At 40.3% G+C, this 70,762-nt stretch overlaps 2 protein-coding genes across 3 annotated transcripts; both read left to right on the top strand.

Moving 5' to 3' along the window:
* Window positions 1–6,489: 6,489 nt before the first annotated feature.
* Window positions 6,490–22,547, top strand: LOC120318940 (mitogen-activated protein kinase kinase kinase 20-like). Its single transcript, XM_039367127.1, has 4 exons — window positions 6,490–6,816; window positions 16,184–16,258; window positions 17,640–17,790; window positions 19,902–22,547. Exons 1-4 carry the CDS (start codon window positions 6,715–6,717, stop codon window positions 20,591–20,593), a joined length of 1,020 nt encoding a protein of 339 aa, XP_039223061.1. The 5' UTR covers window positions 6,490–6,714; the 3' UTR covers window positions 20,594–22,547.
* Window positions 22,548–28,362: 5,815 nt separating this feature from the next.
* CDCA7 (cell division cycle associated 7) lies at window positions 28,363–41,516 on the top strand. 2 transcript variants are annotated; one of them, XM_039367125.1, is made up of 10 exons: window positions 28,363–28,519; window positions 31,631–31,753; window positions 32,170–32,280; window positions 33,915–34,157; window positions 34,651–34,728; window positions 36,060–36,248; window positions 37,272–37,412; window positions 38,704–38,853; window positions 39,371–39,507; window positions 39,647–41,516. In XM_039367125.1, the coding sequence occupies exons 1-10, from the start codon at window positions 28,499–28,501 to the stop codon at window positions 39,675–39,677; spliced, it is 1,224 nt and encodes a 407-aa protein (XP_039223059.1). In that variant the 5' UTR covers window positions 28,363–28,498; the 3' UTR covers window positions 39,678–41,516. The 2 variants fall into 2 exon arrangements, with proteins under 2 accessions (XP_039223059.1, XP_039223060.1); XM_039367126.1 differs by having other exon boundaries at window positions 28,449–28,577.
* Window positions 41,517–70,762: the final 29,246 nt, after the last annotated feature.

The following is a 70,762-nucleotide window of genomic DNA, read 5'->3' on the forward strand; positions in this document are numbered from 1 at the left end:
TTCTCTATTTTATGATCCCACCAGTTTTTTGCTTACAGGCAAATGATATTTTTTGCAGATCTTCCAATGCACCATTGTTGCTACTTTGTCATGCCGCTGCTTGTAATCAGTCTGTGCAATCTTCTTGCAACAGCTTACCAAGTGGTCCACTGTTTCTTCAGCTTCTTTGCATAGGGGGCACTTACTGTCTGTTGCTGTCTTCTCAATTTTGACTTTGTATGCATTTGTCCTTAAGGCTTGGTCTTGTGCAGCCAGAATTAGTCCCTCGGTCTCTTTCTTCAATTTTCCTGCTCTTAGCCATTGCCAGGTCTTGTTATTATCTGCTTTCCCCGCTATTTTTTTAATGTATTGGCCATGTAGTGCTTTGTCTTCCCATGCCTCTATTCTGTTCTTCATTTGGTCTTTCTTGTAGGCCATTTTGGTCTCTCCAGTAGTTAGTAAGCCTTCCTGATATACTAATTTCAGTGCATCTTCATCATTGTTCTTCAGATATTCTTCCAAAGCCATTTTTTCTTTTTCAACCATCTGATGTACTTGTAGCATTCCACGCCCACCTATTTGCCTTGGTAGATAAAGTCTATCAATGTCATTGCGTGGATGAAGGGTATGATTCATTGTCATTATTTTTCTGGTCTTCCTATCCATTGCTTTTAGTTCTGCTTGAGTCCAGTCCACTATTCCAGCTGTGTACCTAATGACTGGGATTGCCCAGGTGTTGATTGCCTTTATGGTATTTCCTCCATTGAGTTTGGATTTTAAGATCTTCTCACTCTCTTGATGTATTCACCTCTAATCTTTTTCTTGACTTCAGTGTGCTTGATGTTGTCAGCTTGAAGGATACCCAAGTATTTGTAGTACTCTTCCTCATCCAGACTCTTAATGTTATTTTCGTGGGGCATCTTGATTCCTTCAGTTTTCACTATTTTTCCTTGTTTGATAGTAAGTGTGGCACATTTGTCCAAGCCAAACTCCAATACAATATCTTGGCTATATATACGGACAGTGTTGAGCAGCGATTCTATTTCAGATGATGTTTTTCCATACAGCTTCAGATCATCCATGTAAAGGAGGTGGGATAGTCTAGCAGATGTTTTTGATGTTTGATAACCATGTCCTGAGTTATTCAGTATTGTTGACAGAGGAAACAGTGCAATAACAAATAGTAATGGTGATAATGAATCTCCTTGAAATATTCCTCTCTTGATATTAACCTCTCCCAGCCTCTCACCATTGATCTGCAACTGTGTCTTCCATTGTGCCATCGATCTTTGCACAAATTTTCTGATGTTTCTACTGACTCCTGTTATTTCTAGGCACTTTGATTATCCATCATGTGGCAGAGAGTCAAATGCCTTTTTGTAGTCAATCCATGCCACATTCAGGTTGGTCTTCCTTCTCTTGCAGTTTTCCAAGATCATTTTGTCTATTAGGAGTTGATCTTTTGTTCCTCTGCTATTGGGGCGGTTTTCTTTCTGCTCAGGTGGAAAGAGATTGTTTTCAACTAGATGCTGTTGTACTGCATCAGCTACCACACCAGTTAGTAATTTGAAAGTTGTTGGTAAGCAGGTAATTGGCCTGTAGTTACCTGGTGTTGCCCCTCTTGCTGGATTTTTCATTATTAGGTAGGTTTTTCCAGTTGTTAGCCACTTTTCAATTTCTCCTCCTTGTAGTATATTGTTGAACTGCTTGGCAATGAGTGGGTGTATAACAGTTAGATGTTTCAACCAAAACCCATGCAGTTCATCTTCACCTGGTGCTGACCAATTTTTGATTTTCTTTGCTCTTTTTTCTACCATTTTTGTTGTTATTACTAGTTCTTTCATTTCAACTTCTGTTTTATTTGCATCCACCTCTTTTAACCAAGCCGCATCCTTGTTGTATTTCTTTGGGTTATCCCATATCTGCTTCCAGAACTGCACTGTTTCTTCCTTGTCAGGTACTGACTGATTCCTTGCAGTTTCTCCATTGATGATTGGTAGAAACGTTTCTGATTGGATTGAAATTGGAGGTTCTGCCTATAGTTTGCAATTCGAGCTTCATATCTACTGATTTTCCTGGCTATAGCTGTTATTTGTTGCTTTATTATTTCCAGTGCTTCCTTGATCTTCCTTGTTTCTAAGTGGTATTTCTTGATTAGGTATTCTTTGGTCTTCTTGTTCTTCAGCTTCTTTTCTTTCATCTGTTCTAGCTTGCTTGCATGTGATCTTAACTTGCTGATCTTATTTTCTAGTCTAACCTTCCATTTTTGTGGTGCACTGTTTGTTTGTTTTTCTTTTTTGTTGATTTTGCATCCCAGGTATTCTGTTATAACTGCAGCTGTGCTGTACATTAGTTGGTTTGTTTCTTGCAGTGAATTGGTGCTTATACTTGATATTGCAGTATTTGCATCTTTTAATGCTTGTGCTAGCTGTTTCTTTGGAACAAGCTTCAATGCAGGTAGCCTTATTCTGTTGTTTTTGTGCTGTTCTAGATGCTCAGTTATTCTTTGTTTCAATTCTTTTATTTCTTTAGTTAGAGGGTTTTGTTCTTCCTGAGGAAGAGGTGCCTGGTTTCCAAATGAGAACAGTTGTATATCTCTACTGGATTCTTTCACTGCCAACTCCCCCTGGTTTGCCTCTACATTCTGAATTACTTCTTGTAAGGCTTTGATTTCTTTGCCCTGGGTAAACCTTTGCAGTTCGTCCAATTCTGTTTCTGTGAATACTTTATTTCGTGTTATAAATCGGCGTTGATCTGCTAGTCTCTGTTCTGTTATTTCTGATTCTGGATGTTGTTCTTTCCAGAATTGGTGCATTCGTTTTAGATATCCTCGTCTTGTTGGACTTGATCTGTAGTAACAGATCATTATTTCTTTGTTTTCCATCACTGTGTATCTGCGACGGGTAAACACCTTTTCTTCCAGTAGTTCTGCAGCTGCTGGCCCTGGTTGCTCAGCCAACAGTCCTGAGTCCTGTAACCCATTTTTCACCAGATATCCAGGAACTCCAATATCTAGCGCGGACCTTGTTAACCCGGGCGACGTCCGAGCCGGTATGGCATTCTGCAATTTACGTCTCACCATATTTTTATGGGAGAGACACTCTTTGTCTGACTCCTCTGATGAGACCTGTCCAGTATGGTTGAACCTCTGGCATAGCTCTCATCTTCCTCAGAGTACACAAGCCCCACAACCACGTCAAGGTAGTGCCTCACTGGGGGATTATTATTATTATTATTATTATTATTATTATTATTATTATTATTATTATTACCATTCTTAAGGCTTTTCTCATGTGACAGAAACTCAAATAACTTTTGCTTTTCAGGCTACTTTTTATTGTTTCATCATCAAAGTTCAGTTCTATATATATTTATTCATAAAAACATGTTGTTGTTAATTGTGAAGTCGTGTCCAACCCATCGCGACCCCATGGACAATGTTCCTCCAGATCTTCCTGTCCTCTACCATCTTCTGGAGTCCATTTAAGTTCACACTTACTGCTTCAGTGACTCCATCCAGCCATCTCATTCTCTGTCGTCCCATTCTTCTATTGCCCTCAATCTTTCTCAGCATTAGGCCCTTTTCCAGTGAGTCCTTCCTTCTCATTAGGTGGCCAAAGTACTTGAGTTTCAACTTCAGGATCTGGCCTTCTAAAGAGCAGTCGGGGTTGATCTCTTCTAGGACTGACCGGTTTGAACGCCTTGCAGTCCAAGGGACTCGCAGGAGTCTTCTCCAGCACCATAGTTCAAAGGCCTCAATTCTTTTGCGCTCAGCCTTTCTTATGGTCCAACTTTCACAGCCATACATTGCAACTGGGAAAACCATGGCCTGGACTATACGCACTTTTGTTGGCAGGGTGATGTCTCTGCTTTTTAGAATGCTGTCTAGATTTGCCATAGCTTTCCTCCCCAGGAGCAAGCGTCTTTTAATTTCTTGGCTGCAGTCCCCATCTGAGGTGATCTTGGAGCCCAGAAAAATAAAATCTGTCACTACCTCCATTTCTTCCCCATCTATTTGCCAGGAATTGAGAGGGCCGGATGCCATGATTTTGGTTTTCTTAATGTTGAGTTTCAAGCCAACTTTTGCACTCTCCTTCTTCACCCGCATCAAGAGGCTCTTTAGTTCCTCTTCACTTTCTGCCATTAGAGTGGTATCATCTGCATATCTTAGGTTGTTGATATTTCTCCCGGCAATCTTAATTCCAACTTTTGATTCATCTAGCCCTGCCTTTCTCATGATGTGCTCTGCATATAAGTTAAATAGGCAGGGCGACAGTATACAGCCTTGCCGGACTCCTTTTCCAATTTTGAACCAATCAGTGGTTCCGTGTTCGGTTCTCACTGTTGCTTCTTGACCCGCATATAGGTTTCTCAAGAGACAAATGAGATGGTCTGGTACTCCCATCTCTTTAAGAACTTGCCACAATTTGTTGTGATCCACACAATCAAAGGCTTTTGCATAGTCAATGAAGCAGAAGTAGATGTTTTTCTGGAACTCCCTAGCTTTCTCCATGATCCAGCGTATGTTGGCAATTTGATCTCTAGTTCCTCTGCCTCTTCGAAATCCTGCCTGTACTTCTGGTAGTTCTCGATCCACATACTGCTGGAGTCTAGCTTGTAGGATTTTAAGCATAACTTTACTAGCATGTGAAATGAGTGCAATGGTGCGATAGTTTGAACATTCTTTGGCATTGCCTTTCTTTGGAATTGGAATGTAAACTGACCTTTTCCAATCCTGTGGTCACTGTTGAGTTTTCCAAATTTGCTGGCAAACTGAGTGTAGCACTTTTACTGCATCGTCTTTTAAGATTTTGAATAGCTCAGCTGGAATACTGTCACCTCCATTAGCTTTGTTGTTGCTCACATTTTCTAAGGCCCATTTCACTTCACATTCTAGGATGTCTGATTCGAGGTCAATGACTATCTCACTGTGGTTATCTGGGATGTTAAGCTCATTCTTGTATAGTTCTTCTGTGTAGTTTTGCCATCTCTTCTTAATCTCTTCTGCCTCTGTTAGGTCTCTGCCATTTTGGTCCTTTATCATGCCCATCTTTGCATGAAACGTTCCCTTCATATCTCCAATTTTCTTGAAGAGATCTCTGGTCCTCCCTATTCTGTTGTTTTCTTCTATTTCTTTGCACTGTTCATTTAAGAAGGCATTCTTATCTCTTCTAGCTATTCTCTGGAATTCTGCATTCAATTGGGTGTATCTTTCTCTTTCTCCTTTGCCTTTCGCTTCCCTTCTTTCCTCAGCTATTTGCAAAGCTTCCTCAGACAGCCATTTTGCTTTCTTGCATTTCTTTTTCTTTGGGATGGTTTTAGTTGCTACCTCTTGTACAATGTTGTGAACTTCCATCCATAGTTCTTCAGGCACTCTGTCTATCAGATCCAGTTCCTTAAATCTATTTGTCACCTCTACTGTATATTCATCAGGAATATGATTTAGTTCATACCTGAGTGGCCTAGTGCTTTTCTCTACTTTTTTCAATTTAAGCCTAAATTTTGCAACGAGAAGCTCATGATCTGAGCCACAGTCAGCTCCTGGTCTTGTTTTTACTGACTGTATAGAGCTTCTCCATCTTTGGCTGCAGAGCACATAGTCAATCTGATTTCTATGTTGACCGTCTGGTGATGTCCATGTGTAGAGCCGTCTCTTGGGTTGTTGGAAAAGAGTGTTTGTTATGACCATCGTATTCTCTTGACAAAATTCTATTAGCCTGTGCCCTGCTTCATTTTGTACTCCAAGGCCAAACTTGCCTATTATTCCGGTTATCTTTTGGCTTCCTACCTTAGCATTCCAATCCCCCATGATGATAAGGACATCATTTTTTGGTGTTAATTCTATAAGGTGCTGTAGGGCTTCATAGAACCAGTTAATTTCATCCTCTTCAGCACCAGTGGTTGGGGCATAGATTTGGACTACTGTGGTATTGAATGGTTTGCCTTGGATTCGAATTGAGATCATTCTGTAATTTTGGGGATTGTATCCCAGTATTGCTTTTCCTATTCTTTTATTGATTATGAAGGCTACTCCATTTCTTCTGAGGGATTCTTGCCCACAGTAGTATACCTGATGGTCATCTGAGTTAAATTCACCCATTCCTGTCCATTTTAGTTCGCTGATTCCTAAGATGTCGATGTTCAGTCTTGTCATCTCTTTTTTGACTACATCTAGCTTGCCTTGATTCACAGATCTTACATTCCAGGTTCCTATGGAGAAAAAATCTTTACAGCATCGGACTTTCCTTTCACCACGAGATATATCCACAGCTGAGCGTCCTTTCGGCTTTGGCCCAGTCGCTTCATTCTTTCTGGCGATACTAGTACTAGCCCTCTGCTCTTCCCCAGTAGCATACTGGACACCTTCCAACCTGAGGGGCTCACCTTCCAGCGTCATATCTTTTTTCCTTTTAGTACTGTCCATGGGGTTTTCATGGCAAAGATACTGGAGTGGTTTGCCATTTCCTTCTCCAGTGGATCACATTTTGTCAGAACTCTCTGCTATAACCTGTCCATCTTGGGTGGCCCTGCACGGCATAGCTTATAGCTTCATTGAGTTATGCAAGCCCCTTCGCCACGACAAGGCAGTAATCCATAAAGGGGCATAAAAACATATGTAATTACTAATATGGAGGTGATGGCTGGAAAGAAAGGAGAAGCTTTCTATTCATAGCAGAACCCATTGTAATTTAATATTTTGTATTTTCTTTCCAAAACTAGGATTGCAAATGGAAAATGTATATGGAGATGGACGGGGACGAAATTGCAATAACTTATATAAAAGATGTGACATTTAACACTAATCTACCTGATGTCGAGATTTTAAAAATGACAAAGGTAAGTTTGTAGTTATGGTGATGTTTTCATGATTGTCTTTGGCAGGGCTTTTTTTCTCACAGAACGCCCAGAACTGAGTTCCGGCACCTTTTTGGGATGGAATCTTGTAGGATAGGCAAAGCAGGTTGTATGACGTGTGTGAGTTCCGGCACCTTTTTTTTTTTTTTTTAGAAAAAAAGCACTGGTCTTTGGGTCCACCAAAAGTATTAAAATATCAGAGCAGCAGACTCTCTTTATCCATAGCCCTTGTTTCCTCATTCAGCCCTATCATTGCATCTCCTGAGAGTCTTGAAACAAATTAGCCATTGTTTGAAATTTCTTCTGAGCTTCCAGGCCCATCGTCTCTGACCAGGCCCTGAGCTTGCTGACATACTCACTGAATTGGGGGGATAAAGTTGCTCTTTCTGCTTGTAGGTTGCCCTACCTCCAGGAGTATTTCCCCTGGACTATTACTGTGTTTCCCCGAAAGTAAAACCTACCCCAAAAATAAGCCGTAGCTTGATTTTTGAGGGTGGACCTAATATAAGCCCTACCCCAAAATAAGTTCTAGTTTTCGGGAGAGGCACACACCTAAAAATCAAGCTAGGGTGTGTGTGTGTGTGGCTCTGCCCCATGCGCCCTGCACCCATTTACCTTGCAGCCAGGTCTCTCCTCGCTGGCCCACTTCTTCTGCAGCGGTTTCTGCAGCCAGGCCTTTCCAGAAAGCCTCTGCAGCCAAGAACCGAGCTATGGATTCAATCCAAAGCTCGGTTCTATAAGGCCTTTGCAGCCGAGGACTGAGCTATGGATTCAATCCATAGCTCAGTACACAGTTGCAGAGGCCTTCCAGAAAGGCCTGACTGCAAAATGCAGGCCAGAATGAAGCTGCTCTTTCGGCCCCAGAAGAAGTGTACTGGCTGGGTGGGGCTGGCGATGCCAGAGTTGAGAATAAAAGACCCCCCCCATAAAACCTGGTGCCTCTTTTGGAGGCAAAAAACCCCCCCAAAATGACCTGGTCTTATTTTCGGGGAAACACAGTATCTGTTTAGACTTAGAAGAAATACAAAATCTAAACTATAAACACCAAACTAAGTTAAGAAACACAATTAAATGGAACACTGCTTAAATGGTTTAAAAAAAAAGAGCAGAAAAAGAAAAAAGGAGAAAAACCCAACCCCCAAAATAGAAATAAAAATTAAAAATTTACCTTATATATTAAGCTGATCAATTATCATTTCTTTAGTAATCAATAGTATAATGTAAACAAATGAAAATGTAGTGTAAAATATAAAATCTCTGCCAAAGTAATACATATTGCTTCATCCTTTGATGCCTTTTCCAAGATGGATAAATTATACATTTTCAAAAGCAATTCCTTAACATCTGGAATAACATCATTTCCCCAATTTCTCAGTATAATTTTGTTAGCTGTCTCCTTAGGCCTGATGCAGCCATATGTCCTAATAAACAGATTTTCAAGTTTTGGTATATAATTCAGTATCATATAAACATATTTAATATTTGCACATTTCCTCATCAATCTAGTTATATACATTAAAATCCCAGTCTAAAAAAGTATCAAATGACAACAGGATCATATCATATGGGTCAATGCATTCTCATTTTATTTTATTTTTTGTATTTCCAACAAAGAAAATCTGGAGCTCATCCTTTGAAGTACATTCTTCAGGGAGTTCAATACACTGAAAATACAATGTTTTATGAAGCAATTTTAATCTCAAATCTGAGACTGATCAGTTGACACATTTTAATGTACACCTATGTGATGTTTAGTGCCTTGTCCTTGGTCCTCAGTGACAAAAATCTTACTGCAAACCATTGAAAATGACTTGGAGGGCCACGAATCTGAGACCAGCGATAGATGTTCCTGTTGTGAATTAGATTAATTTGCACAGACTGGATGTCACTCTACTGTGTGATCCCAACAGTTGCTAACACTCTCCTTGTTTAGCAACCGCATTCTGTTCCAATAACTTGGTCATTAAATGAAATGGTCAATAAATGAATACGTGTGTGTGTGTGTGTGTGTGAGAGAGAGAGAGAGAGAGAGAGAGAGAGAGAGAGGCTGTGAAAATCACTGGTTGATGCTATCTTATAAAGTTCTCTTGCACAGTGTCTGGCATCCAGCCAATTTTTTCCCCTTTTGTTGCCCCCTCACAGAGCTGAGAGATTGCTCGAACAAGCTATCTCTTCCCGAGTTGCTTTTCTCTGCAGCGCTGTATATCCCTAAAAAGTGGTAACTACAAGCTCAGCTCTGTGACCTTAATTAGTGCATTAGAACCCTCTGGCCAGCTGGTGCTGCTGCCTGACTAGACCTTAATCAGTTTCACACTGAGAACTTTTGTTGTCAGGTGCATGAAATTTGGTCATAAATGCACTCACTGGTCAGAAAAAGAAATATCATTTATTACTGTCATATTTGGGAATGGTGACTAATCAAGGTAGTCTCTAAAAGAAAAGTAGCTGAATTTTGTCACTGCAGGGATGTTCTAGAAGCTGGTGACCACAGAGGTACATGTCTGCCAAGCCTGTGGAGTAGGAGGGTGGAATTTGGCTATGTATTCCCTGGTGATGGTTGACGGGATTGAAGAAATTAATTCTCCATTTGTGGCCTGATGGGACAATTTATTTATTTTTAAAAATTAAAATCATTCAGCTTTAATAAAGACAGCCACAGCCATAATTTTGACATGAATAACATTATAAAAAGTTTGAAGCTTTTTAAAAATAAAGTTAGATAATGTTAATGCTAAATGTCCCTTTAAATAATCACAAATAATCACAAGCTTTTACTACCTTGTGACTCAGATTAAAATTCTAGTTACTGAAGGAAACTGTGGCTTCAGAAACATTCCGCCAGCTGTAAATAATAACAAGGGAAAATATCTTATTAAAAAATTGCCCCAGAAAAAAAGGGTACAAATTACAAGGGACAAACACATACACAGTAACCAATTTGATGAAGCTAGCTAAGAAGGTGTTTCACATTCTATTCCAATATTTTGTGTTTAAGAGGTAAGAAGAATGTGGTATGGTTGCAGCTGGAGTAGTATTTAATTATTTAGTTATTCAGTTATTTGCCTAAAGCTAAGACCTAAGCCTAAGGCTTTCTTCAGAATTGCAGAAGAAATTTGTATACAGGATACGTGGAGAGAAATCCCAATACACATTTTATTCAAACAGCCACAAATCATGATCTAGAATTGATATGATATGGATATCCCTGAATTAAGAAGGGATATACAAGAAATCGAGATAGAAACTAATGTATGGGCGGACCATAATCCGATAAAGATGACCTGGAGATGAACAAAGAAAAAAGCATGATGGACCGTAAACCAATTCTTATTGAAAGAGAAAGAATTTATACAAAAAGCTGTAAAGGAATTGGAATTTTTCTTCAAAGAAAATAAGAAAGAAGATACATCACTCCAAAATGTCTGGGATACAGGTAAAGCATATTTTAGAGGAGTAGCCATAACCTATATGGCAAAAAAGATGAAAGACAAACAACAAATTAAACATAAAGAAGAACTTACAAAAACTAGAATTAGAACTACAAAGAGACCCACAAAAAAAACTCTTAAAAAACAAATGGAGATAATAAAACACAAATTAAATCTAATAGAAGCTGAAGAAATGGCTTAACAAATTAAAACAGCGAAACAACACTTTTTTGAAAATGCCAATAAGCAGGGAGATGGTTGGCTTATAAACTGAAAAAAGAAAGAGAGAAGAAATCAATAAACAAACTACAAGATGTGAGAGGTGATATCAAAATGATGCAATAAAAATAATTAAAGAATTTTATGAAACACTTCATAATACAGAAGAAATTCCTCAGGGAAAAATAAGGCAATATTTAGAAAATGCTAAGTTACCAAAAATCTCAGAGAATTTCAAAAATATGCTAAATGGGAAAATAACAGTGATGGAGTTGACAGAAGCTATAAAAAGATAAAACAATGATAAGACACCAGGCCCAGATGGGCTACCAGCAGAATTTTACAAATGTTTACAAAGATATATTAATTTTACCAATGCAAGAAGTGTGCAATGAGGTATTACTAAAAGCCAAATTACCAAATACATGGATAGTTGCCAATATTATGGTAATATCCAAAGAAGATACAGACTTGACCCTGATAAAGAACTACAGACCCAGCCAGTTTGCACCACTTCAGCAGAACCGGTAGCTAATTTTTTTGTTGCCCAGGCCCAGAATGGACTTCTGGAAGCAGCATCCACACAGACAACTGATTGTTCACATATTTGAATTCCACCACTGTACAGACCACTATCTCTACTAAATGTAGATTATAAAATCTTTGCTTCAATAATAGAAAGACTAAAGAGATTTTTGATTGAATTTATACATTCAGATCAAAATGGACTTTTACCAAAGAGACAAATAAAGAACAATTTAAGAAATGCACCCAGGGAAACAAATGGCTTTGATATTTTTAGATGCACAGAAAGCCTTTGATAATGTCAATTGGCAATTTATGGTTCAACAACTAAACCATATGGACTTTAGAGAAAAATTTATGAATATAATTCAAACAAATTATCAAAAATTTTATGAATATAATTCAAACAAATTATAGACAAACAGCTAAAATAATTGTGAATGGAGATTGCATGGAGAGTTTCAATATCAAAAAAGGCACAAGACAAGGATGTCCATTATTCCCACTATTATTTATCTTAATTTTGAAAGTGTTGAACAGGAATGTTAGACAGGATCCAGAAATCAAAATAATAGAGATAAAAGATGAAAAGCAAGCATTCGCAGATGATCTGGTATTTATATTGGAGGATCCGTTAGAGCAAGGGTGTCAAACTGCTGGCCCATGGGCCGGATGCATCATAGTGAAACCACGCCCACCCCATTGCTGGCAATGACAAAAAAGTCACAATAGGTCGCGACATATCATATGACATTTCGAGTTTGACATCCTTGCGTTAGAGACAAGTCCTAAATTATTAACAAAGATTGAAGAATTTGGAGAAGTAGCAGGACTGAAAATTAATAGAGAAAAGAGTAAAGGTATAGCTAAAAACCTCAGAGATAAACAAAAAAACCAACTATCAGTAAAAACAGACCTTCAAGTAGTTAAGAAAGTTAAATACCTGGGGATATATTTAACAGCAATATGTGCAACATAAAAGAAAATAATTATGTAAAAGTATTAAAACAAATAAAACTAGACTTGGAAAAATGGAAAAATCTATAACTATGAATCCTGGGAAGAATAGCGACGGTGAAAATGAACATTTTACCAAAACTACTCTTTTTATTTCAAACAATACCGATAAAAATTGACAAAAAAAATTTCGATGAATTAAATATATCAATATTGAAATTTATCTGGCAGGGGAAAAAAGTTAGAATCAGACTGAAAATGTTACAAGAAGCAAAAGAAAAAGGAGGCTTTGGCCTAACAGACTGGGTCTTGTACTATCAAGCAGCCGCACCTATTGCAGAAAATCACAGGACTCAGACCACGGAATCAAAAGAAGTTGGTTTATTTTGCGCAAAGGTTCAGAGCACTATATTTGTAGCCACATCTGAACAGCTTCATACAAAAAAACACAAGTTTATATATTCTCGTCAGAAACAGCAAAACACGAAAATGTAACTGATAGCATGGATTTTGCTTCAAATCACAGCCCCCTTACAGCATACAGCCCCCCTTTTCTGTAGCTAACATATCTTGCCTAAACTGTGAATTTTCCTACCTACAGTGTCTAAACTTCCTGTAACATACTTGTGGTTAGCTGCAAATGAGACATAAAGACATATGTGGTTAGCTATAGCAGAGCTTCAAACTTAACACTTTTGTGCAACCGACAAATGAACTTGTGGTTTGACATCTTTCATTTCCTTTTGTTCTCCTTCTAACTAATACACGCATTTAAGACTCATGTCCTGTTTTATGACTTAAGTCCTGCTTTTATGTCCTGCAATACATGCATTTAAGTCTCCTGTTCCGCTTTATGACTTATCATGTCTTGTTTCATGACGTATGTCCTGCCTGACACTAACATGGTTAAAAGAATGGATAACGCTTAGAAATAAAAGACTGTTATACCTAGAAGCACATGACCTACAACTTGAATGGCATGCTTTCCTATAGTATGGGAAGAACAAAATTCATACTTTCAAAACCACTGTGTAAGAAATGCACTGCTTTTGACATGGGAGAAGGTAAAATCAAGAAATTACATGAAAATACCAGGATGGATTTCGACAATGGAGGCGTCTGTACACCCAAACTTAATCAACTGTGAGAAACTTGTGACTTATAAAGATATTTTGAATACTGATGGGAACTACAAACCAAACAAGAACTGGAAGAACAGGGCATTGAGCTATCATGGTGGCCACTCCTGCAAATGCAAATGAGATATGAGAAAGATGCAAAAATATATGACTTTTACAAAGACCAGACAACGTTAGACAAGATACTATTGTCATCAGATGACAAATTGATTAAGAAACTGTACAGCTTTCTGTTAAATTTAAAGATGGAAGATGAAAAAATTAAAGAAACAATGATAATTTGGGCAAAAAACTTTGGGTACAATGTAGAGCTAGAAAAATGACAGAACTGATGGGAAAGAAACTACAAAATAATGAAGACAGCTACTTATAAAGACAATTTATATAAAATGTTCTATAGATGGCACTTACCACCTGCAAGATTAGCAAAAATGTTTAAAAATGTGTCTAGCAATTGTTGGAAACGCAGACAAAATCCAGGCATGTATTATCATCTTTGGTGGAGATGCCCTAAAGCACGGGTGTCTAACTTGTCATGTCACGTGACGTGTATCATGACTTTTGTTGCATTGTTGGAGCTGTGGTGGGCATAATTTAGGCATAATTTCAGAAAATTATGATAAGAAATGTGTATACTTAATATTACATATATTAACAGCAGCGAGAATTATATTTGCTCAATACTGGAAAAATGAAGAAATACCATCTGAAGAAGACATAATTAAGAAAATTTTGGACTATGCAGAAATGGATAGGCTCACACTGAAAATGAAGGGGAAGCAAGATTCAGAATACTTTCAGACATGGGATTTTTTTTACAAATGGTTAGAAAAACGGAATAAAGGATAGGAATGGAAATTGTACTACTATTAATGTTAAACCCAGAAACCCAGACAATGTACTGCTTGTTAAATAATAAATATTGTTATCGTAAAAAAATAATAAAATATACATAAAAAGAAACATTCCACCAGTTATTACCTGTAAATAATAACAAGGAAAATATCTTATTAAAAAACTGCCCCAGAAAAAAAAGTGTACAAATTACAAGGGACAAACACATGCACACATACATTAACCAATTTGGTGAAGCTAGCTAAGAAGGTATTTCACATTCTACTCCAATATTTTGTGTTTAAGAGATAAGAAGAATGTGGTATGGTTGTAGCTGTATTAATATTTAGTTATTCAATTAATTATGATACTTTTTCCCAATAAACCCCAGCTGGGATCTAGAGATGAGATAAACTGTATTCATGCACTGGGTTTTTTCTGATTCTTCATTCACAACCCCTCTACAGCTACCTGTGTCTCCCCTAAAAGCTGCATCTGAAAATCCAAAGATTCCCCGTGAATGGCACGGGCTGCCTTACATGCAAGTCATACCTGACTCAAGCTTTTGTATTATCTGGAAACATCTGAAAGTGTCATGACTTTTATGACACCAGATATATATGGATTCAAAACCTGTCACAATCTTCCTGTCAGATCTGGCCTTCAAAGGAGATCATGGGATCTGTCAGTCAGCGATATTAAAGCCAAAGGAAAAGTCTTATGGAAGAACAACCTCAGCTTAAGGCACAGTAACAGCTCCACAGCTAACCAGCAGAACCGTTTCATGGCAAATAATTTTGGAGGAGCTAGTTAATTCTGTTGGTGCAATTTAAACATCATTACATAAATGCTGTTATAAATGCATTGCTGTTATCTTAACTTAGACTATCTGCAGAATTGAGCAAAGGAGTGATTGAACAGAAAATGAGCCCTAAATTTAAGAAACCTTTTTTTTTTTTTTTGCTTCGAGACAAGGATGTATGTGCACATTCATGTAAATTCAGGAGTGTGAATGTGTGTGTGAGAGAGTGACTATGTATTTGTCACAACTGTCTCCAGGATTAGGGGTGAGCAACTAGCCATTAATTCAAAATTGTCTTTAGAGCTTGCTGTCTCCCAGTCATGCGGAGAAAAGAGATGGTGGGAAAAAAAGATCTTCTTATTGACTTTAAGTTCTGACCCCATAGATTGCTTGCTTCAGGTCTGGGCATCATTTGACTTCAACAGGGTACTTTTATGGCTATCCATTCCTCTAGAGTTAAAAGGCTCCCCATCCCAGCTCTGTCTGATCCTGCTCAGAGGTTTTTTTCTGGCTCATGCAGTGATGCTGAGCAAGCAGGAGTCTGAGAGAAAGATCTATGATCTAAAGCCAAAGCAGGAGCAACAGCCTAATTAATAGGATGGGACATAGCTCAAAAATGAATTGCAAGAGGTGTTTCAGAGCATACAGGGATATCAGTACAGCATCTCTTTAAAGCAGCTACATCTTTCTTTGGATTTCTGTAGGATGTGGCTAGAGTTGATTTCTCTTTCTTTTAAAAACGTGGCCGTTTTAAAGAGGTGATATGCTTGTCCTCTGGCATGTTTGGAACCATCTGTCCCAAATCATTTTTGAAGCATTCAAAGCTCTACTAATTAATAGAAATTGCCTTCTGAATATTCATAACCTTTCAGAATGAGAAATCGGAAGGGGATTCTCCTTGGCCAAATTTAGATTCAAACATTTCTTTTATATACTGAAATTATAGCCCAACAGCAATGGTAGATTAGATCAGAGTTCCCCAACCTTTCCAACTTGGCGGCCCAGAATAAAAGGGAACAGCAGGGAAATGTGAGCATGCACAGCCCCACGCACGGATGCACAAACAGGCACGCACACGACGGCAGTGCTAGCGTGCCTACGCATCCCCAAGTGGGCTATGCACCCCTGTGGCAAGCGTGCTGGTGCCCGCACTCATGGGCAAATGGGCAGCACACACCCTTGTGATCCTGATGGCAGTGTATGCACAAATGGGGCCACTAGCGCCCACACGATGGTGTTATCACAGGTGGGGCGGGGTTTACCAGCTATTCCCAGGGCCTGATTGATTAGATCACAACCTTTGTGGACATTTTCCACTTTTTAAATGTATATATTTTTAACAGAGGTCAGACATGTAAAAGTCTTCAGGTAAATAAAACAACAGCTCCTCCGAAGTAAGAGGAGCAAGGCAAAGGATACCTGTAAATGTATTTTTTTTCTTGCAGCCTCCATTTGTGATGGAGAAGTGGATTGTGGGGATAGGAAAAGATCAGACTGTCGAGTGCACAGTGACTTACGAGGTTAGTGTTTGAAGAAAAATAAAAGCGAGTCATTCTGCCAGCATTATTGCACAACGAGAAACCTGCATTTCTAAATTTTAGGGCTCACTTTTGTAAAGGTCTGTAATTAGCTTTAAATGACCAATCTCCTATAAATTTGAATGCTATAAACCACACTCAGGCTGCTCGCTTGGAAAACTTGATCACGTAAATTTTAAAAAGTTCCTTCTCTCTCTTTTTCCTCTGAGTATCAGTTGGGGTAGGTAACACTTGCTGATGGGATCATCTTTCTCATCTTTCTGACACATTGCTAATTAGCAGGCTAGAGATACAACAGGTGAAAGGAAGGGGCAAGAAGGAAAATATAAAATAAAAAATGGAACCAATTTAGCAACATATAATAGGACGGGAACTAGTCTTTGTACGAGTAGGGTTTTGGATATTTACACAAAAAAATGTGTTTCATAACGACCAATGGGATACTTCACACTGAGGCTAATAATTGAAATCTCAGCTCTGTCTGTCACAAGGATTCAAGTGGTGAGAGCGGCTGACAGTGAAATTCTGGCCTTGTGTGCCTCAGAAGTGGAGAAGATCTGCTTTTGGGGAACTAGAAAATCAACCCCCGGGCTCCTTTCAGACTGCTGCTCCTTACAAGAATTAGAAACTGGCAGCAAGTTTAAAGGACCTTGCCACAAGCAGACCCCAGCAACCAGAAATCCTTAGTGACTGCTTCCTCTTGCAGAAAAGACTATTGACTTGAGTCACCATAACTACAAAATGGTTCTATTAAAACTCAATAGTTAAAAGAGTGTCCATCACTGCTGAGGTGGGAAGGCACAAAGAAAAAAACTTTAATTTGCTATTGGATTCCTTGCATAAAGAAACAATTTTTTTCTAGATGGGGGGGGTGATATTACAGGTAGTCCTCAACTTACAACAGTTCGTTGAGTGACCATTCAAAAATACAACGGCACTGAAAAAAGTGACTTATGGCCATTTTTCACACTTACGACCTTTGTGGCATCGTCATGATCCTGTGATCAAAATTCAGATGCTTGGCAACTGGTTCATACTTATGACCGTTGCTGTGTCCCAAGATCATGTGATCACCATTTGCGAACTTTTGGCAAACAAAGTCAATGGGGAAGCCACTTAACAACCGTCTTAGTAACTTATCAACTGCAGTGATTCACTTAATAACCGTGGCAAGAAAAGTCGTAAAATGGGCCAAAACTCACTTAACAAATGTCTCACTTAACAACAGAAATTTTGGGCTCAATTGTAATTGTAAGTCGAGGACTATCTGTACTACCTGTTTCAGAATCAAACATTAAAACTCGGGACAAATTGGGCTTGTTCTTGTGGGGTTTTGAAGACCTTGTTCTTCTCTCTTGGATAGGCTGATGTCCATACTCCCAAATCTACCAAACACATCCAGGAAGTGCAATGGAGTCAGGTGAAACAGCAGGATGAAGTGAAATCAGTACAGCTGAAAATACAGACATCTCTCCCAAATGTGGAAGGCAACCCTCGGAGCAGATCCAATTCCAGTAAGTCAACTGAGGCAAGGTTTAAGAAAGAGCATATGCCAGAGAAACAAAAATCGTCATGTTCCACAAAGCCAGACTTGCAAAGAGGGAAAATGTCTCAGCATTTCTTAACCTCAGCAATTTTAAGATGCTGGCTGGGGAATTCTGGGAGTTGAAGTTCACATTTCTTGAAGTTGCTGAGATTGAGAAAACAATGATCTCTAAAGTAACTCAATGGCCTCTAGGTGGGGACTGGGAGGTTTAAGGAAAGCCTAGGTCACTCTAATATTGATGACTGCTTTAAATCAGAAAAGCTACATTTCTGAACGTAAAAGGTTGGCCTGAAATCTCCATCCATTTTGTACCCTCAAACTGTGGAAGCAAAATTTGGGGTCTCTTTGTTTCATCGTTAGGAGATGGGAATTTTTTAAAGGAACCATTAGGGTGTAGATCAGGGGCAGTGGTGGGATTCAGCCAGTTCCCACCACTTCAGCAGAACCGGTAGCTAATTTTTTGTTACCCAGGTCCAGAATGGACTTCCGGAAGTGGCATCCACACAGAGAACGGGTTGTTCACATATTTGAATCCCACCACTGATCAGGCATACTGGCTGAGGAATTCTGGGAGTTGAAGTCCACAAGTCATAAAAGGGCCAAGTTTGAAGACCCCTGGTGTAGATAATTAAGAAACCCATTTTACCTCTTAAAATTCCTGAGAACTCCTCCCCCACCCATGGGCCAGGCCAAGCCAACTTTTGAACTGAGCATCTTGTCATGCTGCACATAGCCTGGAACAGGACTTGAACAAAACAGAATTTACACATTGCTCTTCTAGAATCTCTGGCTGAGGATACTGTTGTGCATCCACACTTAACATCTAAAAACCCCTCTCTCTTTTGTCTTTAACCATCCATGGTTTAGTCATGATCTTAAATTGGATTATAGTATATTTTTATTTCCTGAATTTGCATTCTGTATTGCATAATCAATACAACTAATATATTTGTAGCAACCAAACGATCGGAGTCTAATGCAGTGCTTTTTAAACCTTTTTTATGTTAAGTCCCACCTATCACTCATTCAAAGAGTCTGACATTCATCAGGAGAGAAACAAAAACCCTGCTTTTGCAGGGGACATTTCATGTTTATTAAGTTTATATGTCACTTTTATTTTTTACAATTGAAAGAGACATGCCTAATATTCCTTCCTCATCCTATTTTCCCCACAACAGCAACCCTGTGAGAAGGGTTGAGAGGGAGGGACTGGCCCCAACTCACCCAGACAGCTCTCATGCCTAACAGAGGCCCAGAAGTCATAGTCTTCTTGTGTATAACACCTTAATATTTCTGGCTGTCATTTATACAGAAAGAGACATTCAGTTAATTAGGTCTTATTATTTCCAGTAAGTTTCAAAGATGCAATTAAAGTTGTAATGACTTGTGTCCCACTTGGAGTACTTCTGAATTGCACCTGTATCATCAGTTTTGAACCAAAGGATACTGATGAAAGATGTCAGTGCTCTAAAGATCTGTGATGTGCTGTTTGGCGGGGAGGGGGGAATGCTAGGGAGTATGTGTAGTTAACAGAAAATCTGTCTAATCAGTGAGGTGGTTAAAGTTACATTGCAAATCTCTGCAATTAAAATCATCATAACAGTATCTGAAGAACAGAGTTCAACTGTAGAAACATTACACCTGAAGATACACTTTCAGATAGGGAGTTCATATACTTTTGCGGGGGTGTGGGGGGGTGGGGGTGTGTGTGCTTTGCAGTCAGTCTTGAATTTCAGCAATTTGCCTGGACAAGCCCCTGCAAATATACTTGGCAAGATTTTTGGAAGTGGTTTGCTTCTGCCTTTTTCTTAGGTCAGGGGGAGAGTGACTGGTTCAAAGGCATCCAGACAGCTTCATGCCTAAAGTGAGATTGGAACTCACCACCTCCCAATTTCTAGCTCTGGTGCCTTTAAATACTACACTTCATTGGAGACTGCAAGGAAGCGTCAACCCATTATGGCCCCCTGAGCAAAGGAGTGACTCCAGTAGCTACCCGCAGCAGAGTAATATCAGAATTTTATCAGATCTCTTGTGACTACTTGGGATTAAAGCTGATAATGCCTTTTTGTTTCATTCCAGGTATTGACTGCCAGTGGATGAATGCACTGAAAATGCACTGTGTGACAAGCAGTCCTTCTCTCCAACATTCCCGTCCCCACAGTCCCAACAACTTAACCCATTTTTTACCCTACCTTCACAATCAAGACACTTACGCTGCTGCTGTGAGGCGGACTTCAGTGCCTACTACCTTTCATATTACTCCACTCATTCAGTCAAGAAGCTCATCGCCAACAACCTATTTATCATCTTTACATCTGAATTCCAAGGAAAGCAGCAGCTCCAGTGCGACTTCAACTTCGGATAGTCCATCTGAAAAGGGCAGCTCCAAAAGCAGAAACAGAAATAACTATCATAGCAGCGTCTCTCCTGGAGGAGAGGCAGCTGGAAAGCGTTTTGTAAGAAACCCAACTGCTCCAGGGACACTGAGAAATGCTGGGAAATATCCTAGATCTTCCCAGTCAACCTTCAATCAATATCAACATCTGCCAAGGACGCATGAGAGAAAACACACTCATTGCCCGCAGCAATTCAAATCAATACCAGGGATGCCCTTGAAAACTGAAGCAGAAGAAGAAGAGGAAGAAAGCAAAGTCAGTGAAGGTGGATGGGTGAAAGTCAATTATTCAAAGAAATCTTACCGACATACTGTTGGCAAACAAAACAAAGAGAAATCAAAAGGCACTGGAACACTTCAGAGAAAATCCCGTTGATGCTTTTTCAGAAATAGGTTTTATTTTATTTTTTATTGCACAGAATACTGACTTTCCACAGAGAAGATTTCAAATTCTTCTTGAAATAACGGACAACGAATGTGAGAATGGGGAGCCTGGGAGGAATGACATTAGTGCAGCCTTGGGTTCTGTTGGAGGCTGTTTTAGCACATTGTAAGCCTGATATAGTCTTCTCCCTCAATCAAAGCACAAGATGGCAATTGTTCCTTTCCTGTGAAACAACACTAAAGCATCTGACAGCAGCTGAGTAGTGTTCTTGGGGCTGAATCACGTTAAGTTAGGGGCCAAGGGGAATACAGAGGCACTACAGGCCCGGTCCACAAAACTGGTGTCTGAGACTCCACCAAAATAGTAGAACTGAGTGGGCATAAAAGGTTCTGTTTTTTTAGTTTGTCTACTTTTAATCAGGTACTTTTTACTTAAGTCTAGTATTTCCATTAGCATGATATTCTGCTTCGCTGTGCTTTGTTATTTCTGATACTCTGATCCAGTATTGATACAGTGACAGAAAAAGTGCTGCTTAAACCTATGAATGAAAAAAATGACTGCAAAAGTTATCCTTTCCATATTTTTTTGCTTTCGGGGTTGTCTAATGAATTATTTTTTTCTTGATTTTGTAGCAACACCTTCAAGCTACTACATCAATCCTCCATTTAGCGATAAGCTCCATCTACTTCCATTGGAATTATTCTTATGGGTAGGGGAAAATGTAACAGCTTCTACAAAGAAGCAAAATAGTATAAGAAAAAAGACCTAATTATTTTTGGTACAACTATTTATTAACGTAAGGTTAAAAATCTTATTCATGATATTTAATTATACTCTGCGTGTTGTCTTTAAGTAATAAAAAGAAACATTATACTTAATAGTATACAGTATTTTGCAATTCCGTTGAAATTGAATATTACTTTGTTTTCCTGGACATATCTACAAGAAAGCAAATTCCTGTGGGATTTTCTTTGAAATAAAGAATTGGGTGATATAAAATAACTCATTTCTCCAACTGCAATTTTCAGGGGAAAAAATGACATTATATTAGATTCTATTTATAAATAAAACCCAACTCCTAACTTAACATATCCTTCCCCTTTTGAATTATGAGGAAAGGAAAAGGTTTTTAAAAGTATTGTTTAAAGTAATTTGATTCTCAGCTGAGGAAATAAGGAATAAATGTATCTTATTTAGCATATCTTTTCCAATTCTTCATGTAGTAGCAGATTTTTAACAATAGCAAAGTAAACCATTTCAGACAGCTGTAAAACTAGAGTTCTTTTCTTATTCAAGGAGCTATTTCATTGATTGGCTGAGGTCTCTCCTATTTCTAGGATGAAGAGAGGTTTCCTAGGCAGGTGCTCTCTGTTTGTTCAGCAAATTATTGGAGGAGAGATTTATGGATATATTTATTTACTAGATGTACATGGCCATTCCCTCTCACATATAAGCAGCGTCAGGCAGCTAACATAATAAAAATATCAATACAATAAGGATAAATAAATTATACAAAGCAAAAGAAAAATGTCCATCAAACGCAAACCAGTCAATAACAAAGAGATTCAACTGACAAGCTGAACCCCCTCCAACCCCCACACTTGAGAAAAAAATCTTAAGGGTCTTATGAAAGGCTAGCGGAGTTGGGGACAATCTAATCAACACTGTATAAAAGGTCTCCTGGCTATGGCTGGAGGAGCTGCAAGATCAGGAGGATCTCAAAACAGTGCACTGATTTTGACAGAGTAGTGCAACTCCATCCAGAACTAAAGATGGAAAATCACCAGATCCAGCAGGCCTTAAAAGCCTAGATAGAGTTGAAGCCTGTTCTTCCCCATCCAATTGTCCAAAGCCTCCAGCTAGAAAGACAGAACCTTCGCAGCATTACTTGGGTGATCCAAAATAAAGATATACAACTGAGTATCACCAGCCTACTGATGTTACTTCACCCCATATCTCTGAATGACCTCATCCAGAAACTTCATGTAGATCAGGGGTGTCAAACTTGCAACGTCACGTGACGTATTGCTACGTATTGCAACTTTTTTTCCATTGCCAGCAATGGGGTGGGTGCGGTTTTGGCATGACGCATCAAGCCTGGGGGGGGGGGATGGCAGTTTAACACCCCTGATGTAGATGTTAAAGAGGTGCGGGGAGAATCAAGCCCTGAAGAACCCTTCAAAAAGAGGACATGGACTTGACCTCTCCCCAACCCATTAATACTGACTGGAATTAATTCCAGAGGAAGGGAATAGAACCTGCAAGGCCATGTCCCCTGAAGGATATCATGACTAATAGTACTGAAAGCTGCAGAGAGAACAAGGAGAGTCAGAATGGATACACTAATCCCACTTATTATTTATCACATTTCTACACTGCCCATCTCACCTAAGTGACTCTTAGCCCTTGCAAATTCTATTTGTTGTCTTTGAATTCATGAAGCTTCGAATTCATGAAAAAACAGGTTTGGGATTGAAAGAAAAGAGAGGGAGAGAAATTATAAATAATTGAAATATAGCTGAGTATTTGAGAGATGTTGTGTTTATATGTTGGGGAAGCTACCTTCAGAATTTATAAACTCACTAAGGTTGATTATCAAGATGTCCAAACCAATTCCAGGCCTCCAGGTCACAAAGAACACATTTCACTCCCTGTGGGTTAAGCTCAAATTCCTGTTCTCATTAAAACACTTCAGCTTTACTACACTCACTACCTCAAGTCCAGCAATATGGTGGTGCTTGGCTCAAGCAGTTGGTCAACGACAAAGAGAGAGATTCCCTCTCAAAGCTCTAGATGTATTTGTGTGAAGAAATGAGAATAAGGTCTCATTTGCAGCATTTGCAGCCTTCTCCTCACCTATGCAACATCTAGGATGCAATCAATGCTAAAAGAAGGACGAACAGTGAAATTAATGTATGCTGCGGTGGGTTAAGTGGGCGGATGTTTGCAGCATCTTAATTAGTGAACAGGCATGCGTTACTCGGTTGCTTTCACTCAGGAATCTAAATATGGATAAAAGGGGCAAAAAGAACATGTCTAGCTTAGCACAAATGTGAAGTCCTTCCACCACTCTATTGCCAAAATGATCAGCACTGCCTCTGGCTGGCAGTTACCTTAAGCCCTGCAACATTCTGTAACCAAAGATCAAACAATTTTAAATTTCATACCAAACATAAATGGTTGTAGTTTCATTTAATCTACAGCAAAAAGATTAGAATTCCTGATATCTGTAAACCACCTTCTTTGCTGCCTTAGTGTGATATGTGTGCCTTTGAATTTTAAGAAAACCTCCCTATTTCATTATTTTGTTCTTTTCTTTTACTGTTATAGCTTAAAATAGCAGCCTCTCACTGCCTGGGAATTGATGCCTTGTACCGCTAGCTCTGTCATGCTAATTTATATGCAGACTATTATGTCAATAAATCCACCTTCTTCTTCCCTGCAAGAGAGTAGTTGCATTAATTTCCATTCCCAGAAACTTCCTCCAATATACCTGACCATATTTGGTGATCAGGAGTGTGATCAAGTAGCCTGCTTGGACAAGAGATCAAAACCTCCATCCAATGACCATTATCTGGCAACTTGCTGAGCTGATTTAATGAGGTGAAGTTGCTCAGAAAGACTTTGTTCTTCCATTTCCTCCTGTGAGAAATCACTCAAAACAATGACCTCTGCAGGTTGCTCTTCATAGAACAATTGTCCTTTCTGACTCTACAGAAGCTGCAGAGAATGAAATTGCATCTCTATGTGTTCTAGGAATACTGAATTTAGACTTAAGAAGATAGAGGACTTTATTTATTTAAAAAAAAACTATGCAATATGGCCTTCGAAGTAATTATTTTTAGATAAGTAAAGGTGTATTTAGTTTTATAATTATGAGGATCTTTTTTGAAATCTGACTTAATTTTTTTATGCAAGTATATTGTCTTCTTTTCCCTTTCTGGATGATCTATACCAGGGGTGTCAAACTGCCGACCTGCGGGCCGGTTGCATCATACGGAGGCCACGCCCACCCCAAATCCGGCAATGCACATGACACATCACGTGACACAGGTTTGACACCCGTGATCTATACAAAATCCAAGAAACAAATAATTCAAATCAATTTGTTACGAGACACTGCCGTGATGTTAGGGAAATAAAATACACTTATGCGGCAGGCCTTGGAGTTAGAAAAACTCTCACACACTTGGAGAGTTAATATGAGGGAGAAACTACTTGGTTACTTAAGACTTAATTCTTTCTGCAGATAACTAGCTACTGAAAACTCTAAAGATGACATGACCCTATAGTTTAGTAGCCAGGCACTTCTTCCAACAGCTACAACCATAGTTGTAATTTGCAGTGATGCACTTTTATGCCTGAGAGGGAGAAAAAGAGTAATGATGTTGGGGATTCAGTCTGAAGAAAGAGCACAACACCGAGGAGAAGAATCATATCTCTTGCAATGATCCTTGGGTGCCCACTTTATGAAATTGATGGGGGATTTAGTCCAGGACAAGGAAAGTTAATTTGGTTCTGATAGGATTCGACAAAGAGAAAAACTGGGTTTGACCCTGGTCATTTCCGAAAGATGGGAGGAGGATAGAAAACGGTACAATCTCTATTTTGCTTGTAAGATTTATTTTCTCGATTACAATGGTTCACTTGAGCTTAGAGGCTGGGAATTGAGATATGGCAAAGTTTTATGACTTGAGCTGAGCCATGCCACAATTAAGCCAGAGAAAATCAGCTGAGTTCTCCAAGGAAAATGATGTAGACAAGGACAGAGAGGCCCCCCAAAATAAACTAATCAGATGGTAATTAACTATAATTGGTGAAATGATAACCACAGAGCCACACAATCATGTCTTTTAGGCTAAGAGAGGCTGTTACAATATTTATTTTGATTTTCCAAAGATTCCTTTTACACAAAGCTTATCATTTCTCTTTCCAGTGCACCTTTACAGATATTCAAATATTTCCATAGAAGTTGGGATTTGGGAGGAGCATGTCGCATTGTTAACTTCACCACTTACTGTATGTGCTTGAAGCTTTGAGATGCAGTTACAAGAAGTTGGAGCATGCATTGTGATGTCATGTTTGTGTAACATTGTTATTTAAGGTTTATGCCAATGTCAATAAAACTGATTAACTTTAAAAGTTTTGGCATGATATGCTACAGTTTGGGCACAATGTGCCTTTCTGGCATCTTATGGTTATGGTCAACCCAATATGCTTAGAATTCCAGAACTACAATAATCAAATGAAAGTTATAGTTATTTCTCATTAAATCACTACCAGTTATCCGAAGCTTTCTTTATTTCAGCAGTATATTTAAGAAATAGGGAGAAGTAATTATTGCTGCTAAAATACTGGGACCAATGTACTATAAGGATAACTAGAATTACCCTTTAAAATTCCATTGTAAGATCGCTAAATGCCAGAAAAGAAATTCCCTGATGAGGTATTATTTAGCTGCGATATCTGGATTGCAAACATTTAAACCAGTGGTTCTCAACCTGTGGGTCGGGACCCCATTTGGGATCGAACGACCATTTCACGGGGGCCGCCAAACAACGCAGTCCGCCATTTTTCCCCCTTTTTCTTAGCTGTGCTACTTCCTTTTATTCTATTGGCTTTTGAAAGCCAATAGAATAGACTCTCTTGAATAGAATCTAATTCTATTGGCTTTCAAAAGCCAATAGGAATTGTCCAGGCTGTCTCTGCCCTGCTGAGCCTGCCAAAAGTACCTTTCTGCAAACGGTGCTGCACCAGTTGAGTAGTCCTCGACTTATGGCCGGTTGAGTAGTCCTCGACTTATGGCCGGTTGAGTAGTCTTCGACTTACGACCGGTTGGGGTCGCGGCATTAAAAAGGTTGAGAACCACTGATTTAAACAAACATTGGATGATAGCAAAGTAGTTTCTGCATCTTTTTTGTTGCTGTTGAGTGATCATTCACCTACACAGGTGAAAAAAGATGACAAATCGGTATATTTTAAGCTGACTATTGGTAAAGCACAAATTGGGATAGCAAATGGATACATGTAAAGGATTATAAAGTATTTTGAGTCTTGGTTTTTCCTGACCGAAAACCAGGGGTGAATAGACAAATTACAACACAATGGGTGCACTGTTGGAAAACCTGAAAGGGTGGGGATCGATCATCTTGAACAAAATCTACAAGGCCAATTAAGAGTTAATAATTAAAAAAAATCAACAAGATGTTATTTGCCATGGCTCCTTTTGCTTAATAGCCATGTATTTGCCTGGCTAGCCCAGATTAAAGTGAAATTATTATCTGCATCAGAAGAAAAAGAGCAGATCATGCACCCAGCTCTTTTGCACAGGCTCAGATGGTCAGTGAAGTACCCCTGGGTACCAGCTGAGTAGAAAGAAACCTGTATGCAGTTCATATCTGGTCTGGTCCCAAAGTTTTTCTTTTTATGGCTCTTTTTATACCTGTGATGTATTTTAACTCCATTTTGATAGAAATAAATGGAGTTCATTGTCAGTTCCAGCAATTATTTGTACTTGGTTGTATACTTCTACAAACAATTTTGATAGGATTCCTGGAAGAGAAATTGTCTGGAAAATCTAAAGGTATAGTTGCTTGTATGTGTGCGCAAAGGGGCAATCCCTTTCTCTGCTAGTTGAAAAGCACTGGTGAACTAAAGCTGATTTAAGAGACTCAAGTGTGGTCTAGTCTCCAGAGAACAGATTGTTTGCTTTTGTGTGCACTGTAAGAAGCCAATGGTGCAGGTAAGTATGTAATTAAGGGCTTATTTAAAATTGAGATTCTTTTACACCAGTCTGCTGCATGCTCACAAGGAATAATAACACACCCCTTATACTGTGTTTTGGCCTCTGTAAGTACTCTACTTTCCAGATTATTCTTGGTTCATGTTACCAATTATCTGGGTGCCACACGCGTGGAGTTTGGTCCTAAGAAACATTATAGGAAACACGGAACAAATATATCAATCTTCTCAACAGCAGTTTAAATTGGTTTTATCACACTGAAAATATTTCAGTACAAATATACTTCAAATATACTTCATATATTTCAGTACATTACTATACTCTTTATGCTGTATTTTTTAAACTGAGCAGAATCTGGTTTGACATTACTGAAAGTGGCACATACAAAGAGCGTGTCATAAAGGTTTTTGAGGTCCTCTTGATTGTTGTTCTTTAGAAAACTACATTATATTTAGCCCCTATTCATTTTAGTGAAAAAAAACACAAGCATTTGCTCATTTTATAATGATGCAGAAAGTTAATTGAAATGTAATCAACTCTTTCTGGAAGCGAATCAAGAAAGTTCTTTCATTAAAAGTAGCCATTCCCATATAATAGTCCAAGAACTGCTTTCATGTTTTGTAATCGCGCAAAGGACATCTGGCATGTGTTTTGAGGCGAACTTTAACTTGTTTCCACTAGTCACAAAAGCAACGCAACGTAACTACAGCACTTCCTTCCAAGGCAAGTTAGGACGTGAGGTCCCCCCACTTCTTTCCTAGTGTCCCCTCCCTTTCCTTCTATGCAAATACTTCGTTACTATTTCGCGCCACAGATGTAGGTCCTTGAAGAACGATAGACGTCTATGCTAAACTTGAAAAGAAAAAAAACCCTGGCCAGTTTTCATAATATTTTCCACTTTTACTACACATCCTCTTCACGACTCTTCGAAAACCGTGTCTTATATGATCAAGTGGCGTAATGAAAAGCAACGTCTGCGAAAAGCAAGGGTCGTACCTTCCAGGACCATAGCACTTTCGCGGGAAAAAAAACCGTATCTAATCTCCGCCTCCGGCGAATTCTAAGCAGCTTTGGCGCGAGTCTGAGCGTTGGGTTCCTTCCGCTGACCCGGGAGAAGCTTCGGGTGTTCAACGCGTGGCAAATCTGCAGCTAGTATGGACCCCTTCGGCTTGCAGGTGAGCGCCTTAGTCGCAGCGTAGGACTGTCCTGTAGACATTTACTTTTTACTTTGGAGTAAGTTCTGGTCAACTCGTGAGATTGGGTTGCTGGGGAAGTCGGGCGGTAAAGTTAACTTTTCTCGGAGTTTACAAAGATCCGAGGTTAAATTTATTACGGACTAGTGAGGAAAGCCTCGCAGATGTTATAATGGGAATGAATTTGGAATGGGGGAGGGAGAGAGGGAGTAAATGTAAGCTTTGCAATACGGTATCTTTCGCTTTTAGCGTTCCTTGGGCCTCAGCCGGTATAATGGCAAATGCGTTCGAAGAATTGCCTCCATGCAATCATTGCTCTCTGCATATTGCGCGGTTAAGCGCCATTTGTACAGAGCGATTTTCTCTTTAAGCGGACATATGCATGCAGCCTTTAAGGTACGAGGCGAAGTTGTTTGGGTTTAAATTCCTAAAGAGTCAGCCGCGTTTGGAAAACGGGGTGCTGTGTAAAACTGGGCTTTCCTCCCCCCCCCACGTGGCAGTTTAACCCTCTACGTAAGTAGTAAGAGCTTTTTTTTTCCTTTTTAAGGGGGAGTGCTGCTGAAGTCAACGAGAAACTTGTAAAAGGCAAAAGTAACGCTTCATTCAAGGAATAACTTTCCACGATTCCTTTTAGAATCTGGAAATAAGGAGTAAAACGGCGAGGCTCTTAGTTTTATATCCTGTAGTAGAGAGTCGGGATAGGCTCAGCTCGGGGCGATTTACACACTCACAGGGCTTCCCGCCTGTCTCTTGCCTTTTTTTTTTTTGTTCCCCAGATCGGCGTGCGCTAGGCGGTAATCCTTTGTTTCACCGCCAGGCTCCCCCAAGTTTTTTTTTTTCCCTCTGAAAACTTGCTCCTCTATTTGACTTGGTTTTTTTTTCCTCCCCCAAGAAATAAACTTCATTGCAAATAAACTTTGTCTCCTCGGGCATTTTCTCTTGCTCTCGATGGGGGAGCGAGAAAAAAGCCGGAGAGGTGGGCGGGGGGGGGGCGAGTCTTTGCTTATCCCGCGCTTATCGATCTCTTCGAGTTTGGTTTCCTTCTCCCTCCCCACCCGCCTTCCTCTGGCTTGCGATCGAGCTGAGTTTTCATTTTTGGGGTGGCTTCAGCGCTGAGGGGAGGGGTGTCAGAAACCCGAAGATCCCACCTCTCTGATGGGTTTCCTTTGAGCATGCCGCGAAAAGAGAGTGGAGGGAAACCTAAATCCTTCCTTTGAGAAGGGACACAAGAACGCATGGTAGACTCGCCTATTTCCTCCGAGTCGCTGTAGGAAGGGACCTGGATGAAAGCTGGGGTAGAAATCCGATAAATAATCAGACAAATAGGTTGGCTGATGTTCAAATATGAAATACTCTGTCCCGTTCTTTAATCCCAGATTTATGTTTGTGGGACATAATTTTGTCAGAAGTAGAACTCTTGAGAGAATTTTTTTTTTTTTTTGTATTCTCTGGTGGTGCAAAAAGACATGGATGAGAAAGAAGCAGAAATGCCCTAGGCCTGAAGTTCAGTATGGAAAAATAATGTCGATATGGGTTTGAATATTAGTATGGAGAAATATGTGGTTTTTAGTCTGTCTCAAGAGCAGAAGCTGCCAATTGGTAGCATTACAGTACAATACTGTAGTCACAAATTGTGGTTACACCTATTAATGACACTTGCCTGTCTTTACATGCAATAAACTCTTAACAGATACCCTTCTACAGTTTTGAATTAAAAATTGTTTTCTTAGCCCATTTGTTCTCAGGGCTGTGTAAATGGTGACCTGGTGATTTTATTCTCAAATCAATCTGAAGTAGACTAGCCTGAGTTGCTGGTTCAAAGTCATCCATGAAACATGATTTAATGGCACTCTGTTGTTTTAATCTGATACATTGGCACTTTTTTTATCTGGTTAGCCTGTATGTAATTGCCAGTTTACTTATTCACAGGCCTCAGGGAATGAGACAGATTTTCAGGGAGGTGTGCTATGGTGACAGGATTATACCGTAATTTGTTGCCACATTACCTTTTTGGCATTAAAAGTATGTGTTGTGGATTCTACCAGTCCTAGCAATTTGACAGTTTCCACATTTTTTAGCTGAGTGTTTCCTTCCCCCTCCATCCTTTTCTCCTGTTTTCAAATATTAGTATATTGCCTAATGGCTCAGTACAATATCTGTGACATTTACTGATTTAAAAAAATGCTCCATTTTGAAAAACAATTATGCATTTATAAAACCTTTTCATTTTTAACAGCTATCTAATACAGCAGACACTTCCAGTTAACTTTTATTTGTCCTTTGCCTACATATTTTTTTTCAGAAGCAAGATCCAATGGGACTTGCTGCTTCTTGGGGAGGATAAATCTATATACTTACAGTTGGAATAGAGTGATAGAATGGCATTATATGATTGAAAAGATATTCGAGGCAGAAGATTTATATGATTTTTTTTTGCAGAAAGACTTTGACATATCTTAAGTTTACCTACTCATGGGGCATTTTTTTAATTTCATCTTAATGGCATTTTACTTCTGACTGACAAATCTTTAGTTTGCCGTCCTAAACTAAAGACAAGAGTCAATAAGTTAGATACACGGTTATGGAATCCCAAGCTGCATTTTGCTTTTGGGAGATCATGGCTAAATCTGAATTTTTTATGCTTGTGGTAATGTACCCACAAGAATGGTTGAATTGAGCTGATGAAGAATGCATGGCTGCCCTATGAGTTGTCTGTAGCCAAAATAGGGCTAACAATTTTGCTATGCTGTCTTAATTGTAAACTGGTGGTATAAAAGAATGTTAATTTTTAACTGGAACTATTCCCTTACTGTATGTTGTAGATAAATAAAAGTCCCATAAAAGTGCAGTATGTGTCTCAAGAGTTGTATTGCTTCCAAAATATGTATAATTTTGCTATTAAAACCTCCCCTGTTTAATAGATGGTGCTTGTTTTACCAGAGTGGCACAAAATATGATAGAAGTCTATTTTTTTAAAAATTAATGTGTACTTCAGTCTAGTCTATAGCCAAACTAGATAGCTTAGCTTTATTAGGCCAATCTACATAAAACACGTTATAGTAATTAATTGAGTTGTCATTGTCCATTTTACAGGGCAATCTTTCAGGGAAGAGAAAATCCACAGCATTCCGTAATACTAGGCTAATCCCTATGGAAACGTCTTCATCCTCTGATGATAGCTGTGACAGTTTTGGCTCTGATAATTTTGCAAACACAGTAAGTAAAAAGTGCAAGAATAAACAGAAATTGTATGTGTAGTGTTCAGAAACACCCCATTTGTGATTAAAATGCTTTGCTTACATTTCTGTACAGCAGTTATATGAATATACAGTATGAACTCTAATTTCATTTCACTTCTTCCCTGGTGCTCCTAGGTAGTAATTGTTGGAGGTAGATTAGCCACTTAGTCTATCCTTTTGAAATGTCGCCTAACCTAACATGCCTGATGATTTGCCATAAAAGCTCTGAAACCATTTGTAAACCTCCTGAACCATTTTTTTCTTTGTTACAAAAACTATTCTCTTGTAGTGCACTTGTAAATTGCGATTTGCTCTCAGAACAGCTTATGGAAAATAGTTTCTCATTAAAAAAAGAGAGAGAAAGAAACACATAGTGTACTTATTCTCTTTAAGAAACCAACCTGCAAGCCAGAAGTTGCAGAAGAAATGGCTAAAATATTTTATGAGGATTCAGATGAAGAATCTTTCTGTGGTTTTTCGGAAAGTGAGATTCAAGATGTGCTGGTGAGTTGAGCATTTGAAGTTCCTAATTACTCTTGTCCTTATTTTGCACATGGAAATAGGCCAGGTTCCTTCAACTCCCATAGTCTGAGAAATAGTTGTTTTGATTGAGAGCCAGCAAGGCAACTCAAAATTATCAGTCTTGCAAATGGGGATTGAATCTTGGTCTTCTTGTGTAAGATTGGAGCTTCTTTTCCATACTGTGGTAAATTGTTTTATCGAAAAGGGAAAATATTCTTGATAGTGATGAAGTAGTTCTTTTGCTCATGTGTAAGCTGGCAAATGAAGCTCAAATAATGTAAAGGTAGCTGTATCTTCATTGAAAAAAGTGCTATGAAATACAAAGCTACAAAAGAAAGCTCATTAAAAATAAAATGGTAGAATAACATCATGACTAGCATATACTTTCTGAAGTAATTATTACCTTAGGGAAAATACATATTTTAATAAGCTCTCCAAATGTGAGCAGTGAGGTGCCTTGCTGGCTTTTAACAGAAGGTAGCAGAAAAAAATGGGAAGAAAAAATGAAGAAGGCCCAGTTTCTAATGTCTGCTAAAAATACCTATAAAGAAAAGCTCTTCTAAGATTAACTTACCCTGACTTTGCCCTTCCCAGGATCTATGCTTGGAATAATAACTTCAGATTTGAAAAGCTGAAAGACATTTAAATGTCCTTCAGTGACTAAGGCCAGATGTGAATGGTTGCTATAAGTATTCTTTGGTCTATGTGGTCTCCTTCAGGTGTCAGTTTTTCCTTGTTTCCTCTCTTTTCAGTGTTTATAGGCTTTCCCTTCTCCCTTTTTAGACAAGAACTTAACAGACAGCAGTACATTTAGTAGAACTGTGAAGACACTTCCTAATGATTTCCTTGGGCATGACAAAGCTTTGAAGAGTGGGGCCTAACAACTTGGTAGACCTTGTAAGAGGATCCTGCTTGATGTATTTAGCCCCATATAAGGCAGGAAACTCCTTTCTATATTGTTTTAGAAAAAATAGTGCTATTTTATGTGCAGGTAGTTAAGTGTTCCGGTAGGGCCTGCAGCAGGAGAACAACATATAATCTGACATCGGAAAGGAACAAGTTGGAAAGGAACAACTTGCTTCGGGACAACTCACCACGGCCAACTTGCTTTGTCATTCACATTTCATTTTGTTCCTCCTCTTTTAATCCTTTCTTTAATGATTCTACCCCATCATTTCTTTGATATTTGTGTAACTCTTGTGCTGCAGCAAGTTGGCCGTGGCAAGTTGTCAATATCTTTCAGTGTAATTTTTCTTTAATTCTTCCAAGTCAAGAGCAAAGGTCAACAACTAATTCTTCCAAGTCAAAGCAAAGGTCAACTGAATGTAAAAGGAAAAGGAAGTGGTTTAATTAAGGTAATCTATAATATCTGTGCTCTTAATGGTGGCTCTAAATTACCGATATAGACCCTGTAACCCTATAGATGTTGTTAAGCTACAGCTTTCAGCAATTCTGGTTAGCAAGAGCAGTGATAAAGAGTTGTAATTTAAGAAAGTTGAGTGAGCCACAGGTTTCCCAATGTTTGATGTGATATAAGCTCATGAAATGTTGAGATTGTCAGTCTTAACTATACAAGTGGCTTACTATATTTTTTATGATTTGAATTTGTTCAATAGAAACTGGGAACAGATTCTGAAGACGAAGCAGAGAAATGTTCACGTAAATGGCCTAAGAAAAGTTCTGCTCCCCTTAAAGTTGCTCTGAAGTTCCCACCGCGAAGGTCTAAGAGGGGAAAGAGTGAAACAGTTCCAGCTTCACAACCTTCCTGTAAATTGGATTCAGAGGCAGAATCTGATGAAGAAAGTGGGCCCAAATTCTTGGAGAGAAGAGCTTTAAATATAAAGGAGAACAAAGCCATGGTAAACATAAAAAAGTCCTCAATAATCTTTTTTTTTCTGAATGGTGCATTAATTTTGTGGCTTGTGTTTTCATTGTCGAAACACATTCAACTTCTTGATGCTGCTTCATTAAATATTTTAAGATTACTTAATTATCAACCTCAGGCAGCCTAAACAGTATTCAAAATTATAATTATGCAGGCATTTTTAATCTCATTCCTTCAATATTGTCCATCTTTCCCATTTGAATAAAGTCTAGAATATTTTGTGAAAAATTCTGAAACAATTGGAAAAGTAGGTCCAGTAGATCATTACTATGTACTTGTCTCTATATTCATGGAGATGACCAAGAGTTTTGATCATGGCAGGTTTATTTTTTGTATGCTTCTTCAGTAATCTGTAATCAGTAATCTGATCAGTTCTATATGTGGTATTTCTGAATAAATGCACAGTTTCTTTAATATACAATCTGTCTGAATCTTTGAGATTCCACTACTTATTTCCTTCATTACAGCTTGCAAAGCTAATGGAAGAATTAAAAAACGTGTCTGGAATTTTTACGAAGAGAGGCCCACTTGCAACTCCTACTCCGGTAAATCAACCTTATGTACTTTATTAGCTCTTGGTTACTTTATAATTATCCAAAAACTATTACTGTTTTTTTCAAACCTGTTTATGGATGAACTTAGAGCAAATAAATTAAAGTCCAGTTCCTTACTGTACTATAAAATAATTGCCACTGTTACTTTTTGATATATAAAAGTTCAGTGCTCAGGAGGTTTTTAAACCTAAAATTAATAAATCAAAAATCTTTTTAAAGAAAGTCATACACTTCTATATCTTAAGAGTTCAGATCTGGATCTTGCCTAACCAAGTCCATGATTAGCAAACCACGTTAAGCAAGGCGGAGGTGGGATGCTTCACAGTCAACCCACATGTAAGAAAAACATGCCAGCACAATCTGAGCAGAGTCAGTGCTATCATATTTTTCATTTCCTGCAAAGTCATATTGTGATTTAATGTTTTGATGGTTTCACTGGGTCATACTAAAGTTTTAGTAGTTTTTATTTTTTACAGTGTATAAATGGATGGCCAATAAATACAGTTGCAATCTTCTAGAAGTAGTTGCATCAAAAAAGTATTGAGTAGATGAAAACAATTGCACTGTGCTTCCCTTCTGTTAATTTAGTTAGACTGTATTATGATTCATTAGAACCGCAGGTGACTATCCTATGAACCTTTATCTAAGGCAGACATGTCAAACACAAGGCCCGGGGGCCGGATGCGGCCTGCAAAGTGGTTTCATCTGGCCCGCGAAGCCATCCTGGAAACAGTGAGGGAACGGCCTCTGCTGCCTTGGCCCTAGCCCAGGCCGGCCAGGAGCCAATGTACAATTTTCTGGTGGCCATCTATGCTGAAACGCATTCAGTCTTAGCTCCACAAGGCCGTCTAGAAACAGCGAGGAACCAGCCCCTGACGTGTTGGCCCTGCCCCCTGGGTGCATGCTGGGGAGGTGTCACCCTTTGTGAGGAATGAAGAAATGGACCATGCCTTGGCGCTTGCCCTGGTCCCACCCCCTTCTTCCAGAGACCCTCAGATCTGTCCCACTCCTGCCCAGAACCCCACAGGCACCCTTGACGCGAACGATGTAGAGCTGGCCATGCCCACGCAGTAGGCCACACTCACTCCATCCACGCCCACCCAGTAGGCCACACCCGCCCGGCCCCCAAGGGCAACTGCAATGCTGATGCGGCCCTCAATGAAATTGAGTTTGACATCCCTGATCTAAGGGTAAGTTTGCTACAGTTTAAATTTGGAGAGGAGTAAATCTCTATAAAGTTGAGGGAATGCACTGTAGCTTATAAACAATTTAAGGTTACATATCTGTCTGACATGGCCACATTACCTTTATCCTCATCCAAGAAAGCCCAGCGTTGTCCACGGAAATCAGTTCCCAGAAGTACCCCAAGGAGGAATCCAGAAAGAAGTTCTAGGCCTCACACAAGATCCAGATCCCTAATTGAAGGTCCTCCAGATTCCATGTCTATGGAGGAAGAGGAAGAGGATCCCTATGTATTAGTGAGAAGGAAAATGTCTGATGATTTTTCTGAGGTATGTTGGTGATTTCATTTCAGACAACCAAGTAAATTGATCCTAAAATAGCCTAGGTCAGTGGTGACGAACATATGGCATGCGTTGCCAAAGGCGGCACTCAGAGCTCTCTCTGTGGGCACGCGTGCCGTCGCCCCAGCCCCGCCTTCCCCCACTGCCCCCTTCTTACCAGCAGCCCCCTGGAGGAGAGTCGCCCCCAGCGTGGCCCGCACAGAGCCAAGGACATGGCAACTGGGCAGCAGGGATAAGACTCTGCCCTTGCGCCCTGTCGCATACAGTTGATGCTGAGGGGTGCGGATGGAGGGCGTGGCTACCATGGCGCTGATGGGTTGCCTGGGCCATCAGCAGCAGGCCGTGGAGACAATGGGTGGCCCTGTGGGCGGGTGGGGCAGTGGACGGGGGGGTGGGGCAGGGCGGGGGCAGAGGCAGTTTTGGGGCACTTGATCCCTAAAAGATTTGCCATCACTGGCCTAGCTTAATTTAGATAAAGGTTTTCATATGAAATAACCATATCTAGTCACAATTAAGCTAAGCCAATAGGCTCTTTTCATCTTTTACATGGTGTACAACTATAGTTATGGTCTTTCTTGGCTTGATTGCCAAGATAATTCAGTAGTAAGATTTGCCATTGTTCCTGGCCACATTTTTTTTAGGGCCCTACGAAAATATAAGGCTGAGCACAGCCCTTGGCCTGAAAAGCTGGCTTGTCCTGATTGAAATGAAAACCCTTAAGCTGTATTTCAGAGAAAAGCATCAGAATTGTAAATGAAGGAGAAATTATATATACTGCTCAAAAAAATAAAGGGAACACGTCCTATAAGAAATCCTATAGGATGTGTTCCCTTTATTTTTTTGAGCAGTATACTTATTGAGCTGAAACCAAGAAGCCATCTTAATGCAGTAATATGATTCAAGATGTTGGTTAGAAAATGCAGTGGCATCTCTGCATAAATATTGAAGCACTTTATGGAACTTTTCAATGATTTGCCTTAACGCAACAGTACCATTTTCTTCTGGATTCAGGATGAAAGGGACACCCCCAGAAGAAAGCGCACTAGTGCTATGACTCTTCCCCATATCATCCGTCCAGTGAAAGAAATAACCAAGGAAGAGTTGGATAACATTTGTGAGACTGTGAAAGAAAAAGTCTACAACCGTGCAACAGTAAGATGATGTTCTGCGTTCGGCCCTTTGGTTTGCTTTGTCCAAGTGCATCCTTCTTGTTTTGATTCTCTCCTTCTTATTAGGAGCCTGATCCTATACTCCGATGCTTGTATTTTAATCCTGAGGTTCTCAGTGTTAGATCCAAATAAATTTTTGATCCTTTGTTCTACCTCTGACTGCATAATTGCAGAAACTCCAATACCAGGAAGTTTCTTAAGTTGATTCTTTGCAGTTATGAGATCAAACAGAGCAGATAGAGTTTACATACCCTAGCCAAAGAGTGCTTGAACGAGGAGGATCTTTCTCACTTCACGTAGACTTCACTGAAATCTTTGATGCACGACAATAATAGTTGAAGATTTGAATTGGGGAGATCCAACTTCAAGTTCCTATTTGATCAGGGAGTTCACCGGGTAACTTCAGGCCAATAACATTCCTACTTCAACCTATTTTTCAAGATTGTTGCTATGAAAATAAAAAGTCCTATTTAAGCAGTAAAGCAACTTTCAAAGAGGAAAAAAAAGTGGAGTAAGGAAGTCTTGGGTCTAATACTTTTCATTTGCCTACCATTATCTGTACATGTTGGCGAGAACTTTAAATGTAATACATTTCTGCTTCCTCTTCCAGATTAAATGTGATGGTTCATATATAGTGGTAAAAGGGAGGTTCACATGTAGTGGCTTCACTGATAAATTGTAAAAATATTAGTTTACCTAGTTTAGATACAACGGCATCTTTTGGCTTGCCACTGTAAATTTGATTAATTTATAAAATAAAGGGCGGAAGTAACTGGTACTTAGATTAAACTTCAAATATATAAAATCCGGAGTGTTTTTCAGAGAAGCATTCACTGCCCATCATTCTAAGTCATAAGGAGGTTGTTTTGGCTTTGTGCAATGTATAGAGAGCCAGTTTAGTCTAGTGGTTAAGAAACCAGGCCAGAAACCAGCAGATTGTGAGTTCTAATCCCACTTTAGGGGATTAGAAAGCCAGCTGGTGACTTAGGATCTGCCCTTTTCTCTTAGCCCAACTCACTTCACAGGGTTGTTGTGGGGAAAATAAGAGGAAAGAGTATTAAGTATGTTCACCGCCTTGAGTTATTTTACAAGTGGGGTAAAAAAAAATTAAAATATGAAAAAATGAGTGAACATATGCATTATAACTTACAGCATGTGTAAGCTAAACCATTGGGTCCGCATGACAAACATACTTAAGGCTGGACAAATGTGCAGTATCTTTTCAAAGCAACAATCAACCTGGCATGTTTTGTCTTTGCTGTTCTCTTTAATAGGGTTCTACCTGTCACCAGTGTCGTCAGAAAACGACAGATACTAAGACAAATTGCCGGAACCCAGAGTGTCTTGGAGTACGTGGCCAATTCTGTGGGCCTTGTCTTCGTAATCGTTATGGAGAAGAAGTCAGGGCTGCCTTGTTGGATCCAGTAATTATTTTATTTTCATGTTTGTTTGAATGCATGCTCAAGTTCATAAAAAAGTAGACATACAGTAGTCCTCATTTAGCGACTACAATTGGGACTTGCAATTCTGTTGCTAAGTGATGCAGGCTAAAGGGAAAATCAAATGACCATTAAGTTTTTCTTTTTCCTCACTCTCCTGTCTTTGGAACACTCATCTTGGTACTGGGATAATTCCCCAAGAATGGAATTAATGTTTCTATTTACCTTCATTGGAGAGGAAGGGATTACAAGAGAATAAGTGAGTCCACTAGGAAAATAGCACTAGCTTATCTTGGTCATGATTATTATTTTTTCAGCACTGTCATAACTTTGAACTGTTAACTGCATGAGACATTTGGTAAATGAAGTTTATCTGTATTTTTTTCAAGTTTCTATTTAAAATGTAATCTGTTTATGATGTTCTAGCTGCATCATAGCCTAATAGCAACAAGAATTAAGTTGGATCTACCTATAGCTCACTCTCCTTTTATTTTTCCTTTAGAACTGGTATTGCCCACCTTGCCGTGGGATCTGCAATTGTAGCTTCTGCCGGCAGCGGGAAGGCAGATGTGCTACTGGTGTCTTGGTTTACTTAGCCAAGTATCATGGGTATGATAATGTCCATGCTTACTTGAAAAGGTAAATTTCATTTTTCTTTATGAATCAGATACAAATTACTGGCATCCAGGTTCAAAGAGGCATTTCATGTTTAGAACAATATTAAGTTACTTGTTGATTGCCTTAGTTTCACTTTGTTTTTTTTTTCTCCCCCTTACAGTCTGAAACAAGAACTTGAAATGCAAGAATGAACTTCTGAAGCAATTACAGAATAATCTTCAGGGCATATGCTTAGATTGTCTGATTTGAGAATTCACTTTTATTAATGGTTGGGTTTTTTTTAAAGAGAGAACAAAAATTGTGACTTTTGACTGAAGTTCAAAGTTGCAGGATAGCGGTTTGTAATATTGTTAAATCAAAGCTTTCTTAGTCCCGTTTCATGATGAATGCTACTGGATCTTATTAGCATCCCACAGAGCAGGTAGAGGTCTCATTCAATCCATTGGGTAGCAGCGGCTTCATACAAAGACTATAACCAACCAAAAGCAGTAGTTGCCATTATAATTCTCCTGAATCTCACTGAGATTTTCTGGTGGCAGTTTGCATAGGTATTTTCCCCATGCAACTTTTGAGTTTATGTTCATGTTGAAACTGCCGCTGTCACATTATCCTAACTATTGTTAGTGTTAGCTGAGTCCAATTTTTGTTTCCCCTTTGTTGGAAAGAAAGTCTTTTGGGGGGGCATTCATTGTATCTACATTTGCAGTTGTCATGTATAGTAGATTCAGTAATGAATCAAATGCTAGCTTTTAAAGCTACTGTAAATAGCAATGATTATCTAATTGCACAGCAACTTAAGTTCGTGATAACTATTTTTTTTTAAAGAAGCAATGATAAAGAACTCAATACTTAGGTTCAAAATTTTGATAGTAATTGAAATGGTTTAAATCAATAAGTGTAAAGTGTACTTGACCAATCATGCTTAGGAGCATGTTTTGTTGTGTTTAAAATAGTACTTAACGATGAAAGCTTGATTAAAAGGGACTTGAGAAGATTTAGACTTATGAAAAATTAGTGAACAGTTTGATCCTAAAGCTAAGATCTTGGTAAGAGATATTTAAAAGGAACCATTAGAGTTTGGGAAAGCAGTTCCATTATAATTGCAAAAATCATCAGCTGGAAACAAGTCGTTAAAAGAAACTCTCTCTTTGCAGTTAATCCAGATTTTTGCAGATCGGTTCAAGTAATTTTAAATTGTATTATTTGACCAAATAATTTCACTCGCCTGATGCCTAAAACATCATGCATTACATTTTCTCAAAAATTGTGTGTCACAGATAGGGATTCATAAGTCTTCCATCATAGTTTATGCTGGAGCCAGTCTTGCATCATCTGCATATTAGATTGTAAATGCAAGGTTTTCAGGTGGCAATTTGATATAAACTGTGCTTGTCTAAAGAAGTGACCATGAACAATAGAGTTTCATGAGTTGTAATGTAGAGAGGATCCTAATTGGTGATATTTCAAACTGTGTTGGTTAATAAGGCATGGAGCTTGTGCATCAATCACAGGTGGAGGTTGTAGCTTTCATTTACTAACTGCTTAGTGTATCTGCTTAAATGCTGTGCTAACTGGATAAAAGACTACTCATCCAAAATTCATTGGGTATAAAATTCATCAGTGTTGAATAAACTGCAAGAGGGGAAGTGAATAGATGTTTTGAGACCCTTTAAGAAAGAATCACTTTTGCAACTTTCCCATATATTACTCATACTTGGTACCATTTGTAAGCAATTCAATACAGTATAAATTCTAAATGAAATAAGAATATCATCTCTCCTACAAAGAGTTTGGGTTTCATTTCCGTAGTGTACATTTCAGGGAAAAATCATCGGCTGTTTTGCTTTGCCTCTAAAATTGTGGTCCTGTTTTTCTGTATTTCATGAACAGGTGTTAATGCTTAGACACATACGTGGCTATTACTTTCTGCAGACAGTAACACTAGAGTAGTTTGAACAATACTGTAACCTGATACTTTTTATGTATGAGATGTAATTTTGATATTAAAGTTTGCTTAGCAGTGGGCTGAATAGGCCATGTGTATGTGCTTCTGTGTGTGCCAAAATCTCAGTTCATTTCAGCAGAAGGGTTGCTGGTATTTTGTGCACAGGATAAAACATGCATGACACCGATGCTATAAGAAAAATGCTTGCAGATAGGGACAGCTGTATTTGGATTTTCCATATTTAATTGTAATCAGAGCAGGATATTAACAGAAAGGGAAAAAACACAATTGTAGCAGAGAAATAATTTAAAGTAAATATTCTTTCCCTCCCTCGCCCCATCCTTTAAGCAGCAAAGTTGTGTTTAATCTCAGCTGTGATCTTTGTCTTGTAATGTTCTGCAGACGATCTTCCCCATCCAGAGTATGACCAGAGTTAATCTAATCTATGTAGGTGGCATCATATGCAGAGAGCTGTGTTACATGAATAAAAGTTATAAATTGTTCTTAAACTACCAAAAGGGGGAGGGAGTTATGTTAGTCTACAGTAGCCAACATTCAGGAGTCCACCTGAATTTACCACCTCGTCAGATTAAAACATTTATTAAAAGACATAAGCTTTCCTGAGAAACAGCATGTATGCCTTGCCCCAGATTAGAATGGAAAATTTTGTTACAGTAGCTTTCTCTCTCTTAGACAAGATTTTTTTTTTCCTAGTTAAAGTGAGCCTGTAGTTCTCCTATTCTGAACTGAGTTGGATCTTCACTTTTAAAAGCAGGTTCTGTTGAATGAGTTACGTTTTATATCCTGCACTTGGGATAATCCTTAAATTGAAAACTCAGACTGATGAGAGATGCCAGGAAATCCGCCAGCGTATCTGTGAAGGCTATACTATTCGCATCACAAAGCAAACTCCAGCCATTGTGAATGAGTCTTGCTTTAATCCAGAATGATGTAAATCCATAACTTCACCCCATTTCCTAGGAACATGTAATTAATAATTTGTACCTTATTTTTCATAGCGGCTTTCAATCCAAAGCAATGGTGTTGCCTTTATTATAAAATAAGTCTCCCCCCCCCCATAGTGTTGCACTGCTGAAAGGGAGAGGGGAATTAAATTTGCTGATCTGCCTGCTGAAATCCTCAGGCTGAATTAAGGTAGCTTTTTAGATCCCTGCCTATATAAGCAACATCAAAATTCATTTTTTTCCCTGTTATATTAAACATAACATTGCTATTATGGTTATTCGTGGTTTTACTGTTTTTTTCTTTTTCATTTGCTATCTTTTATCTTTATATCAAGGAATATAGATGGCCTTGTAACCCTTGACACCTGACATTAAGCCCTGGAATTGAAGAGAAAAAAAAAATCAGTAGCTGGCACTGTGTATGGAAGAAAATAATTGTTTATGGCACACAGCTTAAGCTGTGCTGGTAATCACACTGAAAATACAATATTTATTCATTAGATCAAATTTAATGAAGCCTCCTGGCAGTAATTATAAAAATTACTGTAGCAGTAAATTACTAATGAGTTGTGATGTGCTTCCTACCTGCGAGGAAGGACTGGCTGTGGAAAAAGCCTGATATCCAGACAGCTCTCGGGAGGATTTGCTCTTGGGTGTAGGAATCAACTTCACGGCAGTCCTGAAGGTGCAGGAGCGTAAATGCAGAATGGGAAGGCTGAAAGATGGATTGCGATGGTGGTTGAAATTGATAGAACTGATAGGTGGAAATAATTGAGGTAAATACCGCTGATAATCTGTTAATGATTGGGATAGGTTTATTGGAGAAAGCCTCAAAAAAAGCAAAAAAATAAAGCTGAGATATTCCTTGTTGCTGAAGTCATACCTATGCACCACCCTTTCATGTTAGCAGGCTGTGCAAATTGTAATCTTAAAATCCTAACCATGAAGGAGCACGCATGTCTACGGCAAGGAGAGGTAGGAATGAAAGCAGGACAGCTTGCTGGCATCCAGAGTTGTCCTTGTGCAGAATTCCATTTAGCACCTTCCGAGATAATTTTTCAATATTTAGAATACTGCATCTCTTTTGTGGGTACTCTATAACCACATTGCACAGCTTTTGAATTTGAAGCAGATAAACCCCCTGCTCCGTTTGTGCACTGGCTTGCGATGGACCTGCGTTCAGCCTAGCAATCCTATTTCCCTGATCAGTTGTATAACTTCTTAACAATTGACCAGGGAAATAGGATTGTGCTGAAAAGAAAGAATTCAGGTGCTAGCACTCTATGCATGGTCTCGAGAAGTGGGCCTTGCAGTGGAGAAGACCCTACATACTTCACTGCCACAATGTTGAAGTCCTATGATTAGAAAACCTGGCCAATTTGTTTACAATGCTTTTCAACTTATTTTCTTAACGTGTGTTGTGGTTGTAACTGCATCCTTTATTTTTCAGGCGCATGGGCATTGATGGGCTAAGTGAATGCTGTGTGATACTAGCCTAGGTCGTAGCTGGCTCAGTACTTCCTTAGTCCATCCCGAAGACTCCTCCGAAATGAACAAGCTAACACAGAAGCAGAATTTAAAAACTTCTTTGCCAGGTTATTTTGCCGTTCTGCATCTGTGGAGCAAGTGACTCCGTTTCTCCAGTCTGTGGAATTGGACCTAGGGAAGAAGCCAACTCCACCTGGGTGAAAATGCTGGCACTTTGGATTACAAAATTTTCCTCAAATTCTAGTTTTTGTAAAGTGTACATAACAGATAAGCCCTTAAAAAAATAAAATAAAATCCATGTTCATTTGGGGCTGGTGAATGCATTGAAAAACTAAATATGAATGGGTTTCCTCATTCCTGCAAGGTGATTACTGAAGGTGGGGTTTTTTTTTTCCATTCACAAAAGGACTGCCATGGGAATATAACTGGTGCTGCAGCCCCAGTTTCTCAAAATGCACTCTTGCTGGATGCTTCCTCGTTCATATCTTGTTCGCCTTTCCTGGGCAAGTGGGCACAGTTGCAAGCAAAGCACTTGGGCCTGGCCAATCGTGCTTAATTTTAAAGTAAGCTTCTATTTGGAGTCAAGGGGCATGGAGCTGGTTGGGAATTTAGAAGGGTACACTCGGCTGCTGCCTGCAAATCAGAATATTGTCAAGGGATGATCAAGCGGCCATTTGGTATGATTAGAAAGAATAATTTTCTAACCTTTTTTTCAAATATATCCATCAAGAGTGTACAGTAGTAGCCAATTCCCCCCCCCCCCAGGGAAGAATTTCATCCAAAAAGCAGCTTATGGGCTGAGAGTTGTTAACTGTAGTGGCCTTGTGGAGATCATATTCCTACTGTGAATGGCTTGCCTTGATACGATCTCTACATCCCGTCTCTGCATTTAGCATGTTACCTGGGAGTCTGCAGAGCATCAAGGTGGGAGAAAAGAGAAGTGGGAGGGGAACGTGGTAATTTTTAACTGGCTCAATGTATCCATGAACTAGCCTCTAGCTCAGGGGTAGGCAACCTTGGCTCTTTTATGACTCGTGGACTTCAACTCCCAGAATTCCTGAGCCAGCTTAGCTGGCTCAGGAATTCTGGGAGTTGAAGTCCACGAGTCATAAAAGTGCCAAGGTTGCCTACCCCTGCTCTAGCTCAACAGGTCATTAGCAATATCTTTTAATGAGGATTATACATGCCCTCGCTCCATCCCGTACAACACAGTACTTATTGACTGCCTTTCTACCACAAAGCACTGCCTCAAGTATTTTGTAGTGTAGAACTATACATCACATAAATGTTAACTTAAAAGTAACTGTTGAAAGTTTGACCATCAAAGTTGTTTCAGGCAGGACTTTCATAGGGATAACAGTTGCTGGAGGACCTGGTTACCTATGCTAATGGCAAGTTTTTTTAAAAAAAAAATCACTCAATTTTGTCATGATGCTCTGATATGGTGCTGCCACAATACGTTTTCAATTAGAAATCTTCATTTTAAGCAAAGAAATATGCATTCTGCAGTCAAAAATCTTCAGCTGCCTGGTACTTGCTCAACCACGTTTTTAGAACTAAGCAGCTCTGTAAGATTCCTGCAAGTATAGTAAGTTTCTATTCAATTATTAGCATTTCCTGTCAGGAATCCCTTTTAGTAATATAAGCCTATCTAAGTATAATTGATAATCAGGGATTGTTTTAACATGTTGTAAAAATGGTACCCTTACATAGGCCCTTTTCTACAATATTTCTCCATAACATGGCCTCTCCTTATGTAAAATCCTGCTCAGCGGGATAGTAGGTTGCACGAAAGACAGCTTTTGCTTTTGTTTCGAAGCATAATATCCTCTTTCAGCAGATGAACCAATCTTCTAGCAAACGGGCATCCGATTTCTGAAAATCTATTCCTTGCAGGCAGAAGGGGGGGGGGGGAAGCAGCCATACTACTAAATGACAAGAGCAGAGCTGCTTTGATTGGGGAAGAGTTCCCTCCTTTCTCCTGCTTTGGAAGCATGGATGGATGCTGAGCTGCAGCATATTGCTTAGTGCAGTGGTGGCGAACCTATGGCACGGGTGCCAGAGGCGGCACTCAGAGCCCTCTCTGTGGGCATGCGCACCGTCGCCCCAGTCCTAGGCTTCAACTGGGTTTTATAAAACCTTTTCGCTTTAGGCCTCTGCCGCTGTGTGCAAAAAAAAAAAAAAAAAAGGTTCAATCAATCAGTCAGTTTCAACTTCTTGCGGTGGAAAAAAAAGATCTTGCAAAGTTGGAATTGATTGATTGAACTTTTTAGTCCCACCCAGTCTGCCATTACCACTGCAGCCACGCCCACCCAATGGGCCACACCCACCCAATGGCCACACCCACCGGGCACCCAACGATGCATACGTGGGTTTTGGGTTGCAGTTTGGGCACTCGGTCTCTAAAAGGTTCGCCATCACTGACTTAGTGAGTGAATGCTAGCTAGCCTCTAAATCAGGGGGTCTTCAAACTTGGCCCTTTTATGACTTGTGGACTTCAACTCCCAGAATTCCTCAGCCAGGCACGCTGAGTCATAAAAGGGCCAAGTTTGAAGACCCCTGCTCTAAAATGTGCCTTGAACATATTTATTTAAGGTTATCGGCTCCCTGGAGTTGGTTAAAAAACACATTTAGTTACATTTTTTTCTCTTATTTATACATTTCCTGTTTAACTTGAACATCCCTTCTGGGCCCAGATTTTAAAGGGTTCCACCCTGCTGGTATTTCAAAAGGCTTTGAAAACCTGGCTCTCTGCCTAGGCCCTATCATTGGTAGGATGGTCAATGCCTCTCCCTTCCTTCCGTCTGGGTTTTTCTCTCTCCCCTTTCTGTTCCTTTGCTTTGTGTTGTTTTTGTGTTTTTGTATTTTGTATTTCTTCTTTTTAAATGTTTTTAACCATTTCTAACCCAAGTTACAAATTAAGGAGAAATTTCCTAACAGGGCAATTAACCAGTGGAACAGCTTGCCTTCAGAAATCGTGGGTGCTCCATCACTGGAGGTTTTTAAGAAGAGACTAGACAGTTACTTGTCTGAAATGGTAGAGGTTCTCCTGCTTGAGCAGGGGGCTGGACTAGAAGACCTCCAAGGTCCCTTCCAGCTTCTATTCTATTCTATTCTATTCTATTCTATTCTATTCTATTCTATTCTATTCTATTCCTGGGAGCTGGTTAGCATATAGATTTAATAATTGGTCATTTGTAAAGAGAATTTATTTATTTATATTCTACCTTTATTATTTTTATAAATAAGGCAGCAAATGTATCCAACGCTCCTTCCTCATATTTTCCCCACCACAACCCTGTGATGTGAGTTGGGCTGGCAGAGAGTGCCTGGCCCACGATCACCCAGCTGTTTTTTATGGCTAAGGCAGGACTAGAACGCCCGGTCTCCAGCTTTCTAGCCTGGTGATCGTACGACTAAACCAAACTGGCTCATAATGTACCTCAGGTGATCACTAATCTGCCAAAGACCCATATTATTTTTCAAACCAATAGTTCTGTAAGATAATGTCTTGTGCATACGAGAGTGTCTGCCCATTCAAAATGTTCAGCAGTAGTTTGCCTTCTGCACTAAGCGCCTACATTTGTGTTTTATTCAAATGGAAACATCTCCGTATAGATATGTGGAAGAGATGGAGCTTGGACTAAAGATATAAAAAATTATTTTCGATAAAGTTTCATTTTTTTCCCAAGAATCAGGGAAATGTTGACAAGAACCTTACCAGACAATCCCCAGGCAACAAGAATCAGTGGGCTGGATAAACCCAGTTTACAGTGGCATATAAATACCTTAAGACAGTGGTTGCGAACCTATGGCACGAATGCCAGAGGCAGCACTCAGAGTCCTCTCTGTGGGCATGTGCGTCGTTGCCCCAGCAGAGTTCTCCAGAGTAGTGAGCACATGGCGTTTGGAAGCGACAAGGCAAGAAGTGAGTGAGCAAGCAGCGTTGGCCCCCCCAGGGATGCCCCAGAGATGGTGAGGGACTGGCCCCCACCACCTTGGCCCCGGCCATGCTCACCCAGTCTGCCATGACTACTGCAGCCACACCCACCCAGTGGGCCATGTCCCCTGACCCCCTGAGGGCACTACAATCCTGATGCAGCTCTGGCACTTTGTGATAAATAAGTGGGTTTTGGGTTGCAGTTTGGGCACTCAGTCTCTCAAGGTTCTCCATTACTGCCTTAAGAAGATAACGTAAAAAGGTGGGAACTTTCTAAAATATTTCCAAGTTAATTGGATAAAATCTTCCTTAGCTATCAAGGGGAAAATCTTAACAACCATCTGAAAAGGAAAACAGACTGAGTGACCAGGAAGAGAAACTGATAGCTCGGGAGAGAATAGGAGTGGAATGCTGAGGCTGGCAACAAAAAGGAGGAAGGGAGTGAGGACCATGTGAATAATGGGACTTTCTAAATAAAGCTGAGGAGTTATCCCTAAGAATTAAAGATGGGATTTCTCATCAATATAAATGAATGTTTTAAACCAATGAAAATCACAAAACCTAAGCAACTAATACAACTCTTTTGTACTGTTTTGCTTTGGCCTTGATTAGCACCAACAAGTGTATCCTATCAACTCAGGAGGAGCTATCAGCTGATTTAAGTAGAGTATCTCAGGAAAACAAACCCAAGGGGGCAACCCCATAAAAGGTCCATGACACAGAACAGTGAATGGGTGGGTACATGTTGAAAAAAAAGCTTTACACTTTTAGGGAATTGAATGTAGGAGCCAGAATGGAGATATACGGACCTAAAAAGGATGATACAAGCTGACTAACTGCCTGGAGATCTTGTATTCCCAAGAACTATTTCAGTGGAAAACTGTGGGATAGCAAAGTTCTAAACACAATCTGAAATCTTGGTGAGCTGAAATGTAATTGTAACTCCAGCAAACAAATTCCAGCATCAGGCAATGGCTAAATATTAACATGTTATAAATCCTGCAGATCTTTGTCTTCATCCACTTCTGGAACACTGAAGAATTTCTCATTTTCGTTTGATGCTAATCAAAGATTTTGAAATTATTCACTGAAATGTGGTTGGGCAGAAAAGTACCTATCCCCTGTTATTTTCAATTGTATTTTTTTTTTTAAAAAAATCCTCTAACACAGATATGTCAAACTCGCGATGTCATGTGACATCGTGCAACGTATCAGAGCTTTTTCGACATTGCCGGCAATGGGGGGGGGGGCGCTCCTCCGGTATGATGAAACCGGCCCGAGTCTAACAGAGGCACTGATGAAGTCAGAAGATAAGGAATACTGACAGAAAGATCCAGGGGTAAAAATTTTTTAAAAACAACATAGAGGAATGGAATTCCATAGAATGATATTGTACACCCTACTTTTATTCAGTTAAAATCAAAACAGCCAGGAATTCCAGCAAGAAGAAATATTTATTTAAAAGATTTTGTATGGCTGCCCATCTTACAGCACCACTCTGAGCTCCAATTTATCAAAGTCACTCTTATATTCCAGTTAGAATGGCAAAAATATTTTTTTTATCATTACACACATGTACCAAGTTACAGTAATATATATAATAACAAAAGAGTAAAATAGGATTGTAGCAGATTCTTTGAATTCAGCCTATGAGGGCTTTGGGTATTGTGGTTAAAGAAAACACCACAGATTTGTTTTCCTTTTGAAAGAGACGCTGCCTGAGTGAATCTCCTCTTTTTCCAGAAAAGGAGACTTCCCAGTGGGACTTCTAAGGGAGAACTGTCTTGTTCCATGATGCACTCCAAGGCAACAGAGCCCCATCTCAGAGCAGTAGGCAGCTATCTAGTTAAAACAGACACTACTGAACAGTCCCTGGAGTAATAACAAGCAATATTGGAAGCAGGTAAAATACAAAAAGGAGTTCCGGGGATTTCCTGCCTTGTTTATGGAAATCCAGACTCTCAATAAACACTGGTCTCAAATGCTAACCAATTGCCTATTCCTGCTTCAGCTTCCTTTCATTATCATTGCTAGTCCTGTGGCTATGGGCAGAACCTGTGCAGATATGACATTTTAACTGAACATATTGCTTGCCGGGGTCATCAGAAAGTGCATTCTGACATTTATTATTAAACCAAGGGGGACTTGTGTCAAGGTAAAATCTGAGAAGTATGTTCTTCCTTATGTACTTGCTAGCCTTATGAAGCTCAGAATAAGATTTTCTTCAGCTACACCACCCCGCTTCTGTTATCTAGATCCCTTTGAAAGATCTGAGGTGCTAATGGAGGGTGGATGATATTACACGACCAAGGAAGATAATGCTTGTTTTTTCTTAACTGAGCAAATAAATGACTGTATAGAAGAAATGCCTGAAGGCAGAGTTTTAGCATTTCATTCATGAATTGGAATTTCAGGAGGAGGTGAAGATTCCCTTAAGATGAGATACAATAGATATATTACATTTTTTTTCTTTTTACGATCCTTTAATCCCATGTTTCAGGGTGGAATCGGGACGACTGAGCTGAGCATTTATTGGCCAGATGCCCTTCCTGATGCCTATGCGGAGTTCGTAGCAGATATTTTTCTCTTTGTGCTTGATAGAAACATCTAGCACACTGCCTAGGATTGAACTCTCAACCTTTTGAGTGGGAGGCGAGCGTCTTCGCCTCTAAGGCGTCGCACCGCTCAATAGCTACATTACAGTATTCTTGATGAAAAGAAAACTTCCCTCCCGCTTGCTCTGCAGGCGCAGACAGAGAGGTATTAAAAGTCAAGGACAAGAGGAAAGAAGTCACAGGATTAAGAGACTGGTCCATCTAGGCCAGCCTTCTGTTTACAGATGCATCTGAGAAGCCCCCATATATACAATAATTCATTTCAATGACACCCTGTTACAATTGGCCTGCTACTTCAATTATAGGGAAATCATAATCATCATCAACCTCCATGCTATCTATTACAGAAGAAAGGAGAAATGTACTTTGAGGTAATCAGGGGAAGGACCCCTGGGTTCCATTATAGATTTTCTATTTTTCTCCTCTGCAACTGAAATATTGATCCTCCAACAGTCAGAGGAACTGATCCTCTGATTCCCACTGATTCCCAGAAATGGGTCCCCAAGGTCTTATTCCCACCAAATCTGTTCCTCTGAATGAGGACAGTGATGAGGAAGGCTTAACAATAATTTTTTTCCTCCATGAACAGAATTCATGAACAGAATTCTGCTTCCATAAATTAAACTACGGATCCAATCCTAATCTGGATCTTGGAATATATTTATGATATATCAGTAAAGTAGAGCTCTATTTTTTTACCATGTTATGAATGTCAGGAGATATAAAACTCTACCTTATTTCAAGGAACTGTATTTACTGAACAAAGATTGTTTTTTGCAGAATTCTGAATTCCTCTCCCTATCTTTTGCTTTTGATGAGGAAGGAAGAAGTTGAATTGATCTTTGGATATACAGTATGATTTATCTCTGAGAAAAGGTGAATGCTATGGACAAGTCAGTTCCATTTAACTGTCAGGAAGTTTATATTAAAAAAAGAGCTTTCTGCAGTTGCTTTATCTCGGCAGAGATTGTCAACTCATCCCAACAATGTAAAACATTAATGCACAGTTGGTGTCTGACTATGAGATTGTGATGTTGACAGATGATGGAATGCCCTTTCTTCCTACAGTAAAAATGCACAAGTTATTTGAATAAAGAACATGTTGGCACTTAAAAATGTGATGCTATTATTAATAAGGGTAAAATGATCAGGCAAGCAGGATCACCAATTTTAATTTCCAAACTATTTCTTAAAGTACTGCCAGATCTAAAGACAATTCTACTCTGTAATTATGTAATAAAATATTCAGAAGGCCAAATAATCAACATAATATTTCCTAAGTATAACTGTGAATAATTGAGTTAGCAAACAAGCCTATTAATTTATGCTGCCTTGGCCATTTGCAAATCCCCAGTAGATTTTGTCAATTATTAAAGTTACTAATAATGCATATTGAGCTGACCTTGATTGGTATCAACAAAAGCTGATTAGTATTTGGATGAGAGACTACCGGAAAATCTCAGCACTGTAGGCTAGATGGAGAAGTCAAAAATATCATTCCAGAAGATGACAATGGCAAATCACTTTTGTACTGATAATAAAGGCCCAATTTGGACACCTACAGGTCTTACTAAATCAGCATCTGGATCCAACGAAAGGATGGCAGACAGATCTGAGACTCAGAACCAATGGAAGAAGGCTGGTCATTCCTTGCATAGCCAGATTATCAGAGAAGCTACTGTAAAATGGATACTTGGAACCCACTAAATACACTGAGACAGAGGCTTGTCTACCCTAAAGATCAGACACAAAACATAAGAAGAGTAATGAAGTATATGCAGTCCAGTGCAACGAGGAGTGTTTAGAGCTCTACATTGGAGAAACCAAGCAGCATTTACACAAGAGAATGGCCCAGCACAGAAGAAGCAACATCTCATGACCAGAATCAGCGGTATACCTTCATTTAAAAGAAAAAGGACACTCTTTTGAGGACAATAATGTTCAAATTTTGGACAGGGGAGGTAGATGGTTTAAGATAGGAATCCATTTATCCTTATGTGGAAAATCCTTCCCTCAGTAGAGGTAAGGCCTCATTTTTTATGCTGCTATCCTCCATTTTTTATGCTGCTCTTGCATCAGTCCTCAGGAAGATCAAGGCCACTTCACAGGTTCACCAGACTTAAGGACTCACCTAGGAGAAAGGATTTAGGAGCTACTAATGACTCACCTAGGAGAAAGGATTTAGGAGCTACTAATGACTCATCTAGGAGAAAGGATTTAGGAGCTACGACTCTTTTCGGCCTACTCGCCTAACATGCCTATGCGGATTAGGCGAGAAATGAAATCTTGATGAAAAGAAAGCTGTAGTTCCCCTAATTCTGGGAGTTGAAGTCCATGAGTCATAAAAGAGCCAAGGTTGCCTACCCCTGCCCTAAGCCAACTTACTCAGACTGAAGAAGCCACTCGGATAAGCAGTGAAATGTTTCAAACCCAAAAAGAAAAGAAGTCCAGTTGCCACAACTCAATTTTCAGACAACTCTACCTGGATGACTGAGAATCTTCACTGAGATATTGCTTACTGTGCAGAAAGAGAAAAAGATAGTTGAAAAGAATTAAGTTAAACAGCAGAGAGAAGGGTTAACATTAAAAGGGGCAGAAAAATGAAGAAGCCGAATATGATGGTTGCTTCCCTCCCCCAAAGGAAGCTAATGAAGTTAGATAAACAAGGAGTTTCCAGCAGAGTGAACAGAATCATTGGGTTTCATTCTGGAGACAGGAATGAGCCATTTAGATAATGCAAGAATTTCAGATAAATAATGTTTATTGAAGGAAGTCAGCAGCCATAACCCAACAATAAAAACTGCTGTGGTTCAAGAACAAGCCCTATACCAGTGGTGGCGAACCTATGGCACGGGTGCCAGAGGCAGCACTTGGAGCCCTCTCTGTGGGCACACATCCTTTCCCCAGCCTCGCCTCCCCTCGCGACCCCTTCTTCTCCAGCAGCCCCCTGAAGGAGGGTCTCCCCTGAGCGTGGCCTACCTGGAGCAGTGCAGCCAAGGACATGGCAGCCAGGCAGCGTAGACAAGACTCTGCCCTCACACCCCATCATACACAGTTGATGCTGCAGGGCGTGGGCAGAGGGCGTGACTGCCATAGCACTGCTGGGCTGCCTGGGCAATCTGCGGCGGGCCCTGGAGGCGGTGAGTGGCCCTACAGGTAGGCGGGGCAGGGGATGGAGAGCGGAGCGGGGGCAGAACAGGGGAGTGGAGGGGGGTGGGGCCAGTTTTTGGGCACTCAGTCTCTAAAAGGTTCACCATCACTGCCCTATACAGTGAAACAGTGTTCAAATCATCTTGCATTTTGATGTCCTCCCTGCCCCAGGTAAAGGATTACTTGGCCTCCTGTTGTGAGTTTGGGCGCCTGTTTCTATCAATCCTTTGTTTTTGCAGTGTTTGAAGACTGCATCTGTTCCCGATGACTGGGAGAATGCTGATTTGACTGGAAAAGTAGTAGGACTGAACGCAAAAGCAACAGGGAATCAATTTGTTGAGTGTTCTTGGGAAAGCCATAGAGATGGCCTTGAGGGAAACATTCAGAAAGCGTTACAAAAAGGGCAGAAGCATTTCTTGAGGACAGATTCATTCATTCATTCGTAGAATTTATATGGTCACCCACTCACTTTCAGCGATTCTAGGTGGCTTACAACAAACAAACAAACAAACAAACAAACAAACAATATAAAAGAGTAAAAGCTCCATCCCACTCTGGGTTCCCCAGGCCTATGGGCAAAACCAGGTCTTCAGGGTCTTGCGAAAGGGTGTCAAAGTGGGGGGCAGTCTAAGCTCCAAGGGGGATGATATTCCAAAGGGAGGGAACCACCACGGAGAAGGCCCTTCTTCTGGGTCCTGCCAGATATAAATTCTTAAGAGAGGGATTTTAGGGAGAGACCTAGGTGGCTCCTCCCTGTCTTACTGAAATCTTCTTCAGGCTTTCAGGATTCTGTTAGTACAGGGGTGTCAAACTTGCAACATCACATGACGTGTCGTGACATATCGTGACTTTTTTGCCATTGCCGGCAATGGGGTGGACGTGGTTTTGCTATGATGCATCTGGCCTGTGGGCCAGCAGTTTGACACCCCTGTGTTAGTATCTCAGTAAAGTGTAGTTCTAATCTTCTTGTGGAATCTGTTTTCTGATCTGAAGGATTGATAGATTCTGATCAAAAAGATAATGCAGGTAACATTGGGAAATGTGGTTCCGCTTTATGTCAAGCAGTGACATGCTGATCAGATCTTTGCTGCATGGCAGATCATTGAGAAATGTATGAATGTGAGAAAACAAGTTTATTTTAAGTTTGTTTAGTTAGAAAAAGCATATGATAAAGCAAATAAGCTTGTGATGTAGAACATTTTGCAGCAATCTGAAAGTTGATTATGGAATGCAATAAGAGTGACAACAAATTGAATGTTTAGCAATAGTTTCAGCAATGAATAGGGCATGTGACAAGGATGTGATTGCTTAATGCATTTTTGGATAAATATCCAAAAAATGCTTGTTTTGATACCAGAGATGACTTACTAGGGTCTTACTGTATAACAAAAGACATGTTTTGTCCTTTTGTATCAGGCAGTGCCATGTTGTTGACTGCCATAATTATGACAAATATTAAATAAATTATGTTATGTTTACAGGGAAACTATGGCAAACAATGAAAAACTAGACCATGTAAATGAATGTGTGCACCTTAATTCAGAGGTCCCCAACCTTTCGAGCATCAGGGACCGGTCCCGTGGAGAGAGGTATTTCTGTGGACCAGAGGGGGCATAGTTTCATGTACTGCCTGCGTCCCGCGGAAGGGGCTTTGCTTGTTTGCATGGACCGGTTTCTGCCATGCTGAGGTCCAGTGCCAGTCCACGGACCCGGGGGTTGGGGACCTCTGCCTTAGTTGATTAAAAATGGAAAAAACAAATGGAGAAATAATAAGATGTGCAAATTCTGGCAGAAAGACAGTGGCTACTAGGTGGTGTATTACAAAGAGTTTGTGTTTGTTAACACAAACTGAGTGAAAATGGCTGAGTACAAGAGGATGCTTCTGCTCACTTTGCTTTATAAGTTGAGAGCTGGGGATGTTCAGAGAAAGATAAAGTAAATTGAAAGCAATGGGCATGGAGTGCTTAAGAAGTGTGTCTGGTGAAACAAGAAGAGAGAGGGTCAGGAATGAATGGATCCTCAGTGAATGTGGACTGAATACAAAGGCAAATGACTACAACAAAAGAAGCCTCTTGAAGTGGTTTGGTCCTATAGAGAGAATGAATAACCATCAAGCTGCAGAACAAATCTATGAAGGAAGAGTGAATGGGCTGAGAGGAAGGGGTTAACTGAGAAAGCCATTGTAGGATAGAGGTGATGAGATCCTCACAAATAAAGAAATGTGAGAAGTTCAAAGAATAAGAGGCAATGCATGTATAGAAATAGTAACAGATAGTTTGCAAGGATTGAAAGGTATTGCAAGTTGTAGTGAATTGTGTTGGTGTGAAGGAATTGGGGTTGAGAAACACAAGACATTACTGAAGATTTGCTATTATTTCCTCAGCAAAACTGCACAAACTTGGAAAAGTCCTGGAAGAAGTGAATTTCAAATCCCTGTCGGAATAAATACCACTTTGTTTTCTTTTAAAAGGAAAGCAATGACAGTCCTTTCTTTTACTTATAATGTTAAACTCTATTGTAGAACAATACAGCTAGAAATGATGCTACCAGTAACAGAAAGAAGCATGGGTGAGGGTGATGGTTTATTCTCCGAGCTTGTGGGTTGGTTTCCAAACATTTCGTTACCAGTCTAGGTAACATCTTCAGCGGAGTTTAGGGGGTCCACAAACACCGGCTGGCAGTCAAATGCCACAACCCCAAATTCTTAATCTCTACACCCACTAACACCAAAAAGCACCAGTTTGATTGGAGCAACACAAAAATCATCAGCCACACTGCCACCTGCCATGCCTGTGAGTTCATCGAAGCTTGGCACTCTACAAGCAGTTCCATCCACAGGCACATCGACCTACAACCAGCCTATGAACCCCTCAGAATCCAAATCAACTGCACATCCAACTAAAGACGGCATCGAACCTCAACCAACTCATGCAATCCCCCCTCCCATCAGCAGTTCTCCTCCCAATGACCCTGACCTGATGTAACCTTCCCATCACAAGACCCATCACAAGCTTCTCAGTGATGATTCACACCTGACCCATCACAAGACCCTCACTTGACACACCCACACCTGAAACCCTTATAAACAGAAGAACACTGACACTGACATCCCCTACACTCCACTGAAGATGTTACCTAGCCTGGTAATGAAACGTTTGGAAAGCAACTCACAAGCTCGGAGAATGAGTTTTCGCCCTCATCCTACAGCCGAGCTATAGATATTCACCACTATTGCAGAAGAATGGGTTTCTACTGTGTAGGACAGTCCCAGACTTAGTCCCACTTAAGGAGGAAATGAAATTAAGGAAGCAGTGATTTTAGTTAGTCATTAGTAACTTAGATCTGGTTTATTTCAGTGGCTTTCTTCCTACTCTTGAGTATGATACTCTGGTTCTATCCTAAATTCCACACATAAATATCCTTTTCTCTCAGGACTCTCCACAATTAAAGATGCAATATACACTGACTTTAAGATCTAGATCAAATTCCTTTCTCACATTTTAGTACATTCATTCGCTTACATTCCTAACATGTACTCTGGCTATAAGAAAAGGTGTTATTTTACATATTCCCATAATGAGCTGATTGAAAAGAAATAAAGAATTGTTTTCCATCTTTTTTCCAGTTTTTCAAACACAGGTATCAGATAACAAATCTTCAAAAAGAAATCTCATAGAAGATATCCAGTTTGATCAGATGAAACAAGCCACAGTATCTAGAAAATACTCCATTTCCCCTGAAAGAATCCAGTTCAGTTCAGAGAAATAAAACTGATGCAATTTTGATCAGTCTTTAAAAAGAAGCAACCTGATATACCAGTGGAGGTGAACCTATGGCACGGGTGCCAGAGGCGGCACTCAGAGCCCTCTCTGTGGGCACGCACACCGTCGCCCCAGTCCTAGGCCTTCAGCTGGGTTTTATAAAATCTTTTCGCTTTAGGCCTTCATTGCTGTGTGAAAAAAAAAAGGTTCAATCAATCAGTCAATTTCAACTTCTCGCGGGAAAAAAAGATCTTGCAAAGTTGGAATTGATTGATTGAACTTTTTAGCCCCACCCAGTCCGCCATTACCACCGCAGCCACACCCACCCAATGGGCCACACCCACCCAGCACCCAACGATACATAAGTGGGTTTTGGGTTGCAGTTTGGGCACTCGGTCTCTAAAAGGTTCGCCATCACTGTGATGTACCAATTTGTATCAAGGCCAATTCTCTGGCACTTATTCCTTACTTTTCAACTTAAAGCATTTTATTCATGGAAGAGCAGACATTCCATATATGATGAAATGGACTAAACTAAAAAAGCCTAGACTTAAATTTCATAGCCAACTATGGAATGTTGGACTGTGGGAGAGGGGAGGGAGGAGCAGGATGGTTCCATTGTGTGAGAGGAAATCCTTCAGTAAAATATTGGATTCCATTCTATAATGGAAGAGCCCCAGTGGCGCAGTGTTTAGAATGCAGTATTTCAGGCTAACTCTACATCCCACTGCCAGGAGTTCGATCCTGACTGGCTCAGACATGACTCAGATTTCCAACTTTCCGAAGTCGGTAAAACGAAGACCCAGATTGCTGGGGCAGTATGATGACTCTGTAAACCGCTTAGAGGGGGCTGTTGTGAAGCATCGTGAAACGGTATATAAAGTGCTATTGCTATAATCTTTGCTAAAGAGAGAACATGTCCAGAACTCTCTTCAGCCAGAGGAGTTGATTGAAACTTACGTGAGATCTTTTCAAACTTCTGAGCTGTATTTTTAGCTGGTATTCTAGAGGTGGCTATGCCTTTAGATTCATGCCTTCTACACAGTGCAAGCTTCTCATGCACTTCAGTGAGCACCTGTTCATTACATTGTAGGACAATTCTGTATACATACCCATGGCATCATCAAGGATAGAACATGTTACAGTTATGAAACTGTAAAGCAGTAACCATAGTAACCCATGCCAGTGTTAAAGCAAACAAGATTAAGGTTAGTTTCACATTTTGCAAAACATAGCACTATAAATAAGCCCAGTTGAGGGCAGTAGTTACCCAACCTTGGCTGGTCTCAAAAAGCTAATCCAGGCTGGATTTGGTTAATTCTTGAATAGGCAATTCACAGAAAACCCCAGAGTTATAGGCTAGCCCAGGAAATTGGAGAACAAATCCAGAAGAAGGCAAAGACAAATGTACTGCTTTGAAGAAAACTACCTGTTCATGTCCATGAAGTGTGCAAGACACAAGCTCAAACTCAAAGAAGAATTCTTTATAGCTTGCCATTGGGTTAGACTTCTGGCTCTTCAAAGAAGAACCATTCCTGGAAAAACATTGCTTGTTCTGCAGTCATTATTTTCTGAATGAATACCATTTATTCTCAGCTGACCATAGAACCGAAATGTGAGAGAGCAAACAAATGTCATCGAATCAATCAATCAACGAAAATATTCAACCTGTATCGGAGATGAACCCAAGAACCTTTTATGATGGAGGCAAAGCTTACAAGGGTTGGGAGGAAAAGCTTTTATTGGAAATATAGGCCTGTTAGTCACGTCTCTTTTCTGCCCTCTGAATGGAGTTCCAGTGCAATGAATAGTTATGATTTCAAATTGTGGAACTCTATGAATAGCTTGTGAAACCATTTGTCTTATTTTTGTACAAACAAAAAATAACTCAAAGGATGTTGATATCGCCGATAGCTTCCTGGTTACATGATCTGCAGTTGAAAGATCATCTCCTTACTTTGAGCAAAGTACCCTTCCTTTTCCCCTCTAGATCTTTAAAAAAATTGATGTCCCTATCATACAGAACAATACATAATTCCTAAAAAACATTGATGACTTCATTTTAGATAATTATAGAGCAGGCAAGTCATAAGATGAAACTGGCATTTCATAAATAGAGGCAGAACAGGTGATAATTCTGGGTTATTCTCACTTCAGTGTCAGACTTCTCTTTATAGCGATCGGGGGAGATGGGAGTCACAAAACGGAAGGGAGAAGGAGCTCACAATGAGTTTGAGCAGAACAGAATAACAAAGTTGGAAGTGGCCTTGGAAGTCTTCTAGTCCAACCCCTGTCCAAGAAGGAGACCCTATACAATTCCAGGCAAATGGCTGTCCAGTCTCTTCTTAAAAACCTCCAGCGATGGAGTACCCACCACTCCATAGACTTGGATGCTTTAGGCTGATGACTTATTACTCTAAGGAGGAGATGTCTCTGTCAACAAAACCCTAATTAAAATCTAGTTTTATGACAAGGCTATGAATAATGATATTTACCATACCTTTCCCCCACACTTGTCCTGAAACATTTCTTAAAAGAGGAGTCTGATGAGTCATTCTTTAAAACTCACCCTTTTCCTATCATTTCCCTATTAATAGATTCTTGGGACTACAGCTGAGATATTGTACAGGAAAAAAAAATAGAATTCACTGTCAAGGATTCAGCCTTTCCATTGCATCAGATCTGGGAAAGGAACATTTCCTTAATATACTTTTGATCCCTTTGAGAATCCAGGTTTGAAGGAACTCCAAGGTTAGGAACAGGGACGAATCTGTCATTCAAGTACGCCACCAGTTTTTTTTTTAAAAAAAGACTTGACAATTGGAAATCCCCAATTTACGACTCTCGGCTATTAAGAATCCAGAGTTGACATAGATATAAATCAAATTGCTCTGTTTATGGAATCATTTGAAGGAATGACATGGCTTTTAAAAACATTTTATATCCACAAATGAATACTGATCTCATTTGCTCGTTATTTTAATTAGCTCTTTTATATTTTGCAATTCCTACCTTGATTCCAGTGTGTTGAAGCATAGGTTATTCTTCTGTTAGCAAATAACAGAAAGGTAATTTTCATTTACGGGTAAAGAAATGGATTAAAAAAAAAGAAAAGAAAGAAAAATGTTATTTCTCTCAAATTACAAAGTGCTGCTCTCTGGCATAACATTATTATTCTATGTGGCAATTTTGCTAAATGAAGCCATTTACAGTAGCATCTCAGAAAAATGCCATCTTTTATTGAAATGAAAGTGAAGCAATTGATGTAGGGATTTTAAAATAAAACAGGCAAGATTTCTTCCTTTACACTATTACCAAAATACAGGCATTGCCTCTTTAACAATCAAATACTGTCGGATAAAATAAAACTCAACTGTCGTTTCATAATCATGATTCTTATTTGAAACAGCTTGCTGAAAGCCAAACAGGGTGTTTTCCAGAATGGCATGGCATTTATTCAATGCACCACTGTAGCTTTGCAAGTTGTACTTCAGCTGCATTTCAGAATCTGCTAAGCAAATATTTCGCCCCAATTCAGGTTTAAAAGGAGGCATGCAAGAGAGTATTGATGTTCACAAAGCTCTTTGATCATTTTGAAGTGGTGCGGTGTGATGTTAAATTACCGCTGAGTTCCAACAATTCTAAAACACCGATCAACCTGCCAAAACAACACAACAATCAGGCTAATAATAACAATAATAACAACAGCAGTAATCATAACAATAGCCGTGGTAAATGCTGGAACCATAAAATAATGGGAGCTCACTGCTGAAAGCTAAATACTATTTTCTCTAACCTTTGTTTTATGATTCAGCATTTCAAATGGAATCTACCTAAAAGCCACAAAATGAGGCAGTTTCAGCTTTATGTGGGATGAAACTAATGTTGGCTGCTTAACAGCAGGCATACTAATTAGACAAGCCTGACACCCACATGGTATGCATAAAGGGAGCAGTTCCTGGCGCAGGTTGTTGAGGATGAAAACAACAGAGCTGTGTTGTTGGTTGGTGCAGCATTCGTGGGACAGGGAAGGGCACAACCGCCATGAAAACCACGGCAACACTGGAAGGATTCAGTCTTCCCCATCTCAAACTGTGAGGCTCCATAGTCCTCCTCCAAACCTTGAGTGTGGCCCCCAGAGCTAGTCTAAAAAAGGGGCTGATGAATGGGAATTGTTAATTGGCCAGGAGGGAAAAGCTATCACCCACATAGGGAGAATTGAATTGCATTAAATTCAATTAGATTCCATTAAATTAAATCAATTTTGGTTTTAGCCCTGCCCCTGCCCATGTCTTCATCGTGGTCCATGGACTTCTACAGGGCATGGAATGAAAGCCTCTATAGCTCACTTTTTTTTTTAAAGCAGCCCTGGGATGTGTCATTTGCATAAAACCTTGGAGAATCATGGCACGTAGGTTATAAATACCATTAGAGGAGCCAGCCCTAGTTTTGATCACATAATTGAACTATTTGCTGTATGGATGCACAGTGGAAGATAAACTTGAGTTATAGTGAGGACAAAGTGAGTAGTCTGGCATAATACAGAGCTGTTTCCAAGATTTTTGTAATGCTTTAAAAACAAATCAGTAAGAATCATGACTTCTTCTATCTTAGTAGTGCTATTAGTGCTATTAGTGCTACTAATAATGTTCAAGTCTGCCACTTTTAAATTGAATGTCTACAACCATAGTCTACCACAAAAGATCAGCTGCCTTTCTTAAGTAAACTTGTCCCACCCTTGCAGTAGCAAACCAACAATGAAGAGTCCTTGGCTAGAACTGAAGGATTATTATGGACCACAGAGAACAAAAGAAGAGACGAACACATTAGTATAATACTTTGTGCAGGTTCAGTTCATATCCGAAAGGCAAAGATGTGGTCTCAGAGCTTACAAAGAAACGTACAATTGGTGCATCACAGCTTTAAAGAAACAATCCATACATTGTCAGCATTAATGTTGATCTGAAGGAAGAATGACTCCTACTGAACCAATCCATGGACTAGTTAAGCTAGGAAGAAAATATTACAGAGAGCACTAGAGAATGACCTATGGTTCCTATATCTGCAACATTATTCATCACTCTTCCATTTCCTCATTGTACTCCCAAAAGCTGCAAAGGGGAAGTACTGATCTGGACTGGGGAGAGGCTTAATAAACAAAAGGCCAAGGTGAATCTCATGGGGCTTCATCCACTAGAGAAAATTAGAGCAGGCTGATACTGGGGGACTCTCTCCCCTGCCTCCAAGTCATCCCTCTCCATGCCCTCACTTTTAACAAGTAGCAACAACTATGTCAGAAACACACGTGCCACTAAAATCAAATCTGGGCTTAAAGGAAAAATGCAATCCTTTTGCATTTTAATGTGAACTTTCCTGAATATATATTTGTATCCATTATATGGCGATAGGCAAGCCTGATTAACATCTGCAAGGCAGTTGGCAACTCGGGAAAAGAATTCAAAGTGCTTGTAAAAAAAACCCTGGCACATATGATGAGCACAATGGCATGCCAAAAAGTGCGTACAAGAAAATACCCTATATTAATTGTGTAATGAGAAAGAATCACAATCCAATATGAATGTTGTAAAAGTGAGCAGCAGCATGAAATCCAGACTGATCTCTGCTTGGTCAAATCTGGTTTGACTTTCAAACTCTCAAACCAGAAATTGACCATATTTGATTATGGGGTGATGATTATAGGGTTCTGTAAGTAGTGGGCAGTTGTGAAGATTCAAATATCTTCTGACTATGGGCTGACAAATTGTTAGGTGAATATAAATAAATGGGTCACTGTATTGCTCTAGAAGAGTAATTGTTTTTATGAAATAACTTCACATTTGGGCATGGTAAGGTTGTTCCTTGCCTGAGTAATGTATTAATGCTGGTGCAAGTTATGAATGAGCAACAAATGTTTTATAGCATCATGAAATAAGCAGTAAGAGTCAGATGATTTAATGGGGCTTGGCCCACTAAAGAAGGTTAGAAAAGACACATACTGATTGAATACCACACTGAGCAGCCTTGCACATTATTCCCAACAGTGAAGTAGGTACATGAATTGTGGAGTAAGTCCATGACCCCCCCTCCCTCCCTCCCTCCCCCCCCCCCTCTCTCTCTCACACACACACACAGTCTTTTGATATATTATTGTAGTAAGATGGCCACCCTAGTGATATTTCATCAAATTAATAAAATGGTTCCAGAACTTTTTGTTTATAAGAAGTAAAACATGTTATATACTATAATAAAAATATCCCTATTCTTTTCTGTGTTGGGGGGGGGGGAAGGCACCGATTCCTCGTTCTTCAATTTTTACCAGTTCTCAGTGAAATGTGTCCTTCTGTAAACCACCTTTTATTTTAAGCAGTTGTGGGTAAAAATGAGGGTGCTAATTGGAAGACACATCTGATTCTAAGAACTTCTAGCGAAATAATTGATTTTCTTTTTTTGAGCTTTAGAGCAGCGATCTTTTGATTCTGAGTCTCAAGCTAAGAACTAATTCATATGATCAGTTGAGATGATAATTAATAATGATAGTATCACTTCATATCCTGCTTCGGCATAATGAAATAATGTGTTTCTGCGTTCACTACCAAACTATTAGCCTATCGTTGCAGGTGGGTATTAAAGTAATAGGGACGAAATAGGTGCATCGGCTTCTTATGCTGTCGTGGGAGCAGTGGGGGCTCTTAGGAGGAGGATGTAAAGTTTTTATCCATTGAGAATCCATTAAAGAGATGGTTCCGTATGAGAAGCTACTGCAGAAAGAAGCAGCATGTGTGAAAATCATGCTATCCGTTACATACTAATATGAAAGCAAACAGTATTAGAGAATTATTTTATTTCTATGCTAATATAAACGCCAGCTATTTTCAGTTTGCACACGCGATCATGTTCACACGTTCACCATCATAAATTAAGGAAAGCTTCGACATAAATAACAAAGGCTTCCAGTAGGGGGAGCTCTAACTCAGGGAACACACCATAAACTTGGTGAAGCTGTTTAATAGCTGACCGAGTTGGATATACACTACAGTAATATTTTCCAAGGGATCAGGGCAAAATCTCCTACATTAATCATCTGCAAAAGGACCACCGTTCCTAATCTCAGCAAATAAGGGAGAAAGGTCTTCGCAGGTATCTGAGACCCACAAATTTATTAAAACAAAAACACCTCCCCCCCCCCAATCCCCTAGGATATTTATGTGCCATATAACAAAACTGTACAGAAAAAAACATATCTTTTCTGCTGAAGTTTGAGATTGCTTTTCTCTGCCGTAACATTCAGAACAATATTGCTAGCATGGTAGGTCCTGCCTGTGCCATACAAAATTATCTTTGAATCGCGGTGCTAACTGCCTATAAAAATGATGCTATGACTTAAGAAGAACTTGATTCCGTTATAGGAAAAAGACAAGACAGCTCAATAAAAGCACATTTGCTACAAGTGGCATTGACAGGCATAGAAATAGGTACAACATGCCAACTTACCTGTGACCTTGATCCCAGATAACTCTAAAGAATGGTGACTGACATGGTAAAGCCCCCATTTCTGCACAGATGCTTCCACTTCCAGAAGTCCCGTTTTTCATCATTCAGCCACACCAAGCACAGAAACAGCTGGGTGAAAAACAGCCTGAAATTCCTATTCCTAAATATACTGATCTTAGATATTCCAGTGAAAGAAAATCCCACCTCCATTTCATCTTCTGAGATCAGCCCTCCGTTAACATTTAGTCAATGTATTTTTACGATCAAAGGCAAGGAAGAACTTAAGTAGAACACAAGAGTGGCATACCTGTCATCTGTACATCATCTATTGTCTGGCATTCTCTCTGTCATATTCTTCATGCAGGCAGCAATGCTTTTAAGCGAGCTTTAAAGAAGAGAGGACAAAGCACATAAAAATGCTTTCCATCTGTAGCTCATTATTATTATTATTATTAATATAATGTCAATAAAAACAGCAATTGCTAAAATTATAACAAAAAGTTTAGTCAGTTCTTCCATGTGAACTTTATGAATTAAAAGCTGTTGAACCAGTGATAACTATGAGAGTGTATATTTTCAAATGCTGGGGGAATAGGAAGTTTCTTTGAATGATTTTCTCAGAAATGGGGAGCCTAGAATGTTGAACATATGAAGATTTTCATATTCACACTGTTTTTATGATTAAATACTATGAACAAGATTTTTACTGCTAATTCAGAGAAATCAAAGCCTTAGTGAAAAGAGTTCTGGTAAGAATAGAATAGAATAGAATAGAATCTTTATTATCATTTTAAATGTACACTAATTGGCATACATTAAAATGAAATTTCATTGCATACAGCTCTCAAAGAGTCACCGCCTCCAATATACACTACATAAATATTACAAAAGAAAATTGACACAAAGAAACAAGACACTCTAGTTCGGATGTATACATGTACATAGTGAGAAAAACAAATCTTGCGAGTTTACCGGATGGATGGCATAAGGAACAAAGCTGTTACAGCATCTGGTAGTCCTACTAAAAATACTTCAAAACCTCCTCCCAGAGGGGAGCAACAGAAACAGACGGTGAAGTGGGCGTGTGGGGTCTATAACAATGCTTCGAGCTCTAAGTGCATAGTGTTTATAAGCAGTATCCTGAATAACGGGAAGCCAGCTTCCTATAATATTCTTAGCTGTCCTTACCACTTTCTGCATGGACCTTCTATCTGAGGCTCTGCTACCACCAAACCAAACAGTGATGCAGTTTGTTAAAACACTCTCAATTGTGCCTCTGTAAAAAGTGACCAAAACAGAAGGAGAAAGGTGTACCTACTCCTATATTTTGCAAACAATCTTGACCCTCCCTATTCCCTTTACAAAGCATTGTTTTCCAAAAAGAGTGAACTCACCCTCAGGCCAATGAGAAGGATTAATTCTGTAATACAACCTGTCTCTGTTATCACCACAGTGAAACTATGCATGCATTTAGACATAAAAGTATTTTGCAATGGGGTCAGATATTTGCCCGACTGCAATTTGCAACATTATGAATGAAGCATTCCAGTTCTTGTCAGCCCATTTAATAACCTGTGGTTGCTCAGATAAAATGAAATTATTTAGTGTTAGAACAACATTTTAATGACCTTATTTTTATAGCTGATCTTTCCAAGCAATTGTTTACTTGCCTGGTCAAAATTACCCATTGCGGTAAAGATATTAGCCAGCTTCCCTGTTGGTGACTCGGTGGCTATTTTAATAGCAAAGCTGCCCGGGACCAGACAGGCTGTCGCCAGCGCCGTGCGCATGCGCGGGTGCTGGCGCGGGAAAAGTAACCCATTTACCCAGGAGTTGCCTATATAAGAGGCTGCGAGGCGTTTGGGCGAGGCTGAAGCCATCTTCCTGTAAGCTGAACGCTGAATAAATGAAACTGAGAACTCCAGCTGCTTCTCGTGTCTGTTTTCCCGCCACGGACTCAACACTGGCGACGAGGATGGGATGCCTTGCACTACCTGGAAAGGAAGAAGTGTAAGCTTACCCAAGGAGTCCTGAGCGGCGAAAGAGGAACGGCGTCGACTCGGCAGCTGCCGCCAATCCGGTGCGCATTCGGGGGTAGGCTGGCTGATAGACCCGTCTCCTGAAGATCCGAAGATGGCGAAAATCGGAAGGCTTGCGGAATTCGACGTCTCACATCCAGAGCGGTGTGAGTCCTACGTATCCAGAATGGAGAACTACTTCAAGGCAAACCAAGTGAGGGAAGATAGCTTGAAGGCGGCCACCCTACTTTGCGTTTGCGGCCAAGACGCCTTCGAAATCGCAGAAAACCTTGCAGCACCTGTCCCAGTAGAGTCTGTAAGCTACGCAGACCTGAAGAAGCTGCTGAAGGAGCATTTCCATCCCAAGGTGTCCGTTATCTCATGGCGCCACACCTTCGAACAAAGGGATCAACGGTCCGGTGAGTCAGCCAAGGAATACATCGCAGCGTTACGGAAGGCCGCCAAGCCCTGCGAGTTCAAGGACCTCGAGGAACGACTGAGGGACCGATTCGTGTGCGGGTTAAGGCATCGCGAGCTACAACAGAGACTTTTCGCAAAGGAAGAATTATCCTTCCAAGACGCATTAAGGGAAGTCACCGCAGAAGAAGCAGCAGGCGGCGCCGTCAAAAACATGCGGCCGATCAGAAACAGTGCAGAGGGTGCGTCCGTGCACCAGGAAGACGTCCGACGAAACTCCGAGGAGGATCTGGACGAGGAAGTCGACCGTCTACACCCCGCGAAGGAAGAGAACCAGAAGGGAAGCTCTTTGGCTCCGCTCAAGTGCATCGGCTGTGGAGGTCGCCACAGGAGAACCGACTGCAAGTTCCGCTCCGCTACCTGCCGGGCATGCGGTAAACAAGGGCACATTGCAGCTGTGTGCATGGGCCGACGAAAGGCACAACCCCAAGAAGAACGCCTGAAGGGTACCAGATTCCCCAGCCAGAATAGGGTAGGTTTTTGCGCTTCGCGAAGAAGCATCTGTAGAACAGGCACACACAAGCCCATGAAGAAAAAGCTGTCACTCAACATGAAGCTACAAGGGGTTCCATTATCTATGGAACTAGACACAGGGTCTGCCCTGTCCATCATTTCATTGCATACATTTAAGAAGATTTGTTCCAGAAGTGGGTCTAAGGCCAAGTTAAGGCCTTCTGATATTGTATTAACAGATTTTCAGAACTCAAGAGTGTGTGTTAAGGGGGAGGCCACCCTTAACATGCAATACAAGAGTTTTGAAGGTCCACTAGACTTATTAGTAGTAGGGGGTGAACGAACGAGTCTCATAGGACTCGATTGGTTTGAGGCCCTGGGGATACACGTCACAGGACTCAACAGCTTACAAACACTCGACCTACAGGAAGTCTGCAAAGAATTTGCAGATGTTTTCAGCCCCCAGCTGGGCACATTCAAAGGACCACCTGTGTCCTTAAAGCTAGACCCCACTGTCACTCCCATTAGGATTAAAGCAAGAAGGGTCCCTTTTGCTTTAAAAAGTAAGATTGACACTGAACTAGACAAACTAATCCAACAGGGAATCCTAGAACCTGTTGATTCCAGCCCGTGGGAGACCCCCATTGTCACGCCTCTAAAGGCAAATGGGGACATTCGCATTTGTGCTGATTACAAATGCACACTCAATAAGGCATTGCAGCAACATGCCTATCCTGTTCCTGTGGTCAGTCACATCCTGGCCTCTCTCAAGGGGGGGCGTGTTTTTGCAAAGCTTGACCTAGCTCAAGCATATCAACAGCTGCCTGTTGATGATGATGCTGCCATAGCTCAGACCATTGTGACCCACAGGGGAGCCTTTAAAGTAAAAAGGCTACAGTTTGGAGTAAATGTCGCTCCTGGGATTTTCCAAAGCGTAATGGAAAACACACTACGAGGTATACCAGGGGTCTGCCCCTACTTTGACGATGTCTTGATTGCAGGAGACTCCACACACATTCTAGCTGAAAGGCTTAGGGCTGTCCTGTTAAGATTCAGGAAATCAGGCCTCAAGCTCAGAAAAGACAAATGCCAGATTGGGGTACCTTCTACTGAATTTCTGGGATTCAAAATTGATGCTGCTGGGATTCATCCTGCTGAATCCAAACTAACTGCTATTTTAGAAGCACCCAGGCCAAAGTCTAAGGCCGAACTTCAGGCCTTCCTAGGCCTCCTGAATTTCTACAATTCTTTTCTTCCACATAAAGCTAGTGTAGCTGAGCCTCTTCACAGGCTACTAGACAAACAGGCTGTGTGGCTGTGGTCACAAGCGCATGAGGCTTGCTTTAAAGAAGTCAAGGCCTTGCTCACTTCTAACAGTGTTCTTGCACATTTCAACGAGTCTCTCCCTGTGTGCATCGCTTGTGATGCGTCCCCCTACGGGGTTGGAGCTGTCCTGAGTCACCTCAGGTCTGATGGAACTCAGGTTCCTATTGCATACTACTCCAGAACACTGTCTTCTGCCGAGCGCAACTACGCTCAGATAGACAGGGAGGCTCTGGCTGTTGTTGCTGGAATTAAAAAATTCCACGATTTTCTATATGGCAGGCATTTCACGGTCTTCACTGACCATAAGCCTCTGCTGGGACTGTTTACCACACGTAAGCAGACTCCCCACATCATTTCCCCTAGAATGCTTAGGTGGTCTATTTTCTTGTCTGCATATGATTTTTCATTACTCCACAAGCCTGGGAAAGAAATGGGCCATGCTGATGGCCTCAGTAGATTGCCTCTGCCAGTAGTAGAAGCTGACCCCGCGCCAGCTGTCAACATTCTATCAATCCAAGCCTTGCCCGAGCTCCCTCTTAGTGCCAGGGATGTTACTGCTGAAACAGGTACAGATCACACACTTTCACGTGTCCGCTCCTGGGTCCTGTCCTGGTGGCCTGAGCACTGCCCTAGTCCTGAGTTTCAGAGTTTCTGGTCCAAAAGCGAACGAACTGTCCCCTTCTAGGGTTGTCTGCTTTGGGGAAACGAGTTGTCCTTCACCTCAATGAGGACTAGGGTCTTAAGAATCCCTCCACGAGGGTCATCCTGGCATTGTTCGTATGAAGGCCTTGCACGCAGCCACTTGTGGTGGCCTGGGTTAGATAAGGACATTGAGGCTAAGGTGCATGCATGCCACCTGTGCCAGCGCTCTCGCCCAGAGATGCCCCAAGCTCCTGTGCAGAGATGGGAGGATACACAGTCCCCATGGTCTAGGGTGCACATTGACTACGCTGGGCCCTTTCAGGGCCAGTTCTTCTTGGTCCTCGTTGACAGTCATTCAAAATGGCTTGAGGTTGTACCTGTCTCATCACACACTGCAAAGACTATTCAGGTACTGAGGGGGATTTTTGCTGCACACGGGCTGCCAGATGTCATTGTGTCCGACACCGGCCCTCAATTCACCTCCTCCGAATTCCAAGCTTTCTTACAGGCAAACCTGATTCGTCATGCCACATCTGCACCTTTTCACCCGTCCACCAACGGTATGGCTGAAAGTATGGTGCGCATCGCAAAGGACGCCTTGAAGAGACTCACCTACGGGGACTGGCATCACAGGTTGGCTGACTTTCTCCTTTCTTATCGCACCACACCGTCCACTTCTACAGGGATAAGTCCAGCTGAACTTCGTTGGGGGCGCCAACTTACTACGAGACTTGACCGGTTGCATCCGGACAGACTGCCTTCATCTACCTCACATCCTAGGGCACCTAGACAACTACTTGTGGGTGCCCCGGTGTGGGCTCGCAATTACGGGCCTGGTCCTACATGGGTCCCCGCTTCTGTGTCCAGGATCACAGGTCCTCTCTCCTACGAGGTTGCCCTGGACAACGGTCGTGTCCTGCGTCGGCACATCGACCAACTTCGCTCTAGGCGAGACTTTCTGCTGAGACTCCTGGGTCTTTTCCAGGGGGGGGAGGGGGACCCTTT

Source organism: Crotalus tigris, unplaced genomic scaffold (assembly GCF_016545835.1).
Source record: "Crotalus tigris isolate CLP2741 ecotype Arizona unplaced genomic scaffold, ASM1654583v1 scf7180000020587.70762, whole genome shotgun sequence".
NCBI classification, from domain to species: Eukaryota; Metazoa; Chordata; class Lepidosauria; order Squamata; family Viperidae; genus Crotalus; species Crotalus tigris.

What these genes read in the sequence shown, in the direction of transcription:
- LOC120318940 (XM_039367127.1), top strand. Translation starts at nt 6,715, where the DNA reads ATGTATATGGAGATGGACGGGGACGAAATTGCAATAACTTATATAAAA. An exon ending in AGTGCACAGTGACTTACGAG is followed by an intron (nt 16,259 to 17,639) that starts GTTAGTGTTTGA and finishes TCTCTTGGATAG; the next exon opens with GCTGATGTCCATACTCCCAA. An exon ending in TCGGAGCAGATCCAATTCCA is followed by an intron (nt 17,791 to 19,901) that starts GTAAGTCAACTG and finishes GTTTCATTCCAG; the next exon opens with GTATTGACTGCCAGTGGATG.
- CDCA7 (XM_039367125.1), top strand. Translation starts at nt 28,499, where the DNA reads ATGGACCCCTTCGGCTTGCAG. An exon ending in TGTCTGATGATTTTTCTGAG is followed by an intron (nt 36,249 to 37,271) that starts GTATGTTGGTGA and finishes TTCTGGATTCAG; the next exon opens with GATGAAAGGGACACCCCCAG. An exon ending in GGGCTGCCTTGTTGGATCCA is followed by an intron (nt 38,854 to 39,370) that starts GTAATTATTTTA and finishes TTTTTCCTTTAG; the next exon opens with AACTGGTATTGCCCACCTTG.